The sequence below is a fragment of the Aristolochia californica genome, unplaced genomic scaffold (assembly GCF_029961685.1).
Source record: "Aristolochia californica isolate CCGP_79_NKW_82.1479 unplaced genomic scaffold, dmAriCali1.0.hap1 SCAF_6, whole genome shotgun sequence".
Classification (NCBI taxonomy): Eukaryota; Viridiplantae; Streptophyta; class Magnoliopsida; order Piperales; family Aristolochiaceae; genus Aristolochia; species Aristolochia californica.
In genome coordinates, this window is record NW_027182257.1 from 30,137,360 (window position 1) to 30,209,448 (window position 72,089).

The window sequence follows — 72,089 nt, forward strand, 5'->3', positions numbered from 1 at the left end:
CACATTTAAAACAAGTGAGGATCTATTAGAAATCTCTTTCTTATAAAATTCCATCAAGCTATTAGGGGTTGCACTTGTGGAATTTCCTAAACATGGATAACAAAACTTTGGAATTCAATTTTAGTGAGGGAAATAATTTTTTTCACTTACATTTAATAGTTTTCTATTTTTTTCATACAAGAACTCTAAAATTTTCATTTTGTTGTGATCGTTTTGTTTACGATAAAAGTGGAACAAGTTTGGATTTGAAAAAAAAATTGAACATCCAAAATGGAAATTCACAAATACTGAGAGTGATAATTCCAAAAAGTATCTCCTATTTTGGAGTTCATTTTTAGTGCATGAAGTAATTTTCTTCACTTACATATATTATAGTTTTCAATTTTTTTGCATACATGAACTCTAAAATTTTCATTTGGCTGTGATCATTTTGTTTACGAGAAAAGTGGGAGAGGTTTGGATTTGAAAAAAAATAGAACATCAAAAATGGAAACGCACAAATGCTGAGAGAGATAATTCCAAAATCTATCTATGATTTTGAAGGATAGGTAAAAATTGCGTTGTTTGGCCATGGTTAATATCCTACCACACGTTAACATGAGAATTTAATTTTTTCTACTCCATGAAAATTTTGGATCATTAGGTTATTTGCATCTTCAACATGTTTCTAGCATGCACACCCACGACATTTACAACATGTGAGGATCTTTTAGAAATCTCATTCTTATAAAATTCCATGTAGGTATTAGGGGTTGTACTAGTGGAATTTCCAAAACATAGATAACAAAACATTGGAGTTCATTTTTAGTGAATGAAATAGTTTTCTTCAATTACATTAATTATAGTTTTTAAATTTTTTTGCATACATGAACTCTGAAATTTTCATTTTTTTGTGATCGCTTTCTATACGAGAAAAGTGGGACAAGTTTGGATTTGAAAAAAAATTTAACTTCCAAAATGGAAATTCACAAATGCTAAGAGAGATAATTCGAAAAGTGGGTTGTTTGGCTCTGGTAAATATCCAACCACACGTTAACTTGAGAATTTAATTTTTTCTACTCCTTGAAATTTTTGGATCATTAGGTCATTTACATCTTGAACATGTTTCCGACATGCATACCCACCACTTTTAAAATATGTTAGATTCAATTGGAAATCTCTTTCTTATAAAATTCCACCAAGCTATTAGGAGTTCTACTAGTGGAATATCCCAAACATCGATAACAAAACTTTGGAGTTCATTTTTAGTGCGTGATATAATTTTCTTCACTTACATTTATTATAGTTTTTAATTTTTATGCATATGTGAACTCTAAAATTTTCAGTTTGTTGTGATCGTTTTGTTTACGAAAAAAGTGGGACAAGTTTGGATTTGAAAAAAAAATTGAACATCCAAAATGGAAATTCACAAATGCTGAGAGAGATAATTTCAAAAAGTATCTCTGATTTGGAAGGATAAGCAAAAAAATGGTTCTTTGACCATGGTAAATATCCTACCACACATTAACTTGAGAATTTAACTTTTTTTACTCCTACAAATTTTTGGATCATTAGGTCATTTGCATCTTCAAAATGTTTCTGGCATGCACACACACCACATTTAAAACATGTTCGGATCAATTTGAAATATCTTTCTTATAAAATTCCACCAAGCTATTAGGGGTTGTACTAGTGGAATTTCCCAAGCATGGATAACAAAACATTGGAGTTCATTTTTAGTGAGTGAAATAATTTTCTTCACTAACATTTATGATATTTTTCAAATTTTTTCGCATCCATAAACTCTGAAGTTTTCATTTTGTTGTGATCGTTTTGTCTACGAGAAAAGTGGGACAAGTTTGGATTTGAAAAAAATTGAACATCCAAAATGGAAACGCACAAATGCAGAGAGAGATAATTCCAAAATGTATCTCTGATTTTGAAGGATTGGCAAAAATTGGGTTGTTTGGCTCTGGTAAATATCCAACCACACGTTAACTTGAAAATTTAATTTTTTTCTACTCCTTGAAATTTTTGGATCATTAGATCATTTGCATCTTCATCATGTTTCTAGCATGCATACCCACTACTTTTAAAACATGTTAGAATCAATAAGAAATATCTCTCTTATAAAATTCCACTAGGCTATTAGGGGTTGTACTTGTGGAATTTCCCAAACTTGGATAACAAAACTTTGGAGTACATTTTTAGTGCGTGAAATAATTTTTTTCACTTACATTTATTATAGTTTTAAATTTTTTTGGCAAAGATGAACTCTAAAATTTTCATTTTGTTGTGATCATTTTTTTTACGAGAACAATGGGACAACTTTGGATTTGTAAACAAATTGAACATCAAAAATTGAAACGCACAAATGGTGAGAGAGATAATTCCAAAAAGTGTCTCTGATTTTGAACGATAGGCAAAAATTGGGTTGTTTGACCATGGTCAATATCCCACCACACGTTAACTTAAGAATATAATGTTTCCTACTCACTTGAAATTTTTGGATCATTAGGTCATTTGCATCTTCAACATGTTTCTAGCATGCAAACCCACCACATTTTCAATCTGTTTGGATCTATTAGAAATCTCTTTCTTATAAAATTCCACCAAGCTATGAGGGGTTGTACTAGTGGAATTTCCACAACATGGATAACAAAACTTTGGAGTTCAATTTTAGTGCGTGAATTAATTTTCTTCACTTACATTTATAATACTTTGCAATTTTTTTTGCATACATGAACTCTAAAATTTTCATTTTGTTGTGATCATTTTGTTTATGAGAAAGAGGGAGAAGTTTGGATATGAAAAAAAATTGAGCATCCAAAATGGAGACGCACAAATGCTGAGAAAGATAATTAGAAAATGTATCTCTGATTTTGAAGGAAAGGTAAAAATTTGGTTGTTTGGCCATGGTCATAATCCAACCAAACGTTGACTTGAGAATTTAATTTTTTCTACTCCATGAAATTTTTGGATCATTAGGTCATTTGCATCTTCAACATGTTTTTGGCCTGCAAACCCTCCACATTTAAAATTTGATAGGATCTATTTGAAATCTCTTTCTTATGAAATTTCACCAAGCTATTAGAGGTTGTACTAGTGGAATTTCCCAAACATGGATAACAAAACTTTGGAGTTCATTTTTAGAGAGGGAAATAATTTTCTTCACTTACATTTACTATAGTTTTCAAATTTTTTTGCATACAGGTACTCCAAAATTTTCATTTTCTTGTGATCGTTTTGTTTACAAGAAAAGTGGGAAAAGTGTGGATTTGAAAAAAAATTGAACATCCAAAATGGTAACGTACAAATGCTGAGAGAGATAATTCCAAAAAGAATCTCTGATTTTGAAGGATAGGCAAAAAGTGGGTTGTTTGGCTATGGTAAATATCCAACCACACGTTAACTTGAGAATTTAATTTTTTCTACTCCTTGAAATTTTTAGATCATTTGGTCGTTTGCATCTTCAACATGTTTTTGGCATGCATACCCACCACATTAAAAACATGCTAGAATCAATTAGAAATATCATTCTCATAAAACTCCACCAAGATATTAGGAGTTGTACTAGTGGAATCTCCTAAACATGAATAACAAAACTTTGGAGTTAATTTTTAGTGAGTGAAATAATTTTCTTCACTTGCATTTATTATAGTTTTCAAATTTTTTTGCATACATGAACTCTAAAATTTTCATTTTTTTGTGATCGTTTTGTTTACGAGAAAAGTGGGACAAGTTTGGATTTGAAAAAAAATTGAACATCCAAAATGGAAATTCACAAATCCTGAGAGAGATAATTCGAAATAGTATCTCTGAGAGAGAGATAATAGTATCTCTGATTTTGATCGTTAGGCAAAAAGTGGGTTGTTTGGCTCTGGTAAATATCCAACTACACGTTAACTTGAGAATTTAATTTTTTCTACTTCTTGAATTTTTTGGATCATTAGGTCGTTTGCATCTTCAACATGTTTCAAGCATGCATACCCACCACATTAAAAACATGTTAGAATCAAGTAGAAATCTCATTCTCATAAAATTCCACCAAGATATTAGGAGTTGTACTAGTGGAATCTCACAAACATGAATAACAAAGCTTTGGAGTTAATTTTTAGTAACTGAAATAATTTTCTTCACTTACATTTATTATAGTTTTCAAATTTTTTTGCATACATGAACTCTAAAATTTTCATTTTGTTGTGATCGTTTTGTTTACGAGAAAAGTGGGACAAGTTTGGATTTGAAAAAAAATTGAACATCCAAAATGGAAATTCACAAATCCTGAGAGATATAATTCGAAATAGTATCTCGGATTTTGATCGTTAGGCAAAAAGTGGGTTGTTTGGCTCTGGTAAATATCCAACTACACGTTAACTTGAGAATTTAATTTTTTCTACTCCTTGAATTTTTTGGATCATTAGGTCGTTTGCATCTTCAACATGTTTCTAGCATGCATACCCACCACATTAAAAACATGTTAGAATCAATTAGAAATCTCATTCTCATAAAATTCCACCAAGATATTAGGAGTTGTACTAGTGGAATATCCCAAACATGAATAACAAAACTTTGGAGTTAATTTTTAGTGAGTGAAATAATTTTCTTCACTTACATTTATTATAGTTTTCAAATTTTTTTGCATACATGAACTCTAAAATTTTCATTTTGTTGTGATCGTTTTGTTTACGAGAAAAGTGGGACAAGTTTGGATTTGAAAAAAAATTGAACATCCAAAATGGAACTTCACTAATCATGAGAGAGATAATTCAAAATAGTATCTCTGGTTTTGATCGTTAGGCAAAAAGTGGGTTGTTTGGCTCTGGTTAATATCCAACCACATGTTAACCTGAGAATTTTATTTTTTCTACTCCTTGAAATTTTTGGATCATTAGGTCATTTGCATGTTCAACATGTTTCTGGCATGCATACCCACCACTTTTGAAACTTGTTAGAATCAATTAGAAATCTCTTTCTTATAAAATTCCACCAAGCTATTAGGAGATGTACTAGTGGAATTTCCCAAACATGAATAACAAAACTTTGGAGTACATTTTTAGTGCGTGAAATAATTTTCTTCACTTATATTTATTATAGTTTTCAATTTTTTTGCATACATGAACACTAAAATTTTCTGTTTGTTGTGATCGTTTTGTTTACGAAAAAAGTGGGACAAGTTTGAATTTGAAAAAAAAAATTGAACATCCAAAATGGAAATTCACAAATGCTAAGAGAGATAATTCCAAAAAGTATCTCTAATTTTGAAGGATAGGCAAAAAGTTGGTTGTTTGGCCATGGTAAATATCCTACCACACGTTAACTGAAGAATTTAACTTTTTCTATTCCTTCAAAATTTTGGATCATTAGGTCATTTGCATCTTCAACAAATTATGGCATGCACACCCACCCCATTTAAAACATGTTGGGATCAATTAGAAATATTTTTCTTATAAAATTCCACCAAGCTATTAGGGGTTGTACTAGTTGAATTTCCCGAACATGGATAACAAAACTTTGGAGTTCTTTTTTAGTGAGTAAAATAATTTTCTTCACTTACATTTTTTATAGTTTTCAAATTTTTTCGCATGCATGAACTCTAAAATTTTCATTTTGTTGTGATCGTTTTGTCTAAGAGAAAAGTGGGACAAGTTTGGATTTGAAAAAAAATTGAACATCTAAAATGGAAACGTACAAATGCTGAGAGAGATAATTCCAAAATGTATCTCTGATTTTGAAGGATTGGCAAAAAGTGGGTTGTTTGGCTCTAGTAAATATCCACACGTTAACTTGAGAATTTAGTTTTTTCTACTCCTTGAAATTTTTGGATCATTAGATCATTTGCATCTTCATCATGTTTCTGGCATGCATACCCACTACTTTCAAAACATGTTAGAATCAATTAGAAATCTCTCTCTTATAAAATTCCACTAGGCTATTAGGGGTTGTACTAGTGAAATTTCCCAAACTTGGATAACAAAACTTTGGAGTTCATTTTTAGTGCGTGAAATAATTTTCTTCACTTACATTTATTATAGTTTTAAATTTTTTTGGCAAAGATGAACTCTAAAATTTTCATTTTGTAGTGATCATTTTTTTATGAGAACAATCGGACAGCTTTAGATTTGAAAAAAATTGAACATCAAAAATTGAAACGCACACATGTTGAGAGAGATAATTCCAGAAAGTATCTCTGATTTTGAAGGATTGGCAAAAATTGGGTTGTTTGGCCATGGTCAATATCCCACCACATGTTAACTTAAGAATATAATTTTTTCTACTCACTTGAAATTTTTGGATCATTAGGTCATTTGCATCTTCAACATGTTTCTGGCATGCATACCCACCACATTTAAAACATGTTTGGATCTATTAGAAATCTCTTTCTTATAAAATTCCACAAGGCTATTAGGGGTTGTACTAGTGGAATTTCCCAAATATGGATAACAAAACTTTGGAGTTCATATTTAGTGCGTGAATTAATTTTCTTCACTTACATTTATTATAGTTTTCAAAATGTTTTGCATACATGAACTCGAAAATTTTCATTTTGTTGAGATCGTTTTGTTTACGAGAAAAGAGGAAGAAGTTTGGATTTGAAAAAAAATTGAACATCCAAAATGGAAACGCACAAATGCTGAGAAAGATAATTCAACAAAGTATCTCTGATTATGAAGGATAGGCAAAAAGTAAGTTGTTTGGCCATGGTCAATATCCAACCACACGTTAACTTGAGTATTTAATTTTTTCTACTCCTTGAAATTTTTGGATCATTAGGTCATTTGCATCTTCAACATGTTTTTTTCCTGCAAGTCCACCACAATTAAAACATGATAGGATCTATTTGAAATCTCTTTCTTATAAAATTCCACCAAGCTATTAGGGGTTGTACTAGTGGAATTTCCCAAACATGGATAACAAAACTTTGGAGTTCATTTTTAGAGAGTGAAATAATTTTCTTCACTAACATTTATTATAGTTTTCAAATTTTTTGGCATATAGGCAGTCTAAAATTTTCATTTTGTTGTGATCGTTTTGTTTACAAGAAAACCGGGACAAGTTTGGATTTGAAAATAAAATTGAACATCCAAAATGGAAATTCACAAATGCTGAGAGAGATAATTCCAAAACGTGTCTCTGATTTAGAAGGATAGGCAAAAAGTTGGTTGTTTGGCTCATGTAAATATCCAACCACACGTTAACTTGAGAATTTAATTTTTTCTACACCTTGAATTTTTTGGATGATTAGGTCATTTGTATCTTCAACATGTTTCTGGCATGCATACCCACCACATTTAAAAAATGTTTGGATTAATTAGAAATGTCTTTCTTATAAAATTCCACCAAGCTATTAGGGGTTGTACTAGTGGAATTTCCCAAACATGGATAACAAAACTTTGGATTTTATTTTTAGTGTGTGAACTAATTTCTGTCACTTACATTTATTATAGTTTTTATATTTTTTGGCATAGATGAACTCTAAAATTTTAATTTTGTTGTGATCATTTTGTTTTCGAGAAAAGTGGGAGAAGTTTGGATTTAAAAAAAAATTGAACATCCAAAATGGAAACGTATAAATGTTGAGAGAGATTATTCCAAAAAGTATCTCTGATTTTGAAGGATAGGCAAAAAGTGGGCTGTTTGGCTCCGGTAAATATCCAACCACACGTTAAGTTGATAATTTAATTTTTTCTACTCCTTGAAATATTTGTATCATTAGATCATTTGCATCTTCAACATGTTTCTGGTATGCATACCCACCACTTTTAAAACATGTTAGAATCAATTAGATATCTCTTTCTTATAAAATTCCACCAAGCTATTAGGGACTGTGCTAATGGAATTTCCCAAACATTGATAACAAAACTTTGGAGTTCATTTTTAGTGCGTGAAATAATTTTCTTCACTTACATTTATTATAGTTTTCAATGTTTTTTGCATACGTGAACTCTAAAATTTTCATTTTGTTGAGATCATTTTCTTTACGAAAACAGGGACAAGTTTGGATTTGAAAAACAATTGAACATAAAAAATGGCAATGCACAAATGCTGAAAGAGAAAATTCCAAAAAGTATCTCTGATTTGGAAGGATAGGCAAAAATTGGGTTTTTTGGGCATCGTAAATATCCAACCACATGTTAACTTGAGAATTTAATTTTTTTTATTCCTTGAAATTTTTGGATCATAAGTTCATTTGCATCTTCAAAATCTTTCTGGCATGCATACCCACCACATTTAAAACATGTTAGGATCAATTAGAAATCTCATTCATATAAAATTTCACCAAGCTTTTAGGGTTGTACTAGTGGAATTTTTCAAACATCGATAACAAAACTTTGTAGTTCATTTTTACTCAGTGAAATAATTTTCTTCACTTACATTTGTTGTAGTTTTCAATTTTTTTTCTTACATGAACTCTAAAATTTTCATTTCGTTGTGATTGTTTTGTTTATGAGAAAAGTGGGACGAGTTTGGATTTGAAAAAAAAATTGAACATCCAAAATGGAAATTCACAAATGCTGAGAGAGATAATTCCAAAACCTATCTCTGATATTGAAGGATAGGCAAAAAGTGGGTTGTTTGGCTCTCATAAATATCCAACCACACGTTAACTTGAGAATTTCATTTTTTGTACTCCTTGAAATTTTTGGATCATTAGGTCATTTGCATCTTCAACATGTTTTTGGCATGCATACCCACCACATTTAAAACATGTTAGGATCTATAAGAAATCTCTTTCTTATAAAATTCCACCAAGTTATTAGAAGTTGTTCTAGTGGAAAATCCAAAACATGGATAACAAAACTTAGGAGTTCATTTTTAGTGCATGAATTATTTTTTGTCACTTACATTTATTATAGTTTTCAATTTTTTTTGCATAGATGAACTCTAAAAATTTAATTTTGTTGTGATCGTTTTGTTTAGGAGAAAAGTGGGACAAGTTTGGATTTCAAAAAAAAATTGAACATCCAAAATAGAAATGCACTAATGCTGAGAGAGATAATTCTGTAAAAGTATATCTAATTTGGAAGGAAAGGCAAAAAGTGGGTTGTTTATCTCTGGTAAATATCCAGCCACACGTTAACAAGAAAATTTAATTTTCCCTACTCCTTGAAATTTTTGAATCATTAGGTTATTTGCATCTTCAACATGTATCTGGCTTGCCTACCCACCACTTTTAAAACATGTTAGGATCAATTAGAAATTTCTTTCTTATAAAATTCCACCAAGCTATTAGGGGTTGTACTAGTGGAATTTCCTAAACATGGATAACAAAACTTTGGAGTTCATTTTTAGCACGTGAAATAATTTTCTTCACTTACATTTATTATAGTTTACAATTTTTTTGCATACATGAACTCTAAAATTTTCATTTTGTTGGGATTTTTTTGTTTACGAGAAAACTGGGACAACTTTGGAATTGAAAAAAAAATTGAACATCCAAAATGGAAATTCACAAATGCTGAGAGAGATAATTCCAAAACGTATCTCTGATTTTGAAGGATAGGTGTTAGTTGTTTGGCTCTGGTAATTTTCCAACCACACGTTAACTTGAGAATTTAATTTTTTCTACATCTTGAAATTTTTGGATCATTAAGTCATTTGTATCTTCAACATGTTTCTAGCATGCATACCCACCACTTTTAAAAAATGTTAGGATCAGTTAGAAATCTCTTTCTTATAAAATTCCACCAAGCTATTAGGGGTTGTACTAGTGGAATTTCCCAATCATGGATAAAAAAACTTTGGAGTTCATTTATAGTGAGTGAAAGAATTTTCTTGACTTACAGTTATTATAGTTTTCAAATTTTTTTTCATGCATGAACTCTAAAATTTTATTTTGTTGTGATCGTTTTGTTTACGAGAAAAGTGGGACAAGTTTGGATTTGAAAAAAAATTGAACATCCAAAATGGAAACGTACAAATGCTGATAGAGATAATTCAAAAATGTATCTCTGATTTTCAAGGATAGGCAAAAAGTGGGTTGTTTGGCTCTTGTAAATATCCAACCACACGTTACCTTGAGAATTTATTTTTTTCTACACCTTGAAATTTCTGCATCATTAGATCATATGCATGTTCAACATGTTTATGGCATGCATACCCACCACTTTCAAAACATGTTAGAATCAATTAGAAATCTCTCTTTTAAAATTCCACTAAGCTATTAGGGGTTGTCCTAGTGGAATTTCCCAAACATGGAAAACAAAACTTTGGAGTTCATTTTAAGTGCGTGAATTAATTTTCTTGACTTACATTTATTATAGTTTTCAATTTTTTTGCATACATGAACTCTTAAATTTTCATTTTGTTGTGATCGATTTGTTTATGAGAAAAGTGGGAGAAGTTTGGATTTGATAAAAATTGTACATCCAAAATGGAAACACACAAATACTGAGAGAGATAATTCCAAAAAGTATTTCTGATTGTGAAGGATAGGCAAAAACTGGGTTCTTTGGCCAAGGTAAATATCCAACCACACGTAAACTTGAGAATTTAATTTTTTCTTCTCCTTGAAATTTTTGGATCATTAGGTCATTTGCATCTTCAACATGTTTTTGGCATGCATACCAACCACATTTAAAACATGTTAGGTCTATAAGAAATCTCTTTCTTATAAAATTCCACCAAGCTATTTGAAGTTGTTCTAGTGGAAATTCCAAAACATGGATAACAAAACATTGGAGTTCATTTTTAGTGCATGAATTAATTTTTGCCACTTACATTTATTATAGTTTTCAATTTTTTTTGCGTAGATGAACTCTAAAATTTTCATTTTGTTGTGATCGTTTTGTTTAGGAGAAAAGTGGGAAGTGTTTGGATTTGAAAAAAAAATTGAACATCCAAAATGGAAATGCACAAATGCTCAGAGAGATAATTCAGTAAAAGTATATCTAGTTTGGAAGGATAGGCAAAAAGTGGGTTGTTTATCTCTGGTAAATATCCACCCACACGTTAATAAGAAAATTTAATTTTCCCTACTCCTTGAAATTTTTGAATCATTAGGTTATTTGCATCTTCAACATGTATCTGGCTAGCATACCCACCACTTTTAAACCATGTTAGGATCAATTAAAAATCTCTTTCTTATAAAATTCCACCAAGCTATTAGGGGTTGTACTAGTGGAATTTCCCAAACATAGATAACAAAACTTTGGAGTTCATTTTTAGCACGTGAAATAATTTTCTTCACTTACATTTATTATAGTTTACAATTTTTTTGCATACATGAACTCTAAAATTTTCATTTTGTTGTGATTGTTTTGTTTACGAGAAAACTGGGACAACTTTGGATTTGAAAAAAAATTGAACATCCAAAATAGAAATTCACAAATGCTGAGAGAGATAATTCCAAAACGTATCTCTGATTTTGAAGGATAGGAGTTGGTTGTTTGGCTCTGGTAATTATCCAACCACACGTTAACTTGAGAATTTAATTTTTTCTACACCTTGAAATTTTTGGATCATTAGGTCATTTGTATCTTCAACATGTTTCTTGCATGCATACCCACCACATTTAAAAATTTTAGGAACAATTAGAAATCTCTTTCTTATAAAATTCCACCAAGCTATTAGGGGTTGTACTAGTGGAATTTCCCAAACATGGATAAAAAAACTTTGGAGTTCATTTATAGTGAGTGAAAGAATATTTTTGACTAACAGTTATTATAGTTTTCAAATTTTTTTGCATTCATGAACTCTTAAATTTTCATTTTGTTGTGATTGTTTTGTTTACGAGAAAAGTGGGACAAGTTTGGATTTGAAAAAAAATTGAACATCCAAAGTGGAAATGTACAAATGCTGAGAGAGATAATTCAAAAATGTATATCTGATTTTCAAGGATAGGCAAAAAATGGGTTGTTTGGCTCTGGCAAATATCCAACCACACGTTACCTTGAGAATTTATTTCTTTCTACACCTTGAAATTTTTGGATCATTAGATCATTTGCATCTTCAACATGTTATTGGCATGCATACCCACCACTTTTAAAACATGTTAGAATCAATTAGAAATCTCTCTTATAAAATTCCTCTAAGCTATTAGGGGTTGTACTAGTGGAATTTCCCAAACATGCAAAACAAAACTTTGGAGTTCATTTTTAGTGCGTGAAATAATTTTCTTCACTTACATGTATTATAGTTTTCAATTTTTTTTTGCATACATGAACTCTAAAATTTTCATTTTGTTGCGATCATTTTCTTTAAGAGAACAGTGGGACAACTTTGGATTTGAAAAAAAATTGAACATAAAAAATGGAAATGCAAAAATGCTGAGAGAGATAATTCCAAAAAGTATCTCTCATTTTGAAGGAAAGGTAAAAATTGGGTTGTTTGGCTATGGTCACCACACGTTAACTTAAGAATTTATTTTTTGGATCATTAGGTCATTTGCATCTTCAACATGTTTCTGGCATGCATACCCACCACATTTAACACATGTTAGGATGTATTAGAAATCTCTTTCTTATAAAATTCCACCAAGCTGTTAGCGGTTGTACTAGTGGAATTTCCCAAACATGGATAAAAAAACTTTGGAGTTCATTTTAAGTGCGTGAATTAATTTTCTTCACTTACATTTGTTATAGTTTTCAATTTTTTTCATACATGTACTCTTAAATTTTCATTTTGTGGTGATCGATTTGTTTACGATAAAAGTGGGAGAACTTTGGATTTGATGAAAAATTGAACATCCAAAATGGAAACGCACAAATGCTGAGTGAGATAATTCCAAAAAGTATCTCTGATTATGTAGGATAGGAAAAAAGTGGGTTGTTTGGCCATGGAAAATATCCAACCACACATTAACTTGAGAATTTAATTTTTTCTACTCCTTGAAAATTTTGGATCATTAGGTCATTTGCATCTTATACATGTTTCTGGCATGCAAACTCCCCACATTTAAAATATGTTAGGATCTATTAGAAATCTCTTTGTTATAAAATTTCACCAAGCTATTAGGGGTTGTACTAGTGGAATTTCCCAAATATGGATAACAAAACTTTGGAGTTCAATTTTAGTGAGTGAAATAATTTTCGCTTACATTTATTATAGTTTTCAATTTTTTTTGCATATATGAGCTCTAAAATTTTCTTTTTGTTGTGATCGTTTTGTTTACAAGAAAAGTGGGACAAATTTGGATTTAAAACAAAATTGAACATCCAAAATGGAAACGTACAAATGCTGAGAGAGCTAATTCCAAAAAGTATTTCTGATTTTGAAGGATAGGCAAAAATTGGGTTGTTTGGTCATGGTCAATATCCAACCACACGTTAACTTGAGAATTTAATTTTTTCTTCTCGAAAATTTTGGATCATTAGGTCATTGGCATCTTCAACATGTTTCTTGCATGGATACCCACCACCTTTAAAACATTATAGGATCTATTAGAAATCTGTTTCTTATAAAATTCTACCAAGCTATTAGGGGTCGTACAAGTGGAATTTCCCAAACATGGATAACAAAACTTTGGAGTTCATTTTTTAGTGAGTGAAATAATTTTCTTCACTTACATTTATTATAGTTTTAAAATTTTTTTGCATACATGAACTCTAAAATTTTCATTTTGTTATGATCGTTTTGTTTACGAGAAAAGTGAGACAAGTTTGGGTTTAAAAAAAATTGAACATCCAAAATGGAAACATACAAATGCTGAGAGTGATAATTCGAAAAACTATCTCTGATTTTGGAGTTTAAGTTGTTTGGCCATGGTAAATATCTAACCACACGTTAGCTTGAGAATTTAATTTTTTCAACTCCTTGAAATTTTGGGATCATTAGGTTATTTGCATCTTCAACATGTTTCTGGCATGGAAACCCACCACATTTAAAACATTTTTGGATCTATTAGAAATCTCTTTCTTATAAATTCCACCAAGCTATTAGGGCTTGTACAAGTGGAATTTCCCAAACATGGATAACAAAATGTTGGAGTTCATTTTTCGTGCGTGAAATAATTTTCTTCACTAAAATTTATTATAGTTTTCAATTTTTTTTGCATACATGAACTCTAAAAGATTCTTTTTGTTGCGATCATTTTGTTTACGAGAAAAGTGGGAGAGGTTTGGATTTGAAAAAAAATTGAACATCCAAAATGGAAACGCACAAATGCAGAGAGAGATAATTCCAAAAAGTATCTTTGATTTTCAAGGATAGGCGAAAATTGAGTTGATTGGCCATGGTAAATATCCTACCACACGTTAACTTCAGAATTTCATTTTTTCTACTCCTTGAAATTTTTGGATCATTAGGTCATTTGCATCTTCAACATGTTTCTATCATGCTCACCCACCACATTTAAAACATGTTAGGATCTATTAGAAATCTCTTTCTTATAAAATTCCACCAAGCTATTAGGGGTTGTACTAGTGGAATTTCCCAAACATGGAAAACAAAACTTCTGAGTTCATTTTTAGTGTGTGAAATAATTTTCTTCACTTAAATTTATTATAGTTTTCAATTTTTTTTGCATACATGAACTCTAACATTTTCATTTTGTTGTGATCATTTTTGTTTACGAGAAAAGTGGGACAAGTTTCGATTTGAAAAAAAAAATTGAACATCCAAAATGGAAGTTCACAAATGCTGAGAGAGTTAATTCCAAAAGGTATCTCTGATTTTGACGAATACATAAAAAGTTGGTTGTTTGGCTCTAGTAAATATCCAACCACACGTTAACTTTAGAATATAATTTTTTCAACTCCTTGAAATTTTTGGATCTTTAGGTCATTTGCATCTTCAACATGTTTCTAGCATGCATACCCACCACATTTAAAATAAGTTAGGATCAATTGGAAATCTCTTTCTTATAAAATTCCATGAAGCTATAAGGGGTTGTACTAATGGAATTTTCCAAAGATGGATTACAAAACTTTGGAGTTCATTTTTAGTGCATGAATTAACTTTCTTCACTTACATTTTTTATAGTTTTCAATTTTTTTTTGCATACATGAACTCTAAAATTTTCATTTTGTTGTGATCATTTTCTTTACGTGAACAATGTGACAAGTTTGGAATTGAAAAAAAATTGAACATCCAAAATGGAAACGCACAAATTCTGAAAGAGATAATTCCAAAATGTATCTCTGGTTTTGAAGGATAGTAAAAAATTGGGTGGTTTGGCCATGGTAAATATCCAACCACACGTTAACTTGTGAATTTAACTTTTTCTACTCCTTGAAAATTTTGGATCATTTGGTCATTTGCATCTTCAACATGTTTCTTTCATGCTCACCCACGACATTTAAAACATGTTAGGATCTATTAGAAATCTCTTTCTTATCAAATTCCACCAAGGTATTAGGGGTGGTATTACTGGAATTTCCCAAACATGGAAAACAAAACTTCTGAGTTCATTTTTAGTGCATGAAATAATTTTCTTCACTTACATTTATTATATTTTTCAAATTTTTTTGCATACATGAACTCAAAAATTTTCATCTTGTTGCGATCGTTTTCTTTACGATAAAGGTCGGACAAGTTTGGTTTTGAAAAAAAATTGAACATCCAAAATGGAAATTCACAAATGCTGAGAGAGATAATTCCAAAAAGTATCTCTGATTTTGAAGGATAGGCAAAAAGTGGGTTGTTTGGCTCAGGTAAATATCCAACCACACGTTAACTTGAGAATTTTATTTTTTCTTCAACATAAAATTTTTGGATCATTAGATTATTTGCATCTTCAACATGTTACTGGCATGCATACACACCACATTTAAAACATCTTAGGATCAATTAGGAATCTCTTTCTTATAAAATTCCTCCGAGCTAATAGGGGTTGTACTAGTGGAATTTCCCAAACATGGATAGCAAAACGTTGGAGTTCATTTTTACTGAGTGAAATAATTTTCTTCACTTACAATTATTATAGATTTCAAATTTTTTTGCATACATGAACTTTAAAATTTTAATTTTGTTGTGATCGTTTTGTTTACGAGAAAAGTGGGACAAGTTTTGATTTGAAAAAAAGTTGAACATCCAAAATGGAAACGTACAAATGTTGAGAGAGATAATTCCAAAAATTATCTCTGATTTTGAAGGATAGGCAAAAAGTGGGTTGTTTGGCTCTGGTAAATATCCAACCACACGTTAACTTGAGAATTTCATTTTTTCTACTCCTTGAAATTTTTGGATCAGAAGATCATTTTCATCTTCAACATGTTTCTGGCATGCATACCTACCACATTCAAAACATGTTAGAATGAATTAGATATTTCTTTTTTATAAAATTCCACCAAGCTATCAGGGGTTGTACTAGTGGAATTTCCTAAACATAGATACCAAAATTTTGGAGTTCAATTTTAGTGCGTGAAATAATTTTCTTCACATAAATTTACTATAGTTTTCAATTTTGTTTTACGAACTCTAAAATTTTCATTTTGATGTGATAATTTTCTTTACGAGAACAGTTGGACAAGATTGCATTTGAAAAAGAATTGAACATAAAAAATGGAAATGCACAAATACTGAAAGAGATAATTGAAAAATGTAACTCTGATTTTGAAGGAAAGGCCAAAATTGGGTTGTTTGGCCATGGTAAATATCCAACCACACGTTAATTTGAGAATTTAATTTTTTCTACTCCTTGAAATTTTTCGATCATTAGGTCATTTGCGTCTTCAACATGTTTCTAGGATGCACACCCACGACATTTAAAATATGTTAGGATCTACTAGAAATCTTTTTCTTATAAAATTCCACAAAGCAATTAGGGGTTGTACTAGTGGAATTTCCCAAACATGGATAACAAAACTTTGGAGTTCATTTTTAGTGCGTGAATTAATTTTCGTCACTTACATTTATTATTGTTTTCAAATTTTTTTTGAATAGATGATCTCTACAATTTTAATTTTGTTGTGATCGTTTTGTTTAAGAGAAAAATGGGATAATTTTGGATTTGAAAAAAAATTGAACATCCAAAAAGGAAACGCACAAATGCTGAGTGAGATAATTCCAAAAAGTATCTCTGATTTCGTAGGATAGGAAAAAAGTGGGTTGTTTGGCCATTGTAAATATCCAACCACACGTTAACTTGAGAATTTAATTTTTTCGACTCCTTCAAATTTTTGGATCATTAGGTCATTTGCATCTTCAACATGTTTCTGGCATGCGTAGCCACCACATTTAAAACATGCTAGGATCAATTAGAAATCTCTTTCCTATAAATTTCCACCAAGTTATTTGGGGTTGTACAAGTGGAAATTCCCAAACATGGATAAAAAAACTTTGGAGTTAATTTTTAGGCAATGAAATAATTTTTTACTCTTACATTTATTATAGTTTTAAATTTTTTTTGCATACATGAACACTAAAATTTTCATTTTTTTGTGATCGTTTTGTTTACGAGAAAAGTGGGACATGTTTGGATTCGAAAAATAAATTGAACCTCCAAAATGGAAAATGCTGATGGGGATAATTCCAAAAAAGTGTCTCTGATTTTGAAGGATAGGCAAAAAGTGGGTTGTTTGGCTCAAGTAAATATCCAACCACACGTTAACTTGAGAATTTTATTTTTTCTTCAAAATAAAATTTTTGGATCATTAGATTATTTGCATCTTCAACATGTTACTGGCACGCATACACACAACATTTCAAACATCTTAGGATCAATTATGAATCTTTTGCTTATAAAATTCCTCCGAGCTAATAGGGGTTGTTCTAGTGGAATTTCCCAAACGTGGAGAGCAAAACGTCGGAGTTCATTTTTACTGAGTGAAATAATTTTCTTCAACTACATTTATTATAGTTTTCAAATTTTTTTGCATACATGAACTCTAAAATATTATTATGTTGTGATCGTTTTGTTTATGAGAAAAGTGGGACAAGTTTGAATTTGAAAAAAAATTGAACATCTAAAATGGAAATGTACAAATGTTGAGAAAGATAATTCCAAAAATTATCTCTGATTTTGAAGGATAGGCAAAAAGTGGGTTGTTTGGCTCTGGTAAATATCCAACAACACGTTAACTTGAGAATTTCATTTTTTCTACTCCTTAGAAATTTTTGGATCATTAGATCATTTTCATCTTCAACATGTTTCTGGCATGCATACCCACCACTTTCAAAACATGTTAGAATGAATTAGATATCTCTTTCTTATAAAATTCCACCAAGCTATCAGGGGTTGTACTAGTGGAATTTCCCAAACATAGATACCAAAATTTTGGAGTTCATTTTTAGTGCGTGAAATAATTTTCTTCACTTAAATTTACTATTGTTTTCAATTTTTTTATGAATTCTAAAATTTTCATTTTGTTGTGATCATTTTCTTTACGAGAACAGTGGGACAAGATTGGATTTGAAAAAAATTGAACATCAAAAATGGAAACGCACAAATGCTGAAAGAGATAATTCAAAAAAGTATCTCTCATTTTGAAGGAAAAGCAAAAATTGGGTTGTTTGGCCGTGGTAAATATCCAACCACACGTTAATTTGAGATTTTAATTTTTTCTACTCCTTGAAACTTTTGGATCATTAGGTCATTTGCGTCTTGAACATGTTTCTGGCATGCACACCCACCACATTTAAAATATGTTAGGATCTACTAGAAATCTCTTTCTTATAAAATTCCACAAAGCAATTAGGGGTTGTACTAGTGGAATTTCCCAAACATGGATAACAAAACTTTGGAGTTCATTTCAAGTGCGTGAATTAATTTTTGTTACTTACATTTATTATTGTTTTCAAATTTTTTTTGCATAGATGATCTCTAAAATTTTCATTTTGTTGTGATCGTTTTGTTTAAGAGAAAAATGGGATAAGTTTGGATTTGAAAAAAAATTGAACATCCAAAATGGAAACGCACAAATGCTGAGTGAGATAATTCCAAAAATTATCTCTGATTTTGTAGGATAGGAAAAACGTGGGTTGTTTGGCCATTGTAAATATCCAACCACATATTAACTTGAGAATTTAATTTTTTCTACTCCTTCAAATTTTTGGATCATTAGGTCATTTGCATCTTCAATATGTTTCTGGCATGCGTAGCCACCACATTTAAAATAGGTTAGGATCAATTAGAAATCTCTTTCCTATAAATTTCCACCAAGTTATTTGGGGTTGTACAAGTGGAAATTCCCAAACATGGATAAAAAAACTTTGGAGTTAATTTTTAGTCAATGAAATAATTTTTTACTCTTACATTTATTATAGTTTTAAATTTTTTTTGCATACATGAACACTTAAACTTTCATTTTTTTGTGCTCGTTTTGTTTACGAGAAAAGTGGGACATGTTTGGATTCGAAAAAAAAATTGAACCTCCAAAATGGAAAATACTGATGAAGATAATTCCAAAAAGTGTCTCTGATTTTGAAGGATAGGAAAAAAGTGGGTTGTTCGGCTCAGGTAAATATCCAACCACACATTAACTTGAGAATTTTATTTTTTCTTCAAAATAAAATTTTTGGATCATTAGATTATTTGCATCTTCAACATGTTACTGGCACGCATACACACAACATTTAAAACATCGTAGGATCAATTATGAATCTTTTGCTTATAAAATTCCTCCGAGCTAATAGAGGTTGTTCTAGTGGAATTTCCCAAACATGGATAGCAAAACGTCGGAGTTCATTTTTACTGAGTGAAATAATTTTCTTCACTTACATTTATTATAGTTTTCAAATTTTTTTGCATACATCAACTCTAAAATTTTAATTTTGTTGTGATCGTTTTGTTTACGAGAAAAGTCGGACAAGTTTGGATTTGATAAAAAATTGAACATCTAAAATGGAAACGTACAAATGTTGAGGGAGATAATTCCAAAAATTATCTCTGATTTTGAAGGATAGGCAAAAAGTGGGTTGTTTGGCTCTGGTAAATATCAAACCACACGTTAAGTTGAGAATTTCATTTTTTCTACTCCTTGAAATTTTTGGATCATTAGATCATTTTAATCTTCAACATGTTTCTGTCATGCATACCCACCACTTTCAAAACATGTTAGAATGAATTAGATATCTCTTTCGTATAAAAATCCACCGAGCTATCAGGGGTTATACTAGTGGAATTTCCCAAACATAGATACCAAAATTTTGGAGTTCATTTTTAGTGCGTGAAATAATTTTCTTCACTTAAATTTACTATTGTTTTCAATTTTTTTTATGAACTCTAAAATTTTCATTTTGTTGTGATCATTTTCTTTATGAGAACAGTGGGACAAGATTGGATTTGAAAAAAAAATGAACATCAAAAATGGAAACGCACAAATGCTGAAAGAGATAATTCAAAAAAGTATCTCTCATTTTGAAGGAAAGGCAAAAATTGGGTTGTTTGGCCATGGTAAATAACCAACCACACGTTAATTTGAGATTTTAATATTTTCTACTCCTTGAAACTTTTGGATCATTAGGTCATTTGCGTCTTGAACATGTTTCTGGCATGCACACCCACCACATTTAAAATATGTTAGGATCTACTAGAAATCTCTTTCTTATAAAATTCCACAAAGCAATTAGGGGTTGTACTAGTGGAATTTCCCAAACATGGATAACAAAACTTTGGAGTTCATTTTTAGTGTGTGAATTAATTTTCGTGACTTACATTTATTATTGTTTTCAAATTTTTTTTGCATAGATGATCTCTAAAATTTTCATTTTGTTGTGATCATTTTGTTTAAGAGAAAAATGGGATAAGTTTGGCTTTGAAAAAAAATTCAACATCCAAAATGGAAACGTACAAATGCTGAGTGAGATAATTCCAAAAAGTATCTCTGATTTTGTAGGATAGGAAAAAAGTGGGTTGTTCGGCCATTGTAAATATCCAACCACACGTTAACTTAAGAATTTAATTTTTTCTACTCCTTCAAATTTTTGGATCATTAGGTCATTTGCATCTTCAACATGTTTCTGGCATGCGTAGCCACCGCATTTAAAACATGTTAGGATCAATTAGAAATCTCTTTCCTATAAATTTCCACCAAGTTATTTGGGGTTGTACAAGTGGAAATTCCCAAACATGGATAAAAAAACTTTGGAGTTAATTTTTAGTCAATGAAATAATTTTTTACTCTTACATTTATTATAGTTTTAAATATTTTTTGCATACATGAACACTAAAATTTTCATTTTTTTGTGATTGTTTTGTTTACGAGAAAAGTGGGACATGTTTGGATTCAAAAAAAAAAATTGAACCTCCAAAATGGAAAATGCTGATGAAGATAATTCTAAAAAGTGTCTCTGATTTTGAAGGATAGGCAAAAAGAGGGTTGTTCGGCTCAGGTAAATATCCAACCACACGGTAACTTGAGAATTTTATTTTTTCTTCAAAATAAAATCTTTGGATCATTAGATTATTTGCTTCTTCAACATGTCACTGGCACGCATACACACAACATTTAAAACATCTTAGGATCAATTATGAATCTTTTGCTTATAAAATTCCTCCGAGCTAATAGGGGTTGTTCTAGTGGTATTTCCCAAACATGGATAGCAAAACGTCGGAGTTCATTTTTACTTAGTGAAATAATTTTCTTCACTTACATTTATTATAGTTTTCAAATTTTTTTGCATACATGAACTCTAAAATTTTAATTTTGTTGTGATCGTTTTGTTTACGAGAAAAGTGGGACAAGTTTGGATTTGAAAAAAAATTGAACATCTAAAATGGAAACGTACAAATGTTGAGGGAGATAATTCCAAAAATTATCTCTGATTTTGAAGGATAGGCAAAAAGTGGGTTGTTTGGCTCTGGTAAATATCCAACCACACGTTAAGTTGAGAATTTCATTTTTTCTACTCCTTGAAATTTTTGGATCATTAGATCATTTTAATCTTCAACATGTTTCTGGCATGCATACCCACCACTTTCAAAACATGTTAGAATGAATTAGATATCTCTTTCTTATAAAATTCCACCGAGCTATCAGGGGTTGTACTAGTGGAATTTCCCAAACATAGATACCAAAATTTTGGAGTTCATTTTTAGTGCGTGAAATAATTTTCTTCACTTAAATTTACTATAGTTTTCAATTTTTTTTATGAACTCTAAAATTTTCATTTTGTTGTGATCATTTTGTTTACGAGAACAGTGGGACAAGATTGGATTTGAAAAAAAATTGAACATAAAAAATGGAAACGCACAAATGCTGAAAGAGATAATTCAAAAAAGTATCTCTAATTTTGAAGGATAGGCAAAAATTGGGTTGTTTGGCCACGGTAAATATCCAACAACACGTTAATTTGAGAATTTAGTTTTTTCTACACCTTGAAACTTTTGGATCATTAGGTCATTTGCGTCTTGAACATGTTTCTAGCATGCACACCCACCACATTTAAAATATGTTAGGATCTACTAGAAATCTCTTTCTTATAAAATTCCACCAAGCAATTAGGGGTTGTACTAGTGGAATTTCCCAAACAAGGATAACAAAACTTTGGAGTTCATTTTTAGTGCGTGAATTAATTTTCGTGACTTACATTTATTATTGTTTTCAAATTTTTTTTGCATAGATGATCTCTAAAATTTTCATCTTGTTGTGATCGTTTTGTTTACGAGAAAAATGGGATAAGTTTGGATTTGAAAAAAAATTGAACATCCAAAATGGAAACGCACAAATGCTGAGTGAGATAATTCCAAAAAGTATCTCTGATTTTGTAGGATAGGAAAAAAGTGGGTTGTTAGGCCATTGTAAATATCCAACCACACGTTAACTTGAGAATTTAATTTTTTCTACTCCAAATTTTTGGATCATTAGGTCATTTGCATCTTCAACATGTTTCTGGCATGCGTAGCCACCGCATTTAAAACATGTTAGGATCAATTAGAAATCTCTTTCCTATAAATTTCCACCTTTGGGGTTGTACAAGTGGAAATTCCCAAACATGGATAAAAAAACTTTGGAGTTAATTTTTAGTCAATGAAATAATTTTTTACTCTTACATTTATTATAGTTTTAAATTTTTTTTGCATACATGAACACTAAAATTTTCATTTTTTTGTGATTGTTTTGTTTACGAGAAAAGTGGGGCATGTTTGGATTCGAAAAAAAAAATTGAACCTCCAAAATGGAAAAATCTGATGAAGATAATTCCAAAAAGTGTCTCTGATTTTGAAGGATAGGCAAAAAGTGGGTTGTTCGGCTCAGGTAAATATCCAACCACACGTTAACTTGAGAATTTTATTTTTTCTTCAAAATAAAATGTTTGGATCATTAGATTATTTGCATCTTCAACATGTTACTGGCACGCATACACCCAACATTTAAAACATCTTAGGATCAATTATGAATCTTTTGCTTATAAAATTCCTCCGAGCTAATAGGGGTTGTTCTAGTGGAATTTCCCAAACATGGATAGAAAAACGTCGGAGTTCATTTTTTACTGAGTGAAATAATTTTCTTCACTTACATTTATTACAGTTTTCAAATTTTTTTGCATACATGAACTCTAAAATTTTAATTTTGTTGTGATCGTTTTGTTTACGAGAAAAGTGGGACAAGTTTGGATTTGAAAAAAAATTGAACATCTAAAATGGAAACGTACAAATGTTGAGGGAGATAATTCCAAAAACTATCTCTGATTTTGAAGGATAGGCAAAAAGTGGGTTGTTTGGCTCTGGTAAATATCCAACCACACGGTAAGTTGAGAATTTCATTTTTTCTACTCCTTGAAATTTTTGGATCATTAGATCATTTTAATCTTCAACATGTTTCTGGCATGCATACCCACCACTTTCAAAACATGTTAGAATGAATTAGATATCTCTTTCTTATAAAATTCCACCGAGCTATCAGGGGTTGAACTAGTGGAATTTCCCAAACATAGATACCAAAATTTTGGAGTTCATTTTTAGTGCGTGAAATAATTTTCTTCACTTAAATTTACTATAGTTTTCAATTTTTTTTATGAACTCTAAAATTTTCATTTTGTTGTGATCATTTTCTTTACGAGAATAGTGGGACAAGATTGGATTTGAAAAAAAATTGAACATCAAAAATGGAAACGCACAAATGGTGAAAGAGATAATTCAAAAAAGTATCTCTAATTTTGAAGGATAGGCAAAAATTGGGTTGTTTGGCCACGGTAAATATCCAACAACACGTTAATTTGAGAATTTATTTTTTTCTACACCTTGAAACTTTTGGATCATTAGGTCATTTGCGTCTTGAACATGTTTCTAGCATGCACACCCACCACATTTAAAATATGTTAGGATCTACTAGAAATCTCTTTCTTATAAAATTCCACCAAGCAATTAGGGGTTGTACTAGTGGAATTTCCCAAACATGGATAACAAAACTTTGGAGTTCATTTTCAGTGCGTGAATTAATTTTCGTGACTTACATTTATTATTGTTTTCAAATTTTTTTTGCATAGTTGATCTCTAAAATTTTCATCTTGTTGTGATCGTTTTGTTTACGAGAAAAATGGGATGAGTTTGGATTTGAAAAAAAATTGAACATCCAAAATGGAAACGCACAAATGCTGAGTGAGATAATTCCAAAAAGTATATCTGATTTTGTAGGATAGGAAAAAGTGGGTTGTTAGGCCATTGTAAATATCCAACCACACGTTAACTTGAGAATTAAATTTTTTCTACTCCTTCAAATTTTTGGATCATTAGGTGATTTGCATCTTCAACATGTTTCTGGCATGCGTAGGCACCACATTTAAAACATGTTAGGATCAATTAGAAATCTCTTTCCTATAAATTTCCACCAAGTTATTTGGGGTTGTACAAATGGAAATTCCCAAACATGGATAAAAAAACATTGGAGTTAATTTTTAGTCAATGAAATAATTTTTTACTCTTACATTTATTATAGTTTTAAATTTTTTTTGCATACATGAACACTTAAATTTTCATTTTTTTGTGATCGTTTTGTTTACATGAAAAGTGGGACAAGTTTGGATTTGAAAAAAAATTGAACATCTAAAATGGAAACGTACAAATGTTGAGGGAGATAATTCCAAAAACTATCTCTGATTTTGAAGGATAGGCAAAAAGTGGGTTGTTTGGCTTTGGTAAATATCCAACCACACGGTAAGTTGAGAATTTCATTTTTTCTACTCCTTGAAATTTTTGGATCATTAGATCATTTTAATCTTCAACATGTTTCTGGCATGCATACCCACCACTTTCAAAACATGTTAGAATGAATTAGATATCTCTTTCTTATAAAATTCCACCGAGCTATCAGGGGTTGTACTAGTGGAATTTCCCAAACATAGATACCAAAATTTTGGAGTTCATTTTTAGTGCGTGAAATAATTTTCTTCACTTAAATTTACTATAGTTTTCAATTTTTTTTATGAACTCTAAAATTTTCATTTTGTTGTGATCATTTTCTTTACGAGAATAGTGGGACAAGATTGGATTTGAAAAATAATTGAACATCAAAAATGGAAACGCACAAATGCTGAAAGAGATAATTCAAAAAAGTATCTCTAATTTTGAAGGATAGGCAAAAATTGGGTTGTTTGGTCACGGTAAATATCCAACAACACGTTAATTTGAGAATTTATTTTTTTCTACACCTTGAAACTTTTGGATCATTAGGTCATTTGCGTCTTGAACATGTTTCTAGCATGCACACCCACCACATTTAAAATATGTTAGGATCTACTAGAAATCTCTTTCTTATAAAATTCCACCAAGCAATTAGGGGTTGTACTAGTGGAATTTCCCAAACATGGATAACAAAACTTTGGAGTTCATTATTAGTGCGTGAATTAATTTTCGTGACTTACATTTATTATTGTTTTCAAATTTTTTTTGCATAGTTGATCTCTAAAGTTTTCATCTTGTTGTGATCGTTTTGTTTACGAGAAAAATGGGATGAGTTTGGATTTGAAAAAAAATTGAACATCCAAAATGGAAACGCACAAATGCTGAGTGAGATAATTCCAAAAAGTATATCTGATTTTGTAGGATAGGAAAAAAGTGGGTTGTTAGGCCATTGTAAATATCCAACCACACGTTAACTTGAGAATTAAATTTTTTCTACTCCTTCAAATTTTTGGATCATTAGGTGATTTGCATCTTCAACATGTTTCTGGCATGCGTAGGCACCACATTTAAAACATGTTAGGATCAATTAGAAATCTCTTTCCTATAAATTTCCACCAAGTTATTTGCGGTTGTACAAATGGAAATTCCCAAACATGGATAAAAAAACATTGGAGTTAATTTTTAGTCAATGAAATAATTTTTTACTCTTACATTTATTATAGTTTTAAATTTTTTTTGCATACATGAACACTAAAATTTTCATTTTTTTGTGATCGTTTTGTTTACGAGAAAAGTGGGACATGTTTGGATTCAAAAAAAAAATTGAACCTCCAAAATGGAAAATGCTGATGGAGATAATTCCAAAAAGTGTCTCTGATTTTGAAGGATAGGCTAAAAGTTGGTTGTTTGGCTCAGGTAAATATCCAACCACACGTTAACTTGAGAATTTTATTTTTCTTCAAAATAAAATTTTTGCATCATTAGATTATTTGCATCTTCAACATGTTACTGGCACGCATACACACAACATTTAAAACATCTTAGGATCAATTATGAATCATTTGCTTATAAAATTCCTCCGAGCTAATAGGGGTTGTTCTAGTGGAATTTCCTAGACTTGGATAGCAAAACGTCGGAGTTCATTTTTACTGAGTGAAATAATTTTCTTCACTTACATTTATTATAGTTTTCAAATTTTTTTGCATACATGAACTCTAAAATTTAAATTTTGTTGTGATCGTTTTGTTTACGAGAAAAGTGGGACAAGTTTGGATTTGAAAAAAAATTGAACGTCTAAAATGGAAACGTAAAAATGTTGAGAGAGATAATTCCAAAAATTATCTCTGATTTTGAAGGATAGGCAAAAAGTGGGTTGTTTGGCTCTAGTAAATATCCAACCACACGTTAAGTTGAGAATTTCATTTTTTCTACTCCTTGAAATTTTTGGATCATTAGATCATTTTCATCTTCAACATGTTTCTGGCATGCATACCCACCACTTTCAAAACATGTTAGAATGAATTAGATATCTCTTTCTTATAAAATTCCACCGAGCTATCAGGGGTTGTACTAGTGGAATTTCCCAAACATAGATACCAAAATTTTGGAGTTCATTTTTATTGCGTGAAATAATTTTCTTCACTTAAATTTACTATAGTTTTTCAATTTTTTTTTATGAACTCTAAAATTTTCATTTTTTTGTGTTCATTTTCTTTACAAGAACAGTGGGGCAAGATTGGATTTGAAAAAAAATTGAACATCAAAAATGGAAACGCACAAATGCTGAAAGAGATAATTCAAAAAAGTATCTCTAATTTTGAAGGATAGGCAAAAATTGGGTTGTTTGGCCATGGTAAATATCCAACCACACGTTAATTTAAGAATTTATTTTTTTCTACACCTTGAAACTTTTGGTTCATTAGGTCATTTGCGTCTTGAACATGTTTCTAGCATGCACACCCACCACATTTAAAATATGTTAGGATCTACTAGAAATTTCTTTCTTATAAAATTCCACCAAGCAATTAGGGGTTGTACTAGTGGAATTTCCCAAACATGGATAACAAAACTTTGGAGTTCATTTTTAGTGCGTGAATTAATTTTTGTCACTTACATTTATTATTGTTTTCAAATTTTTTTTGCTGAGATGATCTCTAAAATTTTCATCTTGTTGTGATCGTTTTGTTTACGAGAAAAAAGGGATAAGTTTGGATTTGAAAAAAAATTGAACATCTAAAATGGAAATGCACAAATGCTGAGTGAGATAATTCCAAAAAGTATCTCTGATTTTGTAGGATAGGAAAAAAGTGGGTTGTTTGGCCATTGGAAATATCCAACCACTCGTAAACTTGAGAATTTAATTTTTTGTTCTCCTTGAAATTTTTGGATCATTAGGTCATTTGCATGTTCAAAATGTTTCTGGCATGCGTAGCCACCACATTTAAAACATGTTAGGATCAATTAAAAATCTCTTTCCTATAAAATTCCACCAAGCTATTAGGGGTTGTACTAGTGGAATTTTCCAAACAAGGATAACAAAACTTTGCAGTTCATTTTTAGTGAGTGAACTAATTTTCTTCACTTACATTTATTATAGTTTTCATATTTTTATGCATACATGAACTCTAAAATTTTCATTTTGTTGTGAATGTTTTGTTTACGATAAAAGTGGGACAAGTTTGGATTTTTAAAAAAATTGAACATTCAAAATGGAAATGCACAAATGTTGAGAGAGATAATTCAGAAAAAGTATATCTTATTTGGAAGGGTAGGCAAAAAGTGGGTTGTTTAGCTCAAGTAAATTTCTAACCACACGTTAACTAGAGAATTTAATTTTCCCTACTCGAAATTTTTGGATCATTAGGTGATTTGCATCTTCAACTTGTTTCTGGCATGCATACTTGCAACTTTTAAAACATGTTAGGATCAATTAGAAGTCTCTTTCATATAATATTCCACCAAGATATTAGGGGTTGTACTAGTAGAATTTCCCAAACATGGATAACAAAACTTTGCAGTTCATTTTTAGTGTGTGAAATAATTTTCTTCACTTACATTTATTGTATTTTTATATTTTTTGCATACAAGAACTCTATATTTTTATTTTACGGTGATCGTTTTGTTTACGAGAAAAGTGGGAAAAGTTTGGATTTGAAAAAAAAATTGAACATCCAAAATGGAAAATCACAAATGCTGAGAGAGATAATTCCAAAAGTATCTCTGATTTTGAAGGATAGGCAAAAAGTTGGTTGTTTGGCTCTAGTAAATATCCTACCACCTGTTAACTTGAGAATTTAATTTTTTCTACTCCTTGAAATGTTTGGATCATTAGGTCATTTGCATCTTCAACATGTTACTTGCATGCATACCCACCACATTTAAAACAAGTTAGGATCAATTAGAAATCTCTTTCTTATAAAATTCCACCAAGCTATTAGGGGTAGTGGAATTTTTCAATCCTGGATAACAAAACCTTGGCGTTCATATTTAGTGAGTGAAATATTTTTCTTGACTTACATTTATTATAGTTTTCCAATTTTTTTGCATGCATGAACTCTGAAATTTTGATTTTGTTATTATCGTTTTGATTTCAAGAAATGTGGGACAAGTTTGGATTTGAAAAAAAAATAGAACATCCAAGATGGAAGTTCACAAATGCTGAGAGAGATAATTCCAAAAAGTATCTCTGATTTTGAAGGGTAGGAAAAAAGTGGGTTGTTTGGCTTTGGTAAATATCCAACCACATGTTAATTTGAGAATTTAATTTTTTCTACTCCTTGAAATTTTTGGATCATTAGATCATTTGCATCTTCAACATGTTTATGGCATGCATACCCACCACTTTTAAAACATGTTAGAATGAATTATAAATCTCTTTCTTATAAAATTCCACCAAGCTATTAAGTGTTGTACTAGTGGAATACCCCAAACATTGATAAAAAAACTTTGGAGTTCATTTTAAGTGCGTGTAATAATTTTCTTCACTTAAATTTATTATAGTTTTGAAATTTTTGTGCATACATGAACTTTAAAATTTTCATTTTGTGGTGAACGTTTTGTTTACGAGAAAAGTGGGACAGGTTTGGATTTTAAAAAAATTGAACATCCAAGATGGAAATGAACAAATGCTGAGAGTGATAATTCAAAAAAGGTATATCTGATTTGGAAGGATAGGAAAAAAGTGGGTTATTTACCTCTGGGAAATATCCAACCACACGTTAACTAGAAAAAATCATTTTCTCTACTCCTTGAAAATTTAGGATCAATAGGATTTTTGCATCTTCAACATGTTTCTGGAATGCATACCTACCACTTTTAAAACATGTTAGGATCAATTAAAAGTCTCTTTCTAATAAAATTCCACCAATCTATTACCGGTTGTACTTGTGGAATTTCCCAAAATGGATAACAAAATTGTGGAGTTCATTTTTAGTGCGTGAAATAGTTTTCTTCACTTACATTTATTATAGTTTTAAATTTTTTTTGCATACATGAACTCTAAAATTTTTAGTTTGTTGTGATCGTTTTGTTTACGACAATAGTGGGACAAGTATGGATTTGAAAAAAAATTTGAACATCCAAAATGGAAATTCACAAATGCTGAGAGAGATAATTCCAAAAACTATCTCTGATTTTGAAGGATAGGCAAAAAGTTGGTTGTTTGGCCCTGGTAAATATCCAACCACACGTTAACTTGAGTATTTAATTTTTTCTACTCCTCGAAATTTTTTGATCATTAGGTCATTTGCAGCTTCAACATGTTTCTGGCATGCATACCCACCACATTTAAAACATGTTTGCATCAATTAGAAATCTCTTGCTTATAAAATTCCACCAAGCTATTAGGGGTTGTACTAGTGGAATTTCCAAAACATGGATAACAAAACTTTGGAGTTCATTTTTAGTGAGTGAAATAATTTTCTTCACTTACATTTATTATAGTTTTCAATTTTTTTTCCATACATGAAATCTAAATTTTTTATTTTGTTGTGATCATTTTCTTTACGAGAACAGTGGGACAAGTTTGGATTTAAAAAAAAATTGAACATCTAAAAAGGAAACGCACAAATGCTGAAAGAGGTAATTCAAAAATGTATGTCTGATTTTGAAGGATAGTCAAAAATTGGGTGGTTTGGCCTTGGTAAATATCCTACCAAACGTTAACATGAGAATTTAACTTTTTCTACTCCTTGAAATTTTGGGATTATTAGGTCATTTGCATCTTCAACATGTTTCTGGCATGCATACCCACCACTTTCAAAATATGTTAGGATCAATTAGAAATCTCTTTCTTATAAAATTCCACCAAGATATTAGGGGTTGTTCTAGTGGAATTTCTCAAACATGGATAACAAAACTATGGAGTTCATTTTTAGTGTGTGAATTAATTTTCCTCCGTTTCATTTATTATAGTTTTCAAATTTTTTTGCATAGATGAGCTCAAAATTTTTCATTTTGTTTTGATTGTTTTGTTTACAAGAAAAGAGGGACAAGTTTGGATTTGAAAAATAATTGAACATCCAAAATGGAAACGCACAAATGCTGATAGAGATAATTCCAAAAAGTATCTCTGATTTTGAAGGATACGCAAAAAGTGGGTTGTTTGGCCATGGTAAATATCCAACCACACGTTAACTTGAGAATTTAATTTTTTGTTCTCCTTGAAATTTTTGGATCATTAAGTCATTTGCATGTTCACCACATTTAAAACATGTTAGGATCTATTAGAAATCTCTTTCTTATAAAATTCCACCAAGCTATTAGGGGTTGTACTAGTGGAATTTCCCAAACATGGAAAACAAAACTTCTGAGTTCATTTTTAGTGTGTGAAATAATTTTCTTCATTTAAATTTATTATAGTTTTCAAATTTTTTTGCATACATGAACTCTAAAATTTTCATTTTGTTGTGATCGTTTTGTTTACGAGAAAAGTGGGGCAAGTTTGGAATTGAAAAAAAAATTGAACATCCAAAATGGAAGTTCGCAAATGCTGAGAGAGTTAATTCCAAAAAGTATCTCTGATTTTGAAGAATACGTAAAAAGTGGGTTGTTTGGCTCTGGTAAATATCCAACCACACGTTAACTTTAGAATATAATTTTTTCAACAACTTGAAATTTTTGGATCTTTAGGTCATTTGCATCTTCAACATATTTCTTGCATTCATACCCACCACATTTAAAATAAGTTAGGATCAATTGAAAAACTCTTTCTTATAAAATTCCGCGAAGCTATAAGGGGTTGTACTAGTGGAATTTTCCAAACATGGATTACAAAACTTTGGAGTTCATTTTTAGTGCATGAAATAACTTTTTCCACTTACATTTTTTATAGTTTTCAAATTTTTTTGCATACATGAACTCTAAAATTTTCATTTTGTTGTGATCATTTTCTTTACGTGAACAGTGGGACAAGTTTGGATTTGAGAAACAATTGAACATCAAAAATGGAAACGCACTAATGCTAAAAGAGATAATTCCAAAATGTATCTCTGATTTTGAAGGATAGTAAATAATTGGGTGGTTTGGCCATGGTAAATATCCAACCACACGTTAACTTGTGAATTTAACTTTTTCTACTCCTTGAAAATTTTGGATCATTAGGTCATTTGCATCTTCAACATGTTTCTATCATGCTCACCCACCACATCTAAAACATGATAGGATCTATTAGAAATCTCTTTCTTATAAAATTCCACCAAGGTATTAGGGGTTGTACTACTGGAATTTCCCAAACATGGAAAACAAAACTTCTGAGTTCATTTTTAGTGCATGAAATAATTTTCTTCACTTACATTGATTATAGTTTTCAAATTTTTTTGCATACATGAACTCTAAAATTTTCATCTTGTTGCGATCGTTTTGTTTACGATAAAAGTCGGACAAGTTTGGTTTTGAAAAAAAAATTGAACATCCAAAATGGAAATGCACAAATGATGAGAGAGATAATTCCAAAAAGTATCTCTGATTTTGATGGATAGGTTAAAAGTGGGTTCTTTGGCTCTGGTAAAAATATTCAAGTACACGTTAATTTGAGAATTTTATTTTTTGTACTACTTGAAATTTTTTGATCATTAGGTCATTTGCATATTCAACATGTTTCTGGCATGCGTAGCCACCACATTTAAAACATGTTAGGATCAATTAGAAATCTCTTTCCTATAAATTTTCACCAAGTTATTTGGGGTTGTACAAGTGGAATTTCCCAAACATGGACAAAAAAAACTTTGGAGTTAATTTTTAGTCGATGAAATAATTTTTTACACTTACATTTATTATAGTTTTCAAACTTGTTTGCATACATTAACACTAAATTTTTCATTTTGTTGTGATCGTTTTGTTTACGAGAAAAGTGGGACAAGTTTGGATTCGAAAAAAAAATTGAACATCCAAAATGAAAATTCACAAATGCTAAGAGAGATAATTACAAAAAGTATCCCTGATTTTGAAGGATAGGCAAAAAGTGGGTTGTTTGGCTCAGGTAAATATCCAACCACACGTTAACTTGAGAATTTTATTTTTTCTTCAACATAAATTTTTTGGATCATTAGATTATTTGCATCTTCAACATGTTACTGGCATGCATACACACCACATTTAAAACATCTTAGGATCAATTAGGAATCTCTTTCTTATAAAATTCCTCCGATCTAATAGTGGTTGTACTTGTGGAATTTCCCAAACATGGATAGCAAAACGTTGGAGTTCATTTTTACTGAGTGAAATAATTTTCTTCACTTACATTTATAATAGTTTTCAAATTTTTTTGCATACATGAACTCTAAAATTTTAATTTTTTTGTGATCATTTTGTTTACGAGAAAAGTGTGACAAGTTTGGATTTGAAAAAAAATTGAACATCCAAAATGGAAACGTACAAATGTTGAGTGAGATAATTCCAAAAATTATCTCTGATTTTGAAGAATAGGCAAAAAGTGGGTTGTTTGGCTCTGGTAAATATCCAACCACACGTTAACTTGAGAATTTCATTTTTTCTACTCCTTGAAATTTTTGGATCATTAGATCATTTTCATCTTCAACAGGTTTCTGGTCTGCATACCCACCACATTTAAAACATGTTTGCATTAATTAGAAATCTCTTGCTTAGAAAATTCTACCAAGCTATTAGGGGTTGTACTCGTGGAATTTCCCAAACATGGATAACAAAACTTTGGAGTTCATTTTTAGTGAGTGAAATAATTTTCTTCACTTACATTTATTATAGTTTTCAATTTTTTTTGCATACATGAACTCTAAAATTTTTATTTTGTTGTGGTCATTTTCTTTACGAGAACAGTGGGACAAGTTTGGATTTAAAAAACAATTGAACATCAAAAAAGGAAACGCACAAATGCTGAAAGAGATAAGTCAAAAATGTATGTATGATTTTGAAGGATAGTCAAAAATTGGGTGGTTTGGCCTTGGTAAATATCCTACCACCCGTTAACTTGAGAATTTAACTTTTTCTACTCCTTGAAAGTTTTGGATTATTAGGTCATTTGCATCTTCAACATGTTTCTGGCATGCAAATCCACCACTTTTAAAATATGTTAGGATCAATTAGAAATCTCTTTCTTATAAAATTCCACCAAGATATTAGGGGTTGTACTTGTGGAATTTCTCAAACATGGATAACAAAACTATGGAGTTCATTTTTAGTGCGTGAATTAATTATCGTTCCTTACATTTATTATTGTTTTCAAATTTTTTTGCATAGATGACCTCAAAAATTTTCATTTTGTTGTGATCGTTTTGTTTACAAGAAAAGAGGGACAAGTTTGGATTTGAAAAAAAATTGAACATCCAAAATGGAAACGCACAAATGCTGAGTGAGATAATTCCAAAAAGTTTCTCTGATTTTGTAGGATAGAAAAAAAGTGGGTTGTTTGGCCCTTGTAATTATCCAACCACACGTAAACTTGAGAATTTTATTTTTTCTACTCCTTGAAATTTTTGGATCATTAGGTAATTTGTATCTTCAACATGTTTCTGGCACGCACACCCACCACATTTGAAACATGTTAGGATCTATTAGAAATCTCTTTCTTATAAAATTCCACCAAGCTATTACGGGTTGTTCTAGTGGAATTTCCCAAACAAGGATAAAAAAACTTTGGAGTTCATTTTTAGTGAGTGAAATAATTTTCTTCACTTACATTTATTATAGATTTCAATTTTTTATGCATACAAGAACTCTAAAATTTTCATTTTCCTGTGATCGTTTTGTTTACGAGAAAAGTGGGAAAAGTTTTGATTTGAAAAAAAAAAATTGAACATCCAAAATGGAAAATCACAAATGCTGAGAGAGATAATTCCATAAGTATCTCTGATTTTGAAGCATAGGCAAAAAAATGGTTGATTGGCTCTAGTAAATATCCTACCACACGTTAACTTGAGAATTTAATTTTTTCTACTCCTTGAAATTTTTGGATCATTAGGTCATTTGCATCTTCAACATGTTACTTGCATGCGTACCCACCACATTTAAAACAAGTTAGGATCAATTAGAAATCTCTTTCTTATAAAATTCCACCAAGCTATTTGGGGTAGTGGAATATCTCAATCATGGATAACAAAACCTTGGAGTTCATTTTTAGTGAGTGAAATAATTTTCTTCACTTACATTTATTACAGTTTTCCAATTTTTTTTTGCATGCATGAACTCTGAAATTTTCATTTTGTTGTTATCGTTTTGATTTCATGAAATGTGGGACAAGTTTGGATTTGAAAAAAAAATAGAACATCCAAGATGGAAGTTCACAAATTCTGAGAGAGATAATTTCAAAAAGCATCTATGATTTTGAAGGGTAGGCAAAAAGTGGGTTGTTTGGCTCTGGTAAATATCCAACCACACGTTAATTTGAGAATTTAATTTTTTCTACTCCTTGAAATTTTTGGATCATTAGATCATTTGCATCTTCAACATGTTTTTGGCATGCATACCCACCACTTTTAAAACATGTTAGAATGAATTAGAAATCTCTTTCTTATAAAATTACACCAAGCTATTAAGTGTTGTACTAGTGGAATTTCCCAAACACGGATAAAAAAAATTTGGAGTTCATTTTAAGTGCGTGAAATAATTTTCTTCACTTACATTTATTAAAGTTTTCAAATTTTTTTGCATACATCAACTTTAAAATTTTCATTTTGTGGTGAACGTTTTGTTTACGAGAAAAGTGGGACAGGTTTGGATTTTTAAAAAAAATTGAACATCCAAGATGGAAATGAACAAATGCTGAGAGAGATAATTCAAAAAAAGTATGTCTGATTTGGAAGGATAGGAAAAAAGTGGGTTATTTAGCTCTGGGAAATATCCAACCACACGTTAACTAGAAAATTTAATTTTCTCTACTCCTTGAAAATATAGGATCATTAGGATATTTGCATCTTCAACATGTTTCTGGCATGCATACCCACCACTTTTAAAACTTGCTAGGATCAATTAAAAATCTCTTTCTTATAAAATTCCACCAATCTATTAGTGGTTGTACTAGTGGAATTTCCCAAAATGGATAACAAAATTTTGGAGTTCATTTTTAGTGCGTGAAATAGTTTTCTTCACTTACATTTGTTATAGTTTTAATTTTTTTTTGCATACATGAACTCTAAAATTTTCAGTTTGTTGTGATCGTTTTGTTTATGACAAAAGTGGGACAAGTTTGGATTTGAAAAAAAAATTGAACATCCAAAATGGAAATTCACAAATGCTGAGAGAGATAATTCCAAAAAGTATCTCTGATTTTGAAGGATAGGCAAAAAGTTGGTTGTTTAGCCCTGGTAAATAATATCCAACCACACGTTAACTTGAGAATTTAATTTTTTCTACTTCTTGAAATTTTTTGATCATTAGGTCATTTGCATCTTCAATATGTTTCTGGCATGGATACCCACCACTTTTAAAACATGTTAGGATCAATTAGAAATCTTTATCTTATAAAATTCCACCAATCTATTAGGGGTTCTACTAGTGGAATTTCCCAAATATGGATAACAAATCTTTGGAGTTCATTTTTACTGCGTGAAATAATTTTCTTCACTTACATTTATTATACTTTTCAATTTTTTTTGCATACATGAACTCTAAAATTTTCAGTTCGTTGTGCTCGTTTTGTTTACAAGAAAAGTGGACAATTTTTTTTTTGAAAAATAGAAGAACATCCAAAATGAAAATTCACAAATGTTGAGAGAGATAATTCCAAAAAGTATCTCTGATTTTGAAGCATAGCCAAAAAGTTGGTGGTTAGGCTCTAGTAAATACCAACCACACGTTAACTTGAGAATTTAATTTTTTATACTCCTGGAAATTTTGGGATTATTAGGTCATTTGCATCTTCAACATGTTTCTGGCATGCATACCCACCACATTTAAAACATGTTAGGATCAATTAGAAATCTCTTTCTTATAAAATACCACCAAGCTATTACTAAAGGAATTTCCCAAACATGGATAACAAAACTTTGGAGTTCATTTTTAGTGAGAGAAATAATTTTTTTCACTTACATTTATTATAGTTTTCAAATTTGTTTGCATGCATGAATTCTAAAATTTTCATTTTGTTGTGATCGTTTTGTTTACGAGAAAGGTGGGAGAAGTTTGGATTTGAAAAAAAATTGATCTAAAAGGAAAACGTACAAATGCTGAGAGAGATACTTCCAAAATGTATCTCTGATTTTGAAGGATCGGCAAAAAGTTGGGTGTTTGGCTCTGGTAAATATCCATCCACAAGTTAACTTGAGAATTTAATTTTTTCTACTCATAGAAATTTTTGGATCATTAAATCATTTGCATCTTCAACATGTTTCTGGCATGCATACCAAGCACGTTTAAAACATGTTAGAATCAATTAGAAATCTCTCTCTTATAAAATTCCACTAGGCTATTAGGGGTTGTACTAGTGGAATTTCCCAAACATGGATAACAAAACCTTGGAGTTCATTTTTAGTGAGTGAAATAATTTTCTTCACATACATTTATTATAGTTTTCAATTTTTTTGGCATACATGAACTCTAAAATTTTCATCTATATGTGATCGTTTTCTTTACGATAACAGTGGGACAACTTTGGATTTGATAAAAAATTGAACATAAAAAATTGAAATGCACAAATGCTAAGAAAGATAATTCGAAATAGTATCTCAAATTTTGAAGGATAGGCAAAAATTGAGTTGTTTGGCCAAGGTCAATATCCAACCACACGTTAACTTGAGAATTTAATTTTTTCTACTCACTTGAAATTTTTGGATCATTAGGTCATTTGCATCTTCAACATGTTTCTGGCATGAAAACCCACCACATTTATAACATATTAGGATCTATTTGAAATCTCTTTCTTATAAAATTCCACCAAGCTATTGGGGGTTGTACTAGTGGAATTTCCTAAACATGGATAACAAAACTTTGGAGTTCATTTTTAGTGACTGAAATAATTTTCTTCACTTACATTTATTAGAGTTTTCAAATTTTTATGCATACATGAACTCTAAAATTTTCATTTTGTTGTGAACGTTTTGTTTACGAGAAAAATGGGACAAGTTTGGATTTTAAAAAAAATTGAACATCCAAAATGGAAATGCACAAATGCAGAGAGAGATAATTCCGAAAAAGTATATCTGATTTTGAAGGATAGGCAAAATGTGGGTTGTTTAGCTCTGGTAAATATCCAACCACACGTTAACTTGAGAATTTAATTTTCCCTACTCCTTGAAATTTTTGGATCATTAGGTGATTTTCATCTTCAACATGTTTCTGCATGCATACCCACCACTTTTAAAAAATGTTAGGATCAACTAGAAATCTCTTTGTTAAAAAATTCTTGGAAGATATTAGGGGTTGTACTAGTGGAAATTCACAAACATGGATAACAAAATTTTGGAGTTCATTTTTAGTGCGTGAAATAATTTTCTTCACTTACATTTATTATAGTTTTCAATTTTTTTGCATACATGAACTCTAAAATTTTCATTATGTTGTGATCATTTTGTTTACGAGAAAAGTGGGAGAAGTTTGGATTTGAAAAAAAAATTGAACATCTAAAATGGAAAGGAACAAATGCTGAGAGAGATAATTCCAAAATGTATCTCTGATTTTGAAGGATAGGGAAAAAGTCCATTGTTTGGCTCTGCTAAATATCCAACCACACATTAACTTGAGAATTTAATTTTTTCTACTCCTTCAAATTTTTGGTTCATTAGACCATTTGCATCTTTAACATGTTTTTGGCATGCATACCCACCACTTTTAAAACATGTTAGAATCAATTAGAAATCTCTCTCTTATAAAATTCCACTAGGCTATTAGGGGTTGTACTAGTGGAATTTCCCAAACATGGATAGCAAAATTTTGGAGTTCATTTTTAGTGCGTGTAATAATTTTCTTCACATACGTTTATAATAGTTTTCAATTTGTTTGGCATACATGAACTCTAAAATTTTCATTTTTATGTGATCGTTTTCTTTACGATAACAGTGGGAGAACTTTGGATTTGAAAAAAAATTGAACATAAAAAATTCAAATGGACAAATGCTGAGAGAGATAATTCCAAATAGTATCTATGATTTTGAAGGATAGGCAAAAATTGGGTTGTTATGCCATGGTCATTATCCAACCACATGTTAACTTGAGAATTTAATTTTTTCTACTCACTTGAAATTTTTGGATCATTAGGTCATTTGCATCTTCAACATGTTTCTGGAATGAAAACCCACCACATTTAAAACAAGTTAGGATCTATTATAAATCTCTTTCTTAATAAATTCCACCAAGCTATTAGGGGTTGTACTAGTGGAATTTCCCAAACATGGATAACAAAAGTTTGGATTTCATTTTTAGTGAGTAAAATAATTTTCTTCACTAACATTTATTAGAGTTTTCAATTTTTATGCATACATGAACTCTAAAATTTTCATTTTTTTGTGAAAGTTTTGTTTACAACAAAATTGGACAAGTTCAGATTTAAAAAAAAATTGAACATCCAAAATGGAAATGCACAAATGCTAAGAGAGATAATTCCGAAAATGTATATCTTATTTGGAAGGATAGGCAAAATGTGGGTTGTTTAGCTCCGGTAAATATCCAACCACACGTTAACTTGAGAATTTAATTTTCCCTACTCCTTGAAATTTTTGGATCATTAGGTGATTTGCATCTTCAACATGTTTCTGCCATGCATACCCACCACTTTTTAAAAATGTTAGAATCAATTAGAAATCTCTTTGTTAAAAAATTCCAGGAAGATATTAGGGGTTGTCCTAGTGGAATTTCACAAACATGGATAACAAAACTTTGGAGTTCTTTTAGTGTGTGAAATAATTTTCTTCACTTACATTTATTATAGTTTTCAATTTTTTTAGCATACATGAACTCTAAAATTTTCATTTTGTTGTGATCGTTTTGTTTACGAGAAAAGTGGGACAAGTTTGGATTTGAAAAAAAAAATTGAACATCCAAAAGGGAAATGTACAAATGTTGAGAGAGATAATTCCAACAAGTATCTCTGATTTTGAAGGACAGACAAAAAGTTAGTTGTTTGGCTCTAGTAAATATCCAACCACACGTTAACTTCAGAATTTAATTTTTTCTACTCCTTGAAATATTTGGATCATTAGATCATTTGCATCTTCAACAAGTTTCTAGCATGCATACCCACCAGTTTTAAAACATGTTAGAATCAATTAGAAATCTCTTTCTTTTAAAATTCCACCAAGTTATTAGGGGTTGTACTAGTGGAATTTCCCAAACATGGATAACAAAAGTTTGAAGTTCATTTTTAGTGCATGAAATAATCTTCTTCACTAACATTTAATATAATTTTCAATTTTTTTTCCATACATGAACTCTAAAATTTTCATTTTTTTGTGATCATTTTCTTTATGAGAATAGTGGGACAAGTTTGGATTTGAAAAACAATTGAACATCCAAAATGGAAATTCACAAATACTGAGAAAGATAATTCCAAAAAGTATATCTATTTTTGAAAGGTAGGAAAAAAGTTGGTTGTTTGGCTCTGATATATATCCAACCAAACGTAAACTTGAGAATTTAATTTTTTCTACACCTTGAAATTTTTGGATCATTAGGTCATTTGCATCTTGAACATGTTTCTGGCATGCATACCCACCACATTTAAAACTTTTTAGGATCAGTTAGAAATCTATTTCTTATAAAATTCCACCAAGCTATTAGGGGTTGTACTAGTGGAATTTCCCAAACATTGGAGTTCATTTTTAGTGAGTGAAATAATTTTCTTCACTTACATTTATTATTGTTTTCAAATTTTTTTGCATACATGAAATCTAAAATTTTTCATTTTGTTGTGATCATTTTGTTTACGAGAAAAGTGGGACAAATTTGGTTTTGAAAAAAAAAATTGAACATCAAAAATGGAAATGCACAAATGCTGAGAGAGATAATTCCAAAACGTATCTCTGATTTTCAACGATAGTAAAAAGTGGGTAGTTTGGCTCTGGTAAAAATATCCAACAACACTTTAACTTGAGAATATAATTTTTTGTACACCTTGAAATTTTTTTATCATTATGTCTTGTGCATCTTCAACATGTTTTAGGCATGCATACCCCACCACATTTAAAACATGTTAGGATCAATTAGAAATCTCCTTCTTGTATAATTCCTCTATGTTATTTGAGGTTGTACTAGTGGAATTTCCGAAACATGGATAACAAAATTTTGGAGTTCATTTGTAGTGCGTGAAATAATTTTTTTCACTTACAATTATTATAGTTTTCAAATTATTTTGCATACATGAACTTTAAAATATTCATTTATTTGGTGATCATTTTGTTTACGAGAAAAGTAGGACAAGTTTGGATTTGAAAAAAAAATTTTGAACATCCAAAATGGAAATTCACAAATGATGAGAGAGATAACTCCAAATAGTATCTCTGATTTTGAAGGATAGGCAAAAAGTGGGTTGTTTAGCTCTGGTAAATATCCAACCACACGTTAACTTGAGAATTTAATTTTTTCTACTCCTTGAAATTTTTGGATCATTAGGTCTTTTTTATCTTCAACATGTTACAGGCAAGCATACCCACCACATTTAAAACATGTTAGGATCAATTAGAATTCTCTTTCTTATAAAATTCCACCAAGTTATTTGGGGTCGTACTAGTGGAATTTCCCAAACATGGATAACAAAACTTTGGAGTTTATTTTTAGTGCGTGAAATAATTTTCTTCACTTACATATACTATAGTTTTCAAATTTTTTTGCATACATGAACTCTAAAATTTTCATTTTGTTGTGATAGTTTTGTTTACGAGAAAAGTGGGACAAGTTTGGTTTAGAAAAAAAAATGAACATCCAAATTGGAAATGCACAAATGCTGAAAGAGATAATTCCAAAAAGTATCTCATATTTTCAACGATAGGTAAAAAGTGGGTTGTTTAGCTCTGGTAAAAATATCGAACCACATATTAACTTGAAAATTTAATTTTTTGTACTCGAAATTTTTCGATCATTAGGCCCTTTGCATCTTCAACAAGTTTCTGGTATGCATACCCCCCACATTTAAAACATGTTAGGATCAATTAGAAATCTCTTTCTTATAAAATTCCACCAAGTTATTTGGGGTTCTACTAGTGAAATTTCCCAAACATGGATAACAAAACTTTGGAGTTCATTTGTAGTGCATGAAATAATTTTTTACACTTACATTTAATATATTTTTCAAATGTTTTTGCATACATGAACTCTAAAATTTTCATTTTGTTGTGATCGTTTTGTTTACGAGAAAAGTGGGACAAGTTTGGATTTGAAAAAAAAAATTGAACTTCCAAAATGGAAATTCACAAATACTGAGAGAGGTAATTCCAAAAAGTATCTCTGTTTTTGAATAGGCAAAAAGTGGGTTGTTTGGTTCTAGTAAATATCCAACCACATGTTAACTTGAGAATTTAATTTTTTCTACTACTTGAAATTTTTGGATCATTAGGTCATTTGCATCTTCAACATGTTTCTGGCATGCATACCCACCACATTTAAAACATGTTATGATCAATTAGAAATTTCTTTCTTATAAAATTCCACCAAGCTATAAGGGGTTGTACTAGTGGAATTTTGCAAACATGGATAACAAAACTTTGGAGTTCATTTTTAGTGCGTGAAATAATTTTTTTCACTTACATTTATTATAGTTTTCAAATTTTTTTGCATACTTGAACTCTAAAATTTTCATTTTGTTGTGATCGTTTTGTTTAGGAGAAAAGTCGGACAAGTTTGGATTTGAAAAAAAAATTGAACATCCAAAATGGAAGTTCAGAAATGCTGAGAGAGATAATTTCAAAACGTATCTCTGATTTGGAAGGATGGGCAAAAAGTGGTTTGTTGGGCTTTGGTAAATATCCAACCACATGTTAACTTTAGAATTTAATTTTTTCTACTCGTTGAAATTTTTGGATCATTAGGTCATTTGCATCTTCAACATGTTTCTGGCATGCATACCCACCACATTTAAAACATGATAGAATCAATTAGAAATCTCTTTCTTATAAATTTTTTTGTGGACTCAATAGCACACCGAGTCACACAACAAAGAAGACAACAACAACTCACTCAATAAGATTTAATTCTTATATTTCTTTGAGTAAGATTTATTTCTTATATTGTGTTAAGTAGGAGTTATTTCTTATATTGTTTTAAGTAGGAGTTATTTCTAATTACTTTATATGTAATGACATTATGGGGAATTATTGTAACCCTAACCCTAAAACTCCTTGACGTGACCTATTTCAGGGAAAGGAATGAATGAAATAGTTAAGCTTTGAGATTTTAGAATAACCTAGTCTAAACAGGTTGAGATCTCGAGTTTAGGGTTTACTCCAAAAATCCAACCTATCCTTCACCCTCCATTGCCATCCATCTTCACCCAAATTCATCCCTCATCATCCATACTAAGAAAAGGAGCTTCATGCCCCTTTTCCGAGCCCAAAGAGAAGATCTTCTCTCATCACCAGCATCAACAAGAAGTTGGGTTCAATCCCCCTCTTGACGAGCTGTAAAAGAGAAGTAATTCTGGTTCCTTCATGTGAAGGGTTAGAGCAACTCTTCTTGCAAGGAATTCATCATGAAAATAGAGCAAGGACAGCCATCAACATGAGCCAAGGTTGCCACATCAAAGTAGGTCTTCAAGTCTTAGAATGAGCTGCATCAAATCAGGGTTGAAACCCTGATTAACGTGACCAAAATAGGTATTTCTCCATTCTTTCTCCACCTAAATTACTTCCATTCTAGCTATAACTTTAGCACTAGAATGAGATCATAAAAAGGGTCTGATCACTGGTGGAAGAGTACCCAAAGAAGGGACATTTAACCCTCCTTACCGAATCCAACAACTCAGTACCAGTGCTTGATTCACAACTCCCACGCCGTGTTTCTTGATCCATGACCCGGGACCGTAACAACTTGGTATTAGAGCAGGTTAACATGGGGGATAATATCAGCAATGAAGAAATCCAAATCCGGATACAAAAGATAGAAGATAGCCTTGAAACAACACAACCAGTGTTGGGAATGGTTTGTGGTTTGGAAGAAGAGATGAGTCGAATCATTAGCATGCGACAGGAGTTGAGGACTGAGAGACATCAGAGTCCAGAGGTGAGAGAGGTTTCTCAACCATATCATAGAAGAGGGGAGCAGTGGCCTGGGCACACTGCTGTTCAAGCACCTCAGCATGGAGGCACAATCCCAAGGTACACCAAGTTAGAGTTTTCCTCTTTCAATGGTTCTGTGGATCCCGTAATTTGGTTGTATAGATGTGAAAAAAAAAATTGAACCAAGGGACTACTGAGTGGGATAAGGTGCAACTAGCCTCTTTTCATATGATAGATGAAGCCATGTTATGGGTGACTCAAGTAGAGAAAGAGAGACTGGGAATGACTTGGGGAGAATTTAAAAATCTATGCACAGTTAGATTTGGGCCTCCCGCCAACAGCAACTGCCTGGGAGAGTTAGTCCTATTGAGACAAACGGGTTCGGTGGAACAATATCAAAAACTATTCCAGGAAAAGTTGGCTCGTGCTGGGGAGAGGGTACTGGTTGACCAGTAGGTCTCCTTATTCACAGCAGGTCTCAATGAGTATTTGCGGCTAGAGGTAGAACTCCTTATGCCCATGGATCTAGCTCATGCCATGAATATGACCCGAGCAATGGAACAACGACAATAGCTGAGCAACGTAAGCCGGGTTGGTCGAGTAAGAGGAACACTTCCTCCACGTGGCAAGGGCGCCACTATAATTCATCTCAGGGAGCATCTACAGTAGCACCATCCAGACGCACTCCGACTACTACTCGGGTAGCCGTTCCCCGCCCTCGTAATTCCCTACTGAGCTTTATAAAAAAATTGACGAGTGCGGAGATGGCAGAAAGGCGGTCCAAAAATCTCTATTATAACTACGATGAGCAGTATTGGGTCGGACACCAATGTGAATGATTGTTTTGGCTTGAGGTGGAGGATTTAGAGGATCTAGAGGAACCAGAGGATATTATCGAGGAGGAACCACCAGAGATATCCTTGCATGCTATTACTGGGTAGAAATCGCTTACTACAATGCAAGTCCGAGCTCATGTCATCGACCGCAAACTGGTGGGACTAGTCAACTCGGGGAGTACACGCAACTTTCTGAGTTTGATAGCTGCACAACATCTCCAGCTCCAGATACAAACTCATCCGACAGCCACCATCTCAGTGGCCAATGGTGAGAAGGTCCCTAGCTATGGGATTAGTAAGGCAGTAACTTTTTCCATTGGATTTACTTCATTTAATGCTGAATTTTTTTTTATTCCCCTGGCGAGATTTGATATGGTTTTAGGCATTAAATGGTTACAAACGTTGGGGCCCATTTTGTGGGACTTTTCGGCTTTAACCATGAGCTTTGATTTGGCCGGAAGTTGGGTGCTCTTACAGGGCTGTCAGGTGGACAGGGCCCACCGCATACACACTTTGCAGACACAGGATCAGCCTGATAGTACTAGTGATGGTTTGGTTGAAGAGTTCTCTGACCTCTTCCAGGAGCCTTCGGGGTTGCCTCCCATGAGGCACTGTGACTACAGAATCTGTCTGAAACCAGGTTCTGAGGTAGTGGTCATGCAACCATACCGATACCCACACCTTCAGAAGGACGAGATAGAGCGTCAGTGCCATGAGCTGTTGAAACAGGGTCTTATTCGTCCCAGCCGCTCCCCATTTTCTTCACCTGTCTTACTTGTGAAGAAACATAATGGGACATGGAGGTTCTGCGTGGATTATCGAGAGTTGAACGTGCAGATAGTAAAAGACAAGTTCCCGATTCCGGTAGTGGATGAGCTTCTGGATGAGTTACATGGGTCATGGTTATTCACTAAACTCGACCTCCGTTCGGGATACCATCAGGCCCGGATGCACCCCTCTGATATCGAGAAGACGGCGTTCCGCATGCACCATGGCTACTTTGAGTTCGTCGTCATGTCGTTCGGGTTATCCAATGCACCCTCCACTTTTCAAGTTTTTATGAACGAGGAATTTAGCCCCTATCTTCGAAAATTTGTTCTTGTATTATTTTATGATATTTTTATATATAGCATGTCGGTTGAGGAGCACTTGGCACACTTGAGGATTGTTTTCAACTTGTTAAGAGCACATCAGCTCTATTTGAAACATTCCAAGTGTTCTTTTGCGTCTTCACATGTGGGGTATCTAGGATACATTCTCTCACATGAGGGGGTTATGGTGGATCCCGAGAAGATCCAAGCTATTCACGAGTGGCCGTAACCACAGTCGTGTTCTGCATTACAAGGTTTTCTGGGTCTTGCGGGCTACTACCGCAAATTTATTCAAAACTATGGGTTAGTGGCAGCACCATTGACGAGTTTACTCAAGAAAAATTCCTTTATTTGGAATGAGGCGGCCACCACATCGTTTGTGGCACTCAAAGCTGCCCTGGCATCTGCGCCAGTATTACAACTTCCCAACTTCGATGTATTGTTCATGGTAGAGTGCGACGATTCGGGCGTGGGCATGGGGGCCGTTTTACAGCAGCTGGGCCATCCTATTACGTATTTTGGCAAATAGTTGGTAGTCCGCCATCACAAGCTGGCAGCCTATGAGCGCGAATTGATTGGGTTGGCTAAAACGGTCCAACATCTCTGGGGCCGGGCGTTTCTCATACGCACGGATCACTACAGCCTTAAATTCCTACTAGAACAATGTTTGACGACGTCACCACAGCAGCACTGGATCAGTAAGTTGTTGGGGTTTGACTTCTTGGTGGAGTATCGTGCGGGGAGATTAAATAAGGCGGCAGATGCCTTATCACGGTGTTTTGAAGATCAGCAGTCGGTCTATTCTATCAGCCAGCCGAGATTTCTCATTATGGACTTGGTGCGAGAAGCACATACCACTAACCCTGCACTGCAGGAACTGCTTCAGCAGATCTCAGAAGGGACAATGAATGTGAAGAAGTGCATCCAGGATTCACTTATTTATTACAAGCAGCGGATTTTCCTTCCACCTGAGTCCGAGTTGATTCCAGCTATTCTCTCGGCCTACCATGACAGTACACACGAGGGGATCTAGAAGACCTTGCACAGAATTCGAGCTGATTTTTACTGGCAAGCCATGAAGCCCTCTGTTGCGACTTATGTGGGCGACTGTCAGGTATGTTAGCGCAACAAAGCTGAGAACTTGAGTCCAGCCGATCGTCTCCAGCCTCTAGCCCTTCCTACGCAGGTTTGGGCCGACATTTCAATGGATTTTGTGGAAGGCCTACCCCTGTCAGCCGGCAAATCCGTACTTTTCATAGTGGTTGATAGATTCTCCAATTACAGGCATTTTATACCAATGGCTCATCTGTATACAGCAACACGGATTGCTCAAACTTTCTTGGAGCAGATAGTCCGCTTACATGGCATTCCAGAATCCATTGTGAGTGACAGAGATGCAGTTTTCATGAGCACCTTTTGGTGGGAACTATTTCGCTTGAGTGGGACGAAATTGAAGTTCTCCTCCACCTATCATCCACAGACAGATGGGCAGACTGAGGTAGTGAACCGCACCATCGAGATGTTTCTACGGTGCTTGGTGGGGGATCATCCGCGGCAATGGGTTCAATGGCTTTCGTGGGCCGAATACTATTACAACACTTCATTCCACTTTGCATTGCAAGCCACTCCTTTTCGGGTTATATATGGCCGGGATCCACCTCACCTCCTCTCGTACAACCCAGGGTCCACCCGCATGGACACGATTGATCAGGCACACATAGACAGGGATATAATGCTATAGAATATCACAGAACGGCTACGACGCGCCCAAGCTCGGATGAAGGATGTATACGATAGAGGCCACCGTGAGGTCTCTTTTGAGGTTGGGAAGTATGTGTGGCTAAGGCTCCAGCCCTACCGTCAGCAGTCTCTTGCGGGACCTCCACTTCATAAGCTCTCAGCCAGATTTTTTGGACCGTTTCCCATTGTTCGACGCGTGGGACCAGTCGCCTATCAACTCAAATTACCGGACACAGCCAGAATTCACGATGTGTTTCATGTATCTCTTTTGAAGGGGCATTCTAGAGCACAGCCTACATCCACTCCATTCCTACCACCTGTTCATCATGAAGAGGTTATTCTTAACCCAGCTCCGGTGTTACGCGCACGGCTGACCAATGACCATTGGGAGATTCTCGTCTAGTGGACGGACACTGACCCCGACGCTGCAACATGGGAATGTGTGGACATCTTCAAACAAGTCTACCCAGCTTTTGAGCTTGAGGACAAGCTCTTTCTCCATGGGGAGGCAGATGTTGTGGACTCAATAGCACACCGAGTCACACAACGAAGAAGACAATAACAACTCACTCAATAGGATTTAATTCTTATATTTCTTTGATTAGGATTTATTTCTTATATTGTTTTAAGTAGGGGTTATTTCTAATTACTTTATATGTAATGACATTATGGGGAATTATTGTAACCCTAACCCTAAAACTCCTTGACGTGACCTATTTAAGGGAAAGGTATGAATGAAATAGGTAAGCTTTGAGATTTTAGAATAACCTAGTCTAAATAGGTTGAGATCACCTCTTGATCTCGAGTTTAGGGTTTACTCCAAAAATCCAACTTATCATTCACCCTCCATTGCCATCCATCTTCACCCAAATTCATCCCTCATCATCCATACTAAGAAAAGGAGCTTCCTGCCCCTTTTCCGAGCCCAAAGAGAGGATCTTCTCTCATCACCAACATCAACAAGAAGTTGGGTTCAATCCCCCTCTTGACGAGCAGCAAAAGAGGAGTAATTATGGTTCTTTCACGTGAAGGGTTAGAGAAACTCTTCTTGCTGGGAATTCATCACGAAAATAGAGCAAGGACAGCCATCAACATGAGCCAAGGCTGCCTCATCAAGCTAGTCTTCAAGTCCTAGAACGAGCTGCATCAAATTAGGGTTGAAACCCTGATTAACGTGAGCAAAACAGGTATTTCTCCATTCTCTCTCCACCCGAATTACTTTCATTCTAGCTATAACTTTAGCACTAGAATGAGATCATAAAAAGGGAGACTGATCATTGGTAGAAGAGTACCCAAAGAAGAGACCTTTAATCCTCCTTACCGAATCCAGCAACTCAGTACCAGTGCTGGATTCACAACTCCCACGCCGTGTTACTCGATCCATGACCCGGGACCGTAACAAAATTCCACAAAGATATTAGGGGTTGTATTAATGGAATTTCCCAAACATGGATATCAAAACTTTGGAGTTCATTTTTAGTGCGTGAAATATTTTTTTCCACTTACATTTACTATAGTTTTCAATTTTTTTTGCATACATGAACTCAAAAAATTTCTTTTTGTTGTGATCGTTTTGTTTACGAGAAAAATGGGACAAGTTTGGATTTGAAAAAAAATTGAACATCCAAAATGGAAATTCACAAATACTGAGAGAAATAATTCTAAAATGTAAATCTGACTTTGAAGGATAGGCAAACAGTGGGTTGTTTGGCTCTCGTAAATATCCAACCACACGTTAACTTGAGAATTTAATTTTTTCTACTCCATGAAATTTTTGGATCATCAGGTCATTTGCATCTTCAACATGTTACTGGTATGCATACCCACCACATTTAAAAAATGTTAGGATCAATTAGAAATCTCTTTCTTATAAAATTCCACCAAGCTATTAGGGGTTGTACTAGTGGAATTTCTCAAACATGGATAACAAAACTTTGGAGTTCATTTTTACTGAGTGAAATAATTTTCCTCACTTACATTTATTGTAGTTTTCAAAATTTTTTGGATACATGAACACTATAATTTTAATTTTGTTGTGATTATTTTGTTTACGAGAAAAGTGGATCAAGTTTGGATTTGAAAAAAAATTGAACATCCAAAATGGAAATGTACAAATGTTGAGAAAGACAATTCCAAAAAGTATCTCTGACTTTGAAGGATAGGCAAAAAGTTGGTTGTTTGGCTCAGGTGAATATTCAACCACACGTTAACTTGAGAATTTAATTTTTTCTACTCGAAATTTTTGGATCATTAGATCATTTGCATCTACAACATGTTTCTGGCATGCATACCCACCACTTTTAAAACATGTCAGAATCTATTAGAAGTCTCTTTCTTTTAAAATTCCACCAAGCTATTAAGGGTTGTACTAGTGGAATTTCCCAAACATGGATAACAAATTTTTGAGTTTATTTTTAGCGCGTGAAATAATTTTCTTCACTTACATTTATTATAGTTTTCAATTTTTTTTCCAAACATGAACTCTAAAATTTTCATTTCGTTGTGATCATTTTCTTTATGAGAACAGTGGGACAAGTTTGGATTTGAAAAACAATTGAACATAAAAAATGGAAACGTACAAATGCTGAAAGAGAAAATTCCAAAAAGTATCTCTGATTTTGAAGGATTGACAAAATTTGAGTTGTTTGGCCATAGTAAATATCCAACCACACGTTAACTTGAGAATTCAATTTTTTCTACTTCTTGAAATTTTTGGATCATTTGGTCATTTGCATCTTCAACATGTTTTTGGCATGCATACCCACCACATTTAAAACATGTTAGGATCTACTAGAAATCTCTTTCTTATAAAATTCCACCAAGCTATTAGGGGATGTACTAGTGGAATTTCTCAAACATGGATAAGAAAACATTTTTCATTTTTAGTGCGTGAATTAATTTTCGTCATTGACATTTATTTAGTTTCCAAATTTTTTGGCTTAGATGAACTCTAAAATTTTAATTTTGTTGTGATCATTTTGTTTACGAGAAAAGTGGGACAAGTTTGGATTTGAAAAAAATTGAACATTAAAAATGGAAACCCACAAATGCAGAGAGAGATAATTCCAAAAACTATCTCTGATTTTGAAGGATAGGCAAAAAGTGGGTTGTTTTGCCATGCAAAATATCCCACAACACGTTAACTTGAGAATTTAATTTTTTCTACTCCTTGAAATATTTGGATCATTAGATCATTTGCATCTTCAACATGTTTCTGGCAAGCATACCCACCACTTTTAAAACATGTTAGAATCAATTAGAAATCTCTTCTTTTAAAATTCCACCAAGCTATTAGGGGTTGTACTAGTGGAATTTCCCAAACATGGATAACAAAACTTTTGAGTTCATTTTTAGTGCGTGAAATAATTTTCTTCACTTACATTTGTTATAGTTTTAAATTGTTTTGGCATAGATGAACTCTAAAATTTTCATTTTGTTGTGATCATTTTCTTTATGACAATAGTGGGACAAGTTTGGATTTGAAAAACAATTGAACACCAAAAATGGAAACGTACAAATGCTGAAAGAGATAATTCCAAAAAGTATCTCAGATTTTGAAGGATTGGCAAAAATTGGGTTGTTTGGCCATAGTAAATATCCAACCACATGTTAACTTGAGAATTTAATTTTTTCTACTTCTAGAAATTTTTGGATCATTAGGTCATTTGCATCTTCAACATGTTTCTGGCATGCATACCCACCACAATTAAAACATGTTAGGATCTACTAGAAATCTCTTTCTTATAATCCACCAATCTATTAGGTGATGTACTAGTGGAATTTCTCAAACATGGATAACAAAACTTTGGAGTTCATTTTTAGTGCGTGAATTAATTTTCGTCACTTACATTCATTTAGTTTCCAATTTTTTTTGCATAGATGAACTCTAAAATTATAATTTTGTTGTCATCGTTTTGTTTACGAGAAAAGTGGGACAAGTTTGGATTTGAAAAAAAATTGAACATCCAAAATGGAAACCCACAAATGCTGAGAGAGATAATTCCAAAAAGTATCTCTGATTTTGAAGGATAGGCAAAAAGTGGGCTGTTTTGCCATGGCAAATATCCAACCACACGTTAACTTGAGAATTTAATTTTTTTCTACTCCTTGAAATTTTTGGATCATTAGGTCATTTGCAACTTCAACATGTTTCTGGCATGCAAACCCACCACATTTAAAACATGTTAGGATCTATTAGAAATCTCTTTCTTATAAAATTCCACCAAGCTATTAGGCGTTGTACTAGTGGAATTTGCCAAACATGGATGACAAAACTTTGGAGTTCATTTTTAATGAGTGAAATAATTTTCTTCACTTATATTTATTATAATTTTCAAATTTTTATGCATACATGAACTCTAAAGTTTCCATTTTATTGTGAACGTTTTGTTTACTAGAAAAGTGGGACAAGTTTGGATTTTAAAAAAAATTGAACATCCAAAATGGAAATGCACAAATGCTGAGAGAGAACATTCAGAAAAAGTATATCTGATTTAGAAGGATAGGCAAAAAGTGGTTTGTTTAGTTCTAGTAAGTATCCAACCACACGTTAACTAGAGAATTTAATTTTCTCTACTCCTTGAAATTTTTGAATCATTAGGCGATTTGCATCTTCAACATGTTTCTACCCTGCATACCCACCATTTTTAAAACATGTTAGGATCAATTAGAAATCTCGTTCTTATAAAATTCTACCAAAGCTGTAAGGGGTTGTACTAGTGGAATTTACCAAACATGGATAACAAAACTTTCGAGTTCATTTTTAGTGGGTGAAATAATTTTCTTCACTTACATTTATTGTAGTTTTAATTTTTTTTCATACATGAACTCTAAAATTTTCATTTTGTTGTGATCGTTTTGTTTGTGAGAAAAGTGGGACAAGTTTGAATTTGAAAAAAATTTGAACATCCAAAATGGAAATTCACAAATGCTGAGAGAGATAATTCCAAAAAGTATCTCTGATTTTGAAGGATGGGCAAAAAGTTGTTTGTTTGGCTCTGGTAAATACCCAACCACGCGTTAATTTGAGAATTTAATTTTTTCTACACCTTGAAATTTTTGGATCATTAGGTCATTTGCATTCTCAAGATGTTTCTGACATGCAAACCCACCACATTTATAACATGTTAAGATCGATTAGAAATCTCTTTCTTATAAAATTCCACCAAGCTATTAGGAGTTGTACTATTGGAATTTCCCAAACATGGATAACAAAACTTTGGAGTAATTTTTTAGTGAGTGAAAAAATTTTCTTCACTTACATTTATTATAGTTTTAGTTTTTTTTTTTGCATGCATGAACTCTAAAATTTTCATTTTGTTGTGATCGTTTTGTTTACGAGAAAACTGGGACAAGTTTGGACTTAAAAAAACATTGATCATTGAAAATGGAAACGTACAAATGTTAAGTGAGATAGTTCCAAAATGTATCTCTGATTTTCAAGGATAGGCAAAAAGTGGGTTGTTTGGCTAAGGTAAATATCACACCACACGTTAACTTGAGAATTTAATTTTTTCTGCTCCTTGAAATTTTTGGATCATTTGCATCTTCAACATGTTTCTCGCATGCATACCCACCACATTTGAAACATGTTAGAATCAATTAGAAATCTCTCTCTTATAAAATTCCACTAAGCAATTAGGGGTTCTACTTGTAGAATTTTCCAAACATGCATAACAAAACTTTGGAGTTCATTTTTAGTGCGTGAAATAATTTTCTTCACTTTCTTTTATTATAGTTTTCAATTTTTTTGGCATACATGAACTCTAAAATTTTCATTTTGTTGTGATCGTTTTCTTTACGAGAAAAGTGGGACAACTTTGGATTTTAAAAAAAATTGAACATCTAAATTGGAAACGCACAAATGCTGAGAGAGATAATTCCAAAAAGTACTCTGATTTTGAAGGATAGGCAAAAATTTTGTTGTTTGGCCATGGTCAATATCCAACCACGCGTTAACTTGAGAATTTAATTTTTTCTACTCCTTGAAAATTTATGATCATTAGGTCATTTTCATCTTCAACATGTTTCTGGCATGCAAACCCACCACATTAAAACATGTTAGGATCTATTAGAAATCTCTTTCTTATAAAATTCCACCAAGCTATTAGGGGTTGTACTAGTGGAATTTCCCAAACATGGATTACAAAACTTTGGAGTTCATTTTTTGTGAGTGAAATAATTTTCTTCACTTACATTTATTATAGTTTTCAAATTTTTTTGCATACATAAACTCTAAAATTTTCATTTTGTTGTGATCGTTTTGTTTACGAGAAAAGTGGGACAAGTTTGGATTTGGAAAAAACTTGAACATCCAAAATGGAAACATACAAATTCTAAGAGAGATAATTCGAGAAAGTATCTCTGATTTTGAACGATTGGTAAAAAGTGGGTTGTTTGGCTCTGGTTAACATTAAACCACACGTTAACTTGAGAATTTAATTTTTTCTACTCCTTGAAATTTTTGGATCATTAAGTCATTTGCATCTTCAACAAGTTTCTGGCATGCATACCAACCACATTTAAAACATGTTAGAATCAATTAGAAATCACTTTGTTTTAAAATTCCACACAATATTAAGGGTGTATTAGTGGAATTTCAAAAACATGGATAACAAAACTTTGGAGTTCATTTTTAGTGCGTGAAATAATTTTCTTCACTAACGTTTATTATTATTTTCACTTTTTGGATCATTAGGTCATTTGCATCTTCAACATGTTTCTGGCATGCAAACCCACCACATTTAAAACATGTTAGGATCTATTAGAAATCTCTTTCTTATAAAATTCCACCAAGCTATTAGGGGTTGTACTAGTGGAATTTGCCAAACATGGATAACAAAACTTTGGAGTTCATTTTCAGTGAGTGAAATAATTTTCTTCACTTACATTTATTATAATTTTCAAATTTTTATGCATACATGAACTCTAAAATTTTCATTTTTTTGTGAACGTTTTGTTTACGAGAAAAGTGGGACAAGTTCGATTTTAAAAAAAATCGAACATCCAAAATGGAAATGCACAAATGCTGAGAGAGATAATTCAGAAAAAGTATATCTGATTTGGAAGGATAGGCAAAACGTGGGTTGTTTAGCTCTGGTAAATATCCAACCACACGTTAACTAGAGAATTTAATTTTCCCAACACCTTGAAATTTTTGGATCAATAGGTGATTTGCATCTTCAACATGTTTCTGGCATGCATACCCACCACTTTTAAAATATGTTAGGATCAATTAGAAATCTCTTTCTTATAAAATTCCGCCAAGCTATTAGGGGTTGTACTAGTGGAATTTCCCAAACATGGATAACTAAACTTTGGAGTTCATTTTTAGTGCGTGACATAATTTTCTTCACTTACATTTATTATAATCTTACATTTCTTTGCATACATGAATTGTAAAATTTTCATTTTGTTGTGATCATTTTGTTTACGAGAAAAGTGAGACAAGTTTGGATTTGAAAAAAAAATTGAATATCCAAAATGGAAATTCACAAATGTTGAGAGAGATAATTCCAAAAAGTATCTCTGATTTTGAAGGATAGGCAAAAAGTTTGTTGTTTGGCTCTGGTAAATATCCAACCACACGTTAACTTGAGAATTTAATTTTTTCTACTCCGTGAAAATTTTGGATCATTAGGTCATTTGCATTTTCGACATGTTTCTGCATGCATACCCACCACCATTAAAACCTGTTAAGATCAATTACAAATCTCTTTCTTATAAAATTCCACCAAACTATTAGGAGTTTTACTTGTGGAATTTACCAAACATGGAAAACAAAACTTTGGAGTTATTTTTTAGTGAGTGAAATAATTTTCTTCACCTACATTTATTATAGTTTTCAAATTTTTTTGCATCGATGAACTATAAAATTTTCCTTTTGTTGTGATCGTTTTGTTTACAAGAAAAGTCGAACATGTTTGGATTTGAAAACAAATTGAACACCCAAAATGAAAACGTACAAGTGCAGAGAGAGATAATTATAAAATGTATCTCTAATTTTGAAGGATAGGCAAAAAGTGGGTTGTTCTGCTCTGGTAAATATCCAACCACACGTTAACTTGAGAATTTAATTTTTTCTACTCCTTGAAATTTTTGGATCATTAGATCCTTTGCATCTTCAACATGTTTCTGGCATGCATACCCACCACATTTAAAACATGTTAGAATCAATTAGAAATCTCTCTCTTATAAAATACCACTAAGCAATTAGGGGTTGTACTAGTGGAATTTCCAAAACATGGATAACAAAACTTTAGTGTGAGAAATAATTTTCTTCACTTACATTTATTTTGGTTTTCAATTTTTTGGCCATACATGAACTCTAAAATTTTCCTTTTGTTGTGATCATTTTCTTTATGAGAACAGTGGGACAACTTTGGAACTGAAAAAAAATTGAACATAAAAAATGGAAATGCACAAATTCTGAGAGAGATAATTCCAAAAAGTATCTCTGATTTTAAAGGAAAGGCAAAATATGTGTTGTTTCGCCATGGTCAATATCCGACCACACGTTAACTTGAGAATTGATTTTGTTCTACTCACTTGAAATTTTTGGATCTTTAGGTCATTTGCATCTTCAACATGTTTTTGGTATGCATACCCACCACATTTAAAACATGTTAGGATCTATTAAAAATCTCTTTCTTATAAAATTCCACCAAGATATTTGGGGTTGTACTAGTGGAATTTCCCAAACATGGATAACAATACTTTGGAGTTCATTTTTAGTGCATGAATTAATTTTCTTCACTTACATTTATTAAAGTGTTCAAATTTTTTTGCATATGTGAACTCTAAAATTTTCATTTTGTTGTGATCGTTTTGTTTACGAGAAAAGTGGGAGAAGTTTGAATTTGAAAAAAAAATTGAAATAAGAAATGGAAACGCACAAATGCTGAGAGAGATAATTTCAAAAAGTATCTCTGATTTTGAAGGATAGGCAAAAAGTGTGTTGTTTGGCCATGGTAAATATTCAACCACACGTTAACTTGAGAATTTAATCTTTTCTACTTCTTGAAATTTTTGGATCATTAGGTCATTTGCATCTTCAACATGTTTCTGGCATGCAAACCTACCACATTTAAAACATGTTAGGATCTATTAGAAATCTCTTTTTTATAAAATTCCACCAAGCTATTAGGGGTTGTACTAGTGGAATTTGCCAAACATGGATAACAAAACTTTGGAGTTCATTTTTAGTGAGTGAAATAATTTTCTTCACTTACATTTATTATAATTTTTAAATTTTTATGCATACATGAACTCTCAAATTTTCATTTTGTTGTGAATGTTTTGTTTACGAGAAAAGTGGGACAAGTTGGATTTAAAAAAAAATTGAACATCCAAAACGGAAATGCACAAATGCTGAGAGAGATAATTCAGAAAAAGTATATCTGATTTGGAAGGATAGGCAAAAAGTGGGTTGTTTAGCTCTGGTAAATATCCAACCACACGTTAACTAGAGAATTTAATTTTCCCAACACCTTGAAATTTTTGGATCATTAGGTGATTTGCTTCTTCAACATGTATCTAAGATGCATGCCCACCACTTTTAAAACATGTTAGGATCAATTAGAAATCTCTTTCTTATAAAATTCCACCAAGCTATTAGGGGTTGTGCTAGTGGAATTTCCCAAACATGGATAACTAAACTTTGGAGTTCATTTTTAGTGCGTGACATAATTTTCTTCACTTACATTTATTATAGTCTTACATTTCTTTGCATACATGAATTGTAAACTTTTCATTTTGTTGTGATCATTTTGTTTACGAGAAAAGTGAGACAAGTTTGGATTTGAAAAAGAAATTGAACATCCAAAATGGAAATTCACAAATGTTGAGAGAGATAATTCCAAAAATTATCTCTGATTTTGAAGGATAGGCAAAAAGTTTGTTGTTTGGCTCTGGTAAATATCCAACTACACGTTAACTTGAGAATTTAATTTTTTCTACTCCGTGAAAATTTTGGATCATTAGGTCATTTGCCTTTTCAACATGTTTCTGCATGCATACCCACCACCATGAAAACCTGTTAGGATCAATTACAAATCTCTTTCTTATAAAATTCCACCAAGCTATTAGGAGTTTTACTAGTGGAATTTCCCAAACATGGAAAACAAAACTTTGGAGTTATTTTTTAGTGAGTGAAATAATTTTCTTCACTTACATTTATTATAGTTTTCAAATTTTTTGCATCGATGAACTCTAAAATTTTCCTTTTGTTGTGATCGTTTTGTTTACAAGATAAGTGGGACATGTTTGGATTTGAAAACAAATTGAACACGCAAAATGGAAACGTACAAGTGAAGAGAGAGATAATTACAAAATGTATCTCTGATTTTGAAGGATAGGCAAAAAGTGGGTTGATCTGCTCTGGTAAATATCCAACCACACGTTAAATTGAGAATTTAATTTTTTCTACTCCTTGAAATTTTTGGATCATTAGATCATTTGCATCTTCAACATGTTTCTGGCATGCATACCCACCACATTTAATACCTGTTAGAATCAATTAGAAATCTCTCTCTTATAAAATACCACTAAGCAATTAGGGGTTGTACTAGTGGAATTTCCAAAACATGGATAACAAAACTTTGGAATTAATTTTTAGTGCGAGAAATAATTTTCATCACTTACATTTATTTTGGTTTTCAATTTTTTTGCCATACATGAGCTCTAAAATTTTCCTTTTGTTGTGATCATTTTCTTTATGAGAACAGTGGGACAACTTTGGAACTGAAAAAAAATTGAACATCAAAAATGGAAACGCACAAATTCTGAGAGAGGTAATTCCAAAAAGTATCTCTGATTTTAAAGGAAACGCAAAATATGTGTTGTTTCGCCATGGTCAATATCCGACCACACGTTAACTTGAGAATTGAATTTTTTCTTCTCACTAGAAATTTTTGGATCTTTAGGTCATTTGCATCTTCAACATGTTTTTGGCATGCATACCCACCACATTTAAAACATGTTAGGATCTATTAAAAATCTCTTTCTTATAAAATTCCACCAAGATATTTGGGGTTGTACTAGTGGAATTTCCCAAACATGGATAACAATACTTTGGAGTTCATTTTTAGTGCGTGAATTAATTTTCTTCACTTACATTTATTAAAGTGTTCAAATTTTTTCGCATATGTGAACTCTAAAATTTTGATTTTTTTTGTGATCGTTTTGTTTACGAGAAAAGTGGGAGAAGTTTGAATTTGAAAAAAAAAATTGAACATCAGAAATGGAAACGCACAAATACTGAGAGAGATAATTTCAAAAAGTATCTCTGATTTTGAAGGATAGGCAAAAAGTGGGTTGTTTGGCCATGGTAAATATTCAACCACACGTTAACTTGAGAAATTAATCTTTTCTACTTCTTGAAATTTTGGATCATTAGGTCATTTGCATCTTCAACATGTTTCTGGCATGCAAACGCACCACATTTAAAACATGTTAGGGTCTATTAGAAATCTCTTTCTTATAAAATTCCACCAAGCTATTGGGGGTTGTACTCGTGGAATTTCCCAAACAAGGATAACAAAACTTTGGAGTTCATTTTTAGTGAGTGAAATAATTTTCTTCACTTACATTTATTATAGTTTTCAAATTTTTTTGCATACATGAACTCTAAAATTTTTATTTTGTTGTGATCGTTTTGTTTACGAGAAAAGTGGGACACGTTTGGATTAGAAAAAAAATTGAACATTCAAAATAGAAATGTACAAATTCTGAGAGTTATAATTCGAAAAAGTATCTTTTATTTTGAACGATTGGTAAAACGTCAGTTGTTTGGCTCTGGTAAATATCCAACCTCACGTTAACTTGAGAGTTTAATTTTTTTCTACTCCTTGAAATTTTTGGATAATTAGGTCATTTGCACATCAACATGTTTCCCACCAAATTTAAAACATGTTAGAATCAATTAGAAATCTCCTGCTTATAAAATTCCACCAAGCTATTAGGGGTTGCACTAGTGGAATTTCTCAAACATGGATAAGAAAATTTTGGAGTTAATTTTTATTGTGTGAAATAATTTTCTTCACTAACATTTATTATTGTTTTCATATTTTTTTCCATACATGAACTCAAAAAATTTCATTTCTTTGTGATCGTTTTGTTTACGAGAAAAGTGGGAGAGGTTTGGATTTGAAAAAAAATTGAACGTCGAAAATTGAAACGCACAAATGATGTGAAAGATAATTCCAAAATGTATCTCTGATTTTGAAGGATAGGCAAAAATTGGCTTGGTTGGCCATGGTAAATATCCTACCACACGTTAACTTGAGAATTTAATTTTTTCTGCTCCTTGAAAATTTTGGATCATTAGGTCATTTGAATCTTCAAAATGTTTCTGACATGCATACCCTCAACATTTAAAACATCTTTTGATCTATTACAAATCTCTTTCTTATAAAATTCCACCAAGCTATTAGGGGTTGTACTAGTGGAATTTCCCAAATATGAATAACAAAACTTTGGAGTTCATTTTTAGTGCGTGAAATAATTTTTTTCACTTACATTTATTATATTTTTCAAATTTGTTTGCATTCATGAACTCTAAAATTTTCATTTTGTTGTGATCGTTTTGTTTACGAGAAAAGTGGGACAAGTTTGGATTTGAAAAAAAATTTGAACATCCAAATTGGAAGTTCACAAATGCTGAGAGAGATAATTCCAAAAAGTATCTCTGATTTTGATGGATAGGCAAAAAGTGGGTTGTTTGGCTCTGGTAAATATCCAACCACACGTTAACTTGAGAATTTAATTTTTTGTACTCCTTGAAATTTTTGGATAATTAGGTCAATTGCTTCTTCAACATGTTTCTTGCATGCATACCCACCACATTTAAAACATGTTAGAATCAATTAGAAATCTCTTTCTTATAAAATTCCACCAAGCTATTAGGGGTTGTACTAGAGGAATTTCCGAAACATGGATAAGAAAACTTAGGCTTTCATTTTTATTGTGTAAAATATTTTTCTTCACTAATATTTATTACAGTTTTCAATTTTCTTTTGCAAACAAGAACTCTAAAATTTTCATTTTTTTTATCGTTTTGCTTACGAGAAAAGTGGGAGAGGTTTGGATTTGAAAAAAAATTGAACATCCAAAATGGAAACCCACAAATGCTAAGAGAGATAATTCCAAAAAGTATCTCTGATTTTGAAGGATAGGCAAAAATTGGGTTGTTTGACCATGGTAAATATCCTACCACATGTTAACTTGAGAATTTAATTTTTTCTGCTCCTTGAAATTTTTAGATCATTAGGTCATTTGAATCTTCAACATGTTTCTGGCATGCATACCCTCCACATTTAAAACATGTTAGGATCTATTAGAAATCTCTTTCTTATAAAATTCCACCAAGCTATTAGGGGTTGTACTAGTGGAATTTCCCAAAATGGATAACAAAACTTTGGAGTTCTTTTTTAGTGCGAGAAATAACTTTTTCACTTACATTTATTATATTTTTCAAGTTTTTTGTATACATGAACTCTAAAATTTTCATTTTGTTGTGATCGATTTGTTAACGAGAAAAATGGGACATGTTTGGATTTGAAAAAAAAATTGAACATCAAAAATGGAAGTTCACAAATGCTGAGAGAGATAATTCCAAAAAGTATCTCTAATTTTGAGAGATAGGCAAAAAGTGGGTTGTTTGGCTTTGGTAAATATCGAACCACACGCTAACCTTAGAATTTAATTTTTTTTACTCATTGAAATTTTTGGATCATTAGATCATTTGCATCCTCAACATGTTTCTGGCATGCATACCCACCACTTTTAAAACTTGTTAGAATCAATTAGAAATCTCTTTCTTATAAAATTCCACCAAGCTATTTGGGGTTGTACTAGTAGAATTTGCCAAACATGGATAACTAAACTTTGGAATTCATTTTTAGTGCGTGAAATAATTTTTCTTCACTTACATTTGTTATAGTTTTCAATTTTTTTTCCATACATGAACTCTAAAATTTTCATTTTGTTGTGATCATTTTTTTATGATAATAGTGGGACAAGTTTGGATTTGAAAAACAATTGAACCTCCAAAATGGAAACGCACAAATTCTTAAAGAAATAATTCCAAAAAGTATCTTTCATTTTGAAGGATAGGCAAAAATTGGGTTGTTTGGTCATGGTAAATATCCAACCACAGTTGACTGGGGAATTTAATTTTTTCTACTCCTAGAAATTTTTTGATCATTAGGTCATTTGCATCTTCAAAATGTTTCCGACATGCATACCCACCACATTTAAAAGATGTTAGGATCTAGTAGAAATCTCTTTCTTATAAAATTCCTCCAAGCTGTTACAGGTTGTACTAGTGGAATTTCCCAAACATGGATAACAAAACTTTGGAGTTCATTTTTAGTGCATGAATTAATTTTCTTCACTTACTTTTATTTAGTTTTCAAAATTTTTTGCATAGATGAACTCTAAAATTTTCATTTAGTTGTGATCGTTTTGTTTAAGAGAAAAATGGGACAAGTTTGGGTTTGAAAAAAAATTGAACATCCAAAATGGAAACGCACAAATGCTGATAGAGATAATTCCAAAAAGTATCTCTGATTTTGAAGGATAGGCAAAAAGTGGGTTGTTTAGCCATGGCAAATATCCAGCCACATGTTAGCTTGAGAATTTATGGATCATTAGGTCATTAGCATCTTCAACATGTTTTTGTCATGCAAACCCACCACAGTTAAAACATGTTAGGATCTATTATAAATCTCTTTCTTATAAAATTCCTGCAAGCTATTAGGGGTTGTACTAGAGGAATTTGCCAAACATGGATAACAAAACTTTGGAGTTCATTTTTAGTGAGTGAAATAATTTTCTTCGCTTGCATTTATTATAATTTTCAAATTTTTATCCACACATGAACTCTAAAATTTTCATTTTGTAGAGAACGTTTTGTTTACGAGAAAAGTGGGACAAGTTGGATTTAAAAAAAAATTGAACATCCAAAATGGAAATGCACAAATGCTAAGAGAGATAGTCTAGAAAAAGTATATCTGATTTGGAAGGATAGGCAAAAAGTGGGTTGTTTAGTTCTAGTAAATATCCAACCACACGTTAACTAGAGAATTTAATTTTCCCAACACCTTGAAATTTTTGGATCATTAGGTGATTTGCATCTTCAACATGTTTTTGGCATGCATACTGACCACATTTAAAACATGTTAGGATCAATTAGAAATCTCTTTCTTATAAAATTCCACCAAGCTATTAGGGGTTGTACTAATCGAATTTCTCAAACATGGATAACTAAACTTTGGAGTTCATTTTTAGTGCGTGAAATAATTTTCTTCACTTATATTTATTATAGGTTTACATTTCTATGCATACATGAACTCTAAAATTTTCATTTTGTTGTGATCGTTTTGTTTGCGAGAAAAGTGGAACAAGTTTGGATTTGAAAAAAAAATTGATCATACAAAATGGAAATTCACAAATGCTGAGAGAGATAATTCCAAAAAGTATCTCTGATTTTGAAGGATAGGCAAAAAGTTGGTTGTTTGGCTCTGGTAAAGATCCAACCACACATTAACTTGAGAATTTACTTTTTTCTACTCCTTGAAAATTTTGGATCATAAGGTCATTTGCATTTTTGACATGTTTCTGGCACCCACCTCCTTTAAAACCTGTTAGGATCAATTAGAAATCCCTTTCTTATAAAATTTCACCAAGCTATTTGGAGTTTTACTAGTGGAAATTCCCAAACATGGATAACAAAACTTTGGAGTTATTTTTTAGTGAGTGAAATAATTTTCTTCACTTACATTTATTATAGTTTTCAAATTTTTTTGCATCCATGAACTCATAAAATTTTTCTTTTGTTGTGATCGTTTTGTTTACGAGAAAACTGCAACAAGTTTGGGTTTGAAAACAAATTGAACATCCAAAATGGAAACGTACAAGTGCAGAGAGAGATAAGTCCAAAAAGTAACTCATATTTTGAAGGATAGGCAAAAAGTGGGTTGTTCTGCTCTGGTAAATATCCAACCACACGTTAACTTGAGAATTTAATTTTTTCTAGTCCTTGAAATTTTTAGATCAGTAGGTCATTTGCATATTCAACATGTTTCTGGCATGCATACCCACCACATTAAAAATTTGTTAGAATCAATTAGATATCTCTTTCTTATAAAATTCCACCAAGCTATAAGAGGTTGTAGTAGTGGAATTTTCCGAATATGGATAACAAAACTTTGGAGTTCATTTTTAGTACGTGAAATAATTTTTTTCACTTACATTTATTTTAGTTTTCAAATTATTTTGCATACATGAACTCTACAGTAGTCATTTTGTTGTGATCATTTTGTTTACGAGAAAAGTGGGACAAATTTGGATTTGAAAAAAAAAATTGAACTTACAAAATGGAAGTTCACAAATGCTGAGAGAGATAATTCCAAAAAGTATCTCTAATTTTGAAGGATTGGCAAAAAGTGTGTTTTTTGGCTCTGGTAAGTATCCAACCACACGTTAACTTGAGAATTTAATTTTTTCTGTTCCATGAAATTTTTGGATCATTAGGTCATTTGCATCTTCAACATGTTTCTGGCACGCATACCCACCACATTTAAAACATGTTAGGATCAATTAGAAATCTCTTTCTCATAAAATTCCACTAAGTTATTTCGAGTTGTACTAGTGGAATTTCCCAAACATGGATAACAAAACCTTGGAGTTCATTTTTAGTGTGTGAAATAATTTTTTTCACTTACATTTATTATAGTTTTCAAATTTTTTTTTCATACTTGAACTCTAAAATTTTCATTTTGTTGTGACCATATTGTTTACGAGAAAACTGGGAAGGGTTTGGATTTGAAAAACGAATTGAACAACCAAAATGGAAGTTCACAAATGCTTAGAGAGATAATTCCTAAAAGTTTCTCTTATTTTGAAGGATAGGCAAAAAGTGGGTTGTTTGGCTCTGGTAAATATCCAACCACACGTTAACTTTAGAATTTAATTTTTTTTTACTCCTTGAATTTTTGGATCATTAGGTCATTTGCATCTTCAACATGTTTCTGGCATGCATACCCACCACATTTAAAACAAGTTAGGATGAATGAGAAATCTCTTTCTTAGAAAATTCCACCAAGCTATAAGGGGTTGTACTAGTGGAATTTCCCAAACATGGATAACAAAACTTTGGAGTTCATTTTTAGTGCATGAAAAAAAAATTTACACTTACATTTATTATAGTTTTGAATTTTTTTTTTGCATACATGACCTCTAAAATTTTCATTTTGTTGTGATTGTTTTGTTAACGATAAAAGTGGGACAAGTTTGGATTTGAAAAAAAAATAGAACATCAAAAATGGAAATTCACAAATACTGAGAGAGATAATTCCAAAAAGTAACTCAGATTTTGAAGGATAGGGAAAAAGTGGGTTGTTTGGCTCTGGTAAATATCCAACCACACGTTAACTTGAGAATTTAATTTTTTCTACTGCTTAAAATTTTTAGATCATTAGGTCATTTGCATATTCAACATGTTTCTGGCATGCATACCCACCACATTAAAAACATGTTAGGATGGATTAGAAATCTCTTTCTTATAAAATTCCAGCAAGCTATAAGGGGTTGTAGTAATGGAATTTCCCGAACATGGATAACAAAACTTTGGAGTTCATTTTTAGTACGTGAAATAATTTTTTTCACTTACATTTATTATAGTTTTCAAATATTTTGCATACATGAGCTCTAAAATTTTCATTTTGTTGTGATCATTTTGTTTACGAGAAAAATGGGACAAGTTTGGATTTAAAAAAAAAATTGAACATCCAAAATGGAAGTTCACAAATGCTGAGAGAGATAATTCCAAAAAGTATCTCTGATTTTGAAGGATAGGCAAAAAGTGTGTTGTTTGGCTTTGGTAAATATCCAACCAGACGTTAACTTGAGAATTTAATTTTTTCTACTCCTTGAAATTTTTGGATCATTAGGACATTTGCATCTTCAACATGTTTCTGGCATGCATGCTCACCACATTTAAATCAAGTTAGGATGAATGAGAAATCTCTTTCTTAGAAAATTCCACCAAGCTATAAGAGGTTGTACTAGTGGAATTTCCCAAACATGGATAACAAAACTTTGGAGTTCATTTTTAGTCCGTGAAAAAAAAATTTACTCTTACATTTATTATAGTTTTAAATTTTTTTTTGCATACATGAACTCTAAAATTTTCATTTTGTTGTGATCGTTTTCATAACGAGAAAAGTGGGACAAGTTTGGATTTGAAAAAAAATTGAACATCCAAAATGGAAATTCACAAATACTGAGAGAGATAATTCCAAAAAGTAACTCTGATTTTGAAGGATAGGCAAAAAGTGGGTTGTTTGGCTCTGGTAAATATCCAACCCCACGTTGACTTGAGAATTTAATTTTTTCTACTACTTGAAATTTTTAGATCATTAGGTCATTTGCATATTCAACATGTTTCTGGCTTGCATACCCACCACATTAAAAACATGTTAGGATGGATTAGAAATCTCTTTATTATAAAATTCCACCAAGCTATAAGGGGTTGTAGTAGTGGAATTTCCCGAACATGGATAACAAAACTTTGGAGTTCATTTTTAGTATGTGAAATAATTTTTTTCTACATTTATTATAGTTTTCAAATTATTTTTCATACATGATCTCTAAAATTTTCTTTTTGTTGTGATCATTTTGTTTACGCGAAAAGTGGGACAAGTTTGGATTAGAAAAAAAAATTGAACATCCAAAATGGAAGTTCACAAATACTGAGAGAGATAATTCCAAAAAGTATCTCTGATTTTGATGGATAGGCAAAAAGTGTGTTGTTTGGCTCTGGTAAATATCCAACTACACGTTAACTTGAGGATTTAATTTTTTCTACTCCTTGAAATTTTTGGATCATTAGGTCATTTGCATCTTCAACATGTTTCTGGCATGCATACCCACCACAATTAAAACATGTTAGGATCAATTAGAAATCTCTTTCTCATAAAATTCCCTAAGTTATTTCGAGTTGTACTAGTGGAATTTCCCAAACATGGATAACCAAACTTTGCACACTTGAACTCTAAAATTTTCATTTTTTTGTGATCGTTTTGTTTACGAGAAAAGTGGGACAAGTTTGGATTTGAAAAAAGAATTGAACAACCAAAATGGAAGTTCACAAATGCTTAGAGAGATAATTCCAAAAAGTATCTCTGATTTTGAAGGATAGGCAAAAAGTGGGTTGTTTGGCTCTGGTAAATATCCAACCACACGTTAACTTTAGAATTTAATTTTTTCTACTCCTTGAAATTTTTGGATCATTAGGTTATTTTTAACTTCAATATGTTACTCGCATGCATACCCACCACATTTAAAACATGTTAGGATCAATTAGAAATCTCGTTCTTATAAAACTCCACCAAGTTATTTGGGGTTGTACTAGTGGAATTTCCCAAACATGGATAAAAAAACTTTGGAGTTCATTTCTAGTGCGTGAAATAATTTTCTTAACTTATATTTGTTATAGTTTTCGATTATTTTTGGATACATGAACTCTAAAATTTTCATTTTGTTGTGATCTTTTTGTTTTTGAGAAAAGTGGGACAAGTTTGGTTTTGAAAAAAAATTGAACATCGTAAATGGAAATGCACAAATGCTGAGAGAGATAATTCTAAAAAGTATCTCTAATTTTGAAGGATAGGCAAAAAGTGCGTTGTTTAGCTCTGGTAAATATCAAACCACACGTTAACCTGAGAATTTAATTTTTTCTACTCCTTGAAATTTTTGGATCATTAGGTCATTTCATCTTCAACATGTTACTGGCATGCATAGCCACCATATTTAAAACATGTTAGGATCTATTAGAAATCTCTTTCTTATAAAATTCCACCTAACTATTAGGGGTTGTACTAGTGGAATTTTCGAAACATGGATAACAAAACTTTGGAGTTCATTTTTGGTGAGTGAAATAATTTTCTTCAATTACATTTATAATAGTTTTCAAATTTTTTTTGCATACATGAACTCTAAAATTTTCATTTTGTTGTGATCGTTTTGTTTACGAGAAAAGTAGGACAAGTGTGGATTTGAAAACAAATTGAATATCTAAAATGGAAACGTACAAATGCTGAGAGAGATAATTCCAAAATGTATCTCTGATTTTGAAGGATAGGGAAAAAGTGGGTTGTTCTGCTCTGGTAAATATCCAACCACATGTTAACTTGAGAATTTAATTTTTTCTACTCCTTGAAATTTTTTGGTCATTAGATCATTTGCATCTTCAACATGTTTCTGGCGTGCATACCCACCACATTTAAAACATGTTAGAATCAATTAGAAATCTCTCTCTTATAAAATCTCACTAAGAAATTTGGGGTTGTACTAGTGGAATTTCCCAAACAAGGATAACAAAACTTTGGAGTTAATTTTTAGTGCGTGAAATAATTTTCTTCACTTACATTTATATTAGTTTTGAATTTTTTGGGCATACATGAACTCTAAAATTTTCATTTTGTTGTGATCATTTTCATTACGAGAACAGTGGGACAACTTTGGAATTGAAAAAAAATTGAGCATAAAAAATGGAAACGCACAAATGCTGAGAGAGATAATTCCAAAAAGTATCTCTGATTTTGAAGCATAGGCAAAAAGTGTGTTGTTTGGCCATGGTCAATATCCAACCACGCGTTAAGTTGAGAATTTAATTTTTTCTACTCACTTGAAATTTTTGGATCTTTAGGTCATCTGCATCTTCAAAATATTTCTGGCATGCATACCCACCACATTTAAAACATATTAGGATCTATTAGAAATCTCTTTCTTATAAAATTCCACCAAGCTATTTGGGATTGTACTAGTGCAATTTCCCAAACATGGATAACAATACTTTGGAGTTCATTTTTAGTACGTGAATTAATTTTTTCTCTTACATTTATTATAATGTTTAATTTTTTTTGCATAAATGAACTCTAAAATTTCCATTTTCTAGTGCTCGTTTTGTTTCCGAGAAAAGTGGGAGAAGTTTGAATTTGAAAAAAAATTGAACACCCAAAATGGAAACGCAGAAATGCTGAGAGAGATAATTTCAAAAAGTATCTCTGATTTTGAAGGATAGGCAAAAAGTGGGTTGTTTGGCCATGGTATATATTCAACCACACGTTAAGTTGAGAATTTAATTTTTTCTACTCGAAATTATTGGATCATTAGGTCATTTGCATCTTCAACAATTTTCTGGCATGCAAACTCACCACATTTAAAACATGTTAGGATCTATTAGAAATCTCTTTCTTATAAAATTCCACCAAGCTATTAGGGGTTGTACTAGTGGAATTTCCCAAACAAGGATAACAGAACTTTGGAGTTCATTTTTAGTGAGTTAAATAATTTTCTTTACTTACATTTATTATAGTTTTCAAATTTTTTTGCACACATGAACTCTAAAATTTTCATTTTGTAGTGATGGAAATGCACAAATGCTGAGAGAGATAATTCGAAAATGAATCAGAGGTTTTGAAGGATAGGAAAAAAGTGGGTTGTTTGGCTCTCGTAAACATCCAACCACACGTTAACTTGAGAGCTTAATTTTTTTCTACTCCTTGATATTTTTGGATCATTAGGTCGTTTACATCTTTGACATGTTTATGTCACGCATATCCACCACATTTAAAACATGTTAGGATCTATTAGAAATCTCTTTCATATAAAATTCCACCGAGCTATTAGGGTTGAACTAGTGGAATTTCACAAACAAGGATAACAAAACTTTGGAGTTCATTTTTAGTGGGTGAAATAATTTTCTGACTTACATTTATTATAGTTTTATAATTTTTTTGCAAACATGAACTCTAAAATTTTCATTTTGTGGTGTTCTTTTTTTTTACGAGAAAAGTGGGAGAAGTTTGGATTTGAATAAAGTTGAACATCCAAAATGGCAACGAACAAATGCAGAGAGTGATATTTCCAAATATTATATCTGATTTTGAAGGATAGGAAAAAATTGGGTTGTTTGGCCTTGGTAAATATCCTACCACACGTTAACTTGAGAATTTAATTTTTTCTACTCCTTGAAATTTTTGGATCATTAGGTCATTCGCATCTTCAACATGTTTCTAGCATGCACAACCACCACATTTAAAACAAGTTAGGATCTATTAGAAATATCTTTCTTATAAAATTTCACCAAATTATTAGGGGTTGTACTAGTGGAATTTCCCAAACATGGATAACAAAACTTAGGAGTTCATTTTTAGTGCGTGAAATAATATTTTTCACTTACATTTATTATAATTTTCAATTTTTTTTGCATACATGAACTCTAAAAAGTTGTTTTTGCTGTGATCATTTTGTTTACGAGAAAAGTGGGACAAGTTTGGATTTGAAAAAAAAAATTGAACATCCAAAATGGAAGTTCACAAATGCAGAGAGAGATAATTCCAAAAAGTATCTCTTATTTTGAAGGATAGGCAAAAAGTGGGTTGTTTGGCTCAGGTAAATATCCAACCACACTTTAACTTGAGAATTTAACTTTTTCTACTCCTTGAAATTTTTGGATCATTAGGTCGTTTGGATCTTCAACATGTTTCTGGCATGCGTACCCACCACATATAAAACATGTTAGGATCAATTAGAAATCTCCTTCTTATAAACTTCCACTAAGTTATTGGAAGTTTTACTAGTGGAATTTCCCAAACATAGATAACAAAACTTTGGAGTTCATTTTTAGTGCGTCAAATAATTTTTTTCACTTACATTTATTTTAGTTTTCAAATTTTGTTGTGATCATTTTGTTTACGAGAAAAGTGGGAAAAGTTTGGATTTGAAAAAAGAATTTAACATCCAAAATGGAAGTTCACAAATGCTTAGAGAGATAATTCCAAAAAGTATCTCTGATTTTGAAGGATAGGCAAAAAGTGGGTTATTTGGCTCTGGTAAATATCCAACGACACGTTAACTTTAGAATTTAATTTTTTTTACTCCATGAAATTTGTGGATCATTAGGACATTTTTATCTTCAACATGTTACTGGCATGCAAACCCACCACATTTAAAACATGTTAGAATCAATTAGAAATCTTTTTCTTATAAAATTCCTCCAAGTTATTTGGGGTTGTACTAGTGGAATTTTCCAAACAAGGATAACAAAACTTTGGAGTTCATTTTTAGTGCGTGAAATAATTTTTTTCACATACATTTATTGTTGTTTTCAAATTGTTTTGCATACATGAACTCTAAAATTTTTATTTTGTTGTGATATTTTTGTTTACTAGAAAAGTCGGACAAGTTTGGATTTGAAAAAAATTTGAACGTCCAAATTGGAAATTCACAACTGCTGAAAGAGATAATTCCAAAAAGTATCTCTGATTTTGAAGGATAGGCAAAAAGAGGGTTGTTTAGCTCTGGTAAATATCCAACCACACTTTAACTTTAGAATTTAATTTTTTCTCCTGCATGAAATTTTGGATCATTTGGTCATTTGCATCTTCAACATGTTACTGGCATGCATACCCACCCCATTTAAAACATGTTAGGATCAATTAGAAATCTCTTTCTTATAAAGTTCCACCGAGCTATTAGGGGTTGTTCTAGTGGAATTTCCCAGACATGGATATCAAAACTTTGGAGTTCATTTTTAGTGCGTGAAATAATTTTCTTCGTTATATTTATTATTGTTTTCAATTATTTTGCATACATGAACTGTAAAATTTTCATTTTGTTGTTATCGTTTTGTTCACGAGAAAAGTGGGATAAGTTGGGATTTGAAAAAAAAATTGAACATCCAAAATGGAAATTCGAAAATACTGAGAGAGATAATTCCAAATAGTATCTCTGATTTTGAAGGATAGGCAAAAAGTGGTTTGTTTGGTTTTTGTAAATATCCAACCTCACATTAACTTGAGAATTTAATTTTTTCTACTCCTTGAAATTTTTGGATCATTAGGTCATTTGCATCTTCAACTTGTTTTTGGCATGCATACCCGCCACATATAAAACATATTAGGATCAATTAGAAATCTCCCTCTTATAAAATTCCACTAAGTTATTGGGAGTTGTACTAGTGGAATTTCCCAAACATAGATAACAAAACTTTGGAGTTCAATTTTAGTGCGTCAAATAATTTTTTTCACTTACATTTATTTTAGTTTTCAAATTTTTTTGCATACTTGAACTCTAAAATTTACATTTTGTTGTGATCGTCTTGTTTACGAGAAAAGTGGGACAAGTTTGGAATTTTAAAAAGAATTTAACATCCAAAATTGAAGTTCACAAATCCTTAGAGAGATAATTCCAAAAAGTATCTCTAATTTTGAAGGGTAGGCAAAAAGTGTGTTGTTTGGCTCTGGTAAATATCCAACGACACGTTAACTTTAGAATTTAATTTTTTTTACTCCTTGAAATTTTTGGATCATTAGGACATTTTTAT